This window comes from Tenrec ecaudatus, chromosome 7 (assembly GCF_050624435.1).
Source record: "Tenrec ecaudatus isolate mTenEca1 chromosome 7, mTenEca1.hap1, whole genome shotgun sequence".
Classification (NCBI taxonomy): Eukaryota; Metazoa; Chordata; class Mammalia; order Afrosoricida; family Tenrecidae; genus Tenrec; species Tenrec ecaudatus.
In genome coordinates, this window is record NC_134536.1 from 160,300,321 (window position 1) to 160,369,024 (window position 68,704).

Below are 68,704 nucleotides of genomic sequence, written 5' to 3' on the forward strand. Positions count from 1 at the left end.
TAGAAAGTTCTGTCCTGAGCACCCAGTTTGCAGAGAGCTATGGATAACAATGAAGGTCCAAAATCTATCCTCAGGGTCCCCATGTAGACTAACCCTCCAGTGAATTCCCTCTGACCATTGACTATGTGTGGTAGTAGCACATCATCTGGTGTCAACTTGAGACGATTAAGAGTGAAGGGGTGGAGTCTAGCCTGTCAATCAGGTCGCATCTTGATTGCCATATTTGGAGGCTCGACAGATATAAATAGGTCACTGGTGGCCAGATACAGATACTCCCTGTGTGACATTCCTGTTGACAAGTCACATGGAACTATGCTGATAAGAGCCAGAGCCGTGAAGCTGGAGGAGCCACATAGACACCCACGCCAACGCTAAGATGCTACCACCGCTGCATCCACAAGACTCTCCACCTCCTGACCTGTGGATCTTTCTACATTCAGCATCATTGCATGTGTTGGGTGAGTCTGAAGAGAAAATTATAGACTGGTATTGGACATATGGGCTAATATTGGACTTATGGACTTGCTCTGGACTGGGCTGGGATATGCTAGGTTGTTTTCTTAATGAGCAATTGCTCTTTTATATAAAACTCTTTCTTATACACATATGAGTACCTATGAATTTGTTTCTCTAGTCAAACCCGGACTAACACACTAGGGCTTTGAATAGCCTTGCTATCAGACAGAATGTACTGGAAAGTGGATTGATGCTTATACAATTAAGTGAAATTTTGACACCTGATCATTTGTTCTCCCTTTTGGCCTATTTTATATTTGTTCTAGTTTTCCATATGTTCTGCTTTCTTTTCAATTGAGGTCTCTCTCTGTTTTATGTTGTTGTGTTTTGTCTTTGTATGTTTTTATTTATATGAAATCCAGAATAGGTAAGTATGTAGAGACAGTAAGTGGATCGATAGTTTCTTGGGGATATGGCAAGGGAGGTTGGAAAGCAATGAATAATAAGAACAAGGAAGAAGAAATGTTCTAAAATTAATAGTGGCGATAGGTACACAACTTTACAAAAAAACCATTTAAACTCTTGTCTGGCATGTGAATTAGATGTCAATCAAACGGCATAGAGTAGGGAAAAAATGTGGAACAGAACTCCAGATCATAGAAGAGACTCGCCTGACCGGTTAGATAGAGATGAGTGGGACCCCTCGGCACTATGACCCTTCCTCCTTCACGTCCAGGTGTGAATAATCAACCATTCAAGATTGAAGAGAAAGGGGGGCAGGAGCTACCCCAGGCCAGAGCCACAGGGCTAGGAGAAGAGGAAGAATGGAAATCTGAAACATCGAAGGAAGTGGCCAAGTGAGGGTGCATTGAAGGGCCTGTCATGGAGGCATTGAATGGGAATGTGTAGGGATGGCTGAATGTAGGCCTAAAAAGAAAGAAACATGAGAGCTGCCAAGGTTGAGCAGCTGGTCTGTTTTTGTGGTGGCGTGACTGACTCTCCTGCAATACGAGGAAAAGAGCCCACGAACATCCAACTAGTGAGTCTGAGCTTGTCGAGGCCCTCTTGGTCGAAGAACAGGGAAGTAAAAGTTACAAAACGCTGATGAATGTCTAGTTGAAGTTGTTGACTTTGCAATAGATCAAGGTGGAAAGTTGAATAAGGGAGAAATCTCGTTCAGAACAAAGAATAATCGATTCAGTGGGAGGGAGTAGGAGAGCGAAATGTTGGGTGGTTGTGGTTAGAGAGAAATACAGGGTGGAAGATCGCGAGCCAAGCAAATCAGAGGTTCCAGGTATGCACAACCTTGTTCATGGATGACTGTGTGGGGCAGAGAAAGAGATTGTGAGATTGTGGCAGTTAAAAAAAACACTTGAAAACTTCCTAAAGGTCAACGTGCAAGATTGATCTGTGTGGTTATGTTTCTATAGGCAGTGGCCAGGGGCCCTGGTGGGGTAGCACTTTCCTGTGGGGCTGATACCTGCCAGGTTAGCAGTTCAAAATCCATGGAAGAAAGACGGACTTTCCTACTCTTCTGAAAAGTTAGTCTCAGAATTTCACAAGCTAAATCTACCCCTCTAGGGTCACTGTGAGTCAGCCTAGATTCAATGGCAGTGAGATGGAGTTAGTTAAAGGTAGTGACATAGTGGTTACACATTGGACTGCTAATTCCGAGGTCAGCAGTTCAAAACCATCAGTCACTCTATGGAAGAAAAATGAGGCTTTCTACTCCCTAAAGAGTTCCCGTCTTAAAATAAATAAATAAATAAAATAAAAATTAAAAAGAGTTCCCGTCTTGGAAACCCACAGGAGCAGTTCTACCCTGTTCTATAGGGTTGCTTTGAGTTAGAAATGAATGACAATGAGGGGATTGTTTGTTTGTTTGTTTGTTTTTAAGGCAGTGGCAGTGGATGAGGTATGGACAAAACCTAAGCCTGATACACAAGCCATTCAGGGGATGATGAAGAAGGAATGGATGGAGGAAATGGTTCCGCGAGGACAGAAGGAACCTGGCAAATGCGAAAGACAAGAGCTTTCGGGAAGATGGAAGTTCTCGATGGTTCCGGAATCAACCTACATAACCTTGACGTCGATTCCAAGTCACTGTGGCTCTTACTTGACTCAGAACCGCTCCAGAGTGTTGCTGAGGTTCTGGAAGCACAATGCCTCACGGCCACCAAGTCACCTGGGTTCTGAGATAGAAGGACGAGAGGGGAATGGCCTCTCCTCTGCCCCTCCCCCCGCCTCCCCTGATGAGGTTGACAACATGGTTATGGGAAAGCCAGGTTGCAGACAAAGTACTCAGAGAAAGACCCTTTCTTTCAAACATGAAACAGAGGACTCACCTGTCGGAGGCGGTCTGTTGAATATTGTGGAAGGGCCCTTTAAGAGGAGTGAATTTGGAAGGACAAGAGAATATAAAGCCTGGCTGCGGGGAGCATGGGGTTGATATCCCTGGAATCTTGAAGGGAGAATAGTGGGGGGGGGGACATAAAACCCTTGAGGGGACCATGCCCACAGCTGCCACTTTGGTCTCTCAAGTGCTGCCTTGCTCCTGAAATCCAGGCTATATATTCCAACACCAAATGGACTATCCACTTGGACTTCCGTCTCCAGGATCGAGATTTACATCCAAAAGAGAACTCTGGGTGTTCCCACCTATGAGACTCCTCCAGTCTCCCTGTCTACCCCTGGCTCCTCCAATCCGTTATCAGTTCGGCTCTATCCTATCCGGGATGCATCCCCCAATTGTCTGCTTACTCTCTATCTTGATGGCCACCTCCATCCTCTCTCCCCGGATTATCGCCAATGCCTTCGAATGGGTGTGACTGCTTTTACTTTTTGCACTGTAGTTCAGCCTAAACTCAGGAGTCACAGGGATTGTTTAAAAACATACCTCATAGTGTCCGCTTCGTCAGTACATATATTTTAAAACATACCCTATATACTTATGTATAAATCAGGGTTTCTCAGCACAATTTTTTTTCTTTTTAAAATCATTTTATTGGGGGCTCATACAACTCTTATCACAATCCATGCATACATCCATTGTGTCAAGCACATCTGTACTATGTTGCCCGTGCGGTTCTCAGACATTTGCTTTCTACTTAAGCCCTTAGTATCAGCTCCTCATTTCCCCCCTCCCTCCCTGTTTCCCTCCCTCACGAACCCTTGATAATTTATAAATTATTATTATTGTGTCATGTCACTATCCAATGTCTCCCTTCACTCACTTTTTTTTGTCCATCCCCCCCAGGGAGAAGGTTATATGTAGATCCTTATAATCAGTTCCCCCTTTCCACCCCACCTTCCTTCCACCCTCCTGGTATCGCCACTCTCACCACTGGTCCTGAAGGGATCATCTGTCCTGGATTCCCTGTGTTTCCAGTTCCTATCTATACCAGTGTACATTCTCTGGTCTAGACAGGTTTGTGAGATAGAATTGGGATCATGATAGTGGGGGGTGGGAGAAGCATTTAGGAACTAGAGGAAAGTTGTATGTTTCATCGTTGCTACACTGCACCCTGACTGGCTCATCTCCTCCCTGCGACCCTTCAGTAAGGGGGTGTCCAGTTGCCTACAGATGGGCTTTGGGTCTCTACTCCCTATTCCCCCTCATTCACAATGATAGTTTTTTTGTTCTTTGATGACTGATGTCCCATCAGCACCATGTGAACGCACAGGCTGGTGTGCTTCTGCCATGTGGGCTTGGTTGCTTCTGAGCTAGATGGCCACTTGTTTATCTTCAAGCCTTTAAGACCCCAGATGTTCTATCTTTTGATAGCCAGGCGCCATCAGCTTTCTTCACCACATTCAGCACATGTTGTATGCAGTTTCGTGGTAAAATTAGGTGCCTCGGCTGGTATTTGGGTAGGCTTATACTCGAGTATATTCGGTAAGTCACATAGTCTATTTCTCCCGCCCTCCCCTTTTCCCTCTCTGACTCATATTCTCTCTCTTACACACACACTCAGGTTCTCCAAGTGTGCCTGGGTTTGAATGAAATCCAGACACTTTATCCTCAGGGCACGGTCCTGCCTGGTTCAAGCCCTGCCTCTTGTGTGACATCCTCTCCCAACCCTTTTCCATTCGCTCTGCTTCCACCACACGGACTTTTAAACTGCTCTCGACATCTGCAGCTCGGCTCTACCTCATAGCCCTTGAGGTAGTGAAAATGCTGCCTGTGTGGTACCAAGAAACTAAATTTGCCCGTTGTCTTTGGTTCCTGCAACACACCCATCATTATTAAATCAATGCCAAAAAAAAATTTTTTTTTAATTAAAAAAAATTCAAAAAATCAATGCCAAGTCACAGTGACCCTACAGCACAGGGCAGAGCTGCCCCGTCTGGTTTCCGAGGCTGTATGTAAGTCTGTGCGCACAGACGGCCACATCTTTCTGCCCGGGGGGAGGGAGGAGGAGAAAGGGGGTTCTTTTTGGTCGGCAGTGAAGTGCCCAGTCACTGTGCCAGCAGAGCTCTTTGCCTGCATTATAATTTCCAGCGTCAAACCAGCTTTCCCGCGGCTGGAAATCGTGACAGAAGCAGGTGGCCTCACTTCTCTCTCATCGTGAGACTGGCGGGTGCGACCTGCCAACTTTTCCGCAGCCCCGTTTAACCTGCTGCACCACCAACGCTCCTTTCCCCGTCCTCCGGAAAAATAACAGACCAAGCGCCTTGACTCGCCGGTGGCTCCTGGAAGGCCCCAGCCATCGAGGCACCTTTACTATGTCCAACCTCTGCACCGCACCTGAGAATGTGTGCAAACGATTGAGGCCATAAGGACCACACCTGGGAACCAAACTGCAGGACGGCGGGGAGCATGGTTTTAATCAAGCAGAGTCCATGATTCAGTCACTCATGACAATAAAGGAAACCCCAAGCATGACCATGCACTGGAGACAGTAGGAGGTGTTGAGCACAGAAAGTTCAGGGGCTTTCTGGACCGGGGAAAGCGTGTGCTCTGAGAAGGATGCTATGCCCCTCTGCATCGTCCCCCGCCCCCCGGAAGAAGAGAAGCCTCAGGGTGGGGTCCTCCCCATAGCTTTTCATTCATTTCCTTCCCGGTTATCATAAATGGATATTTACATACAAATAGGAAGTCCCTCCGTGGTACAAGGGGTTTGGTTGATAGACTACTTACGGAAAGGTAGGCAGTTCAAACCCACCCGGAGGCACTTCATACGTTCAGGCTGGTGATCTGCTCCCAGAAAGAAACTAGAGAGTGAGATTCCACATGCACACTTGGGGTTGCCTTGAGTAGGAATCAGCTGGACGGCAGCTACCACCGAGTTAGATGGATAGAGATCGTCTTTCTCTCTGTGCCCTCGGACTTAGGTTGGGGTGGCTAATTTAGAGAAGGGTAGTACAGGCAGTCCACCTGAAGGACTGCGTCCTTCACCTTATAAAGTCTGAGCTAACTCGGGCTGGGTGGTCACGGTCAGAGAGGGAAAGTGCTATGTGGGTGACCGGTGATGGGGAGAGAGATGTGAGGACTGAATGCGTTTCCCAGTCCGAATCGCATTCACACCGGTTCTTGCCGTGTGATTAACAACGAAGGGATTTGCCGCCGTGTCTTTTACCAGTGCAGTTGTTGCGATTCTCTGGGATGGTGCTAATTCACAGAGACAGGCTTTGCAAAAAGACAGGAGGAAAGGGGTCGGGAACGAAAGCTATTTGCTTTGGGGCTGGTTACTTTGGTGGTGGTATAAATGGGAAGCAAGAGGGGAGCCAATCTTAGGTACTAGCCAATCCAACTGGGGCCCCTTACTGAAACACCCCTACAAAAGGAATGTGCTAGTGTGGTAGTCACATAATTTCATGCCAACTTGAAAAGTAAGTGGAGGGTGGAGTCTGGCCTGTCAATTAGGTCACAGCCTGATGATGCCTCCTTATGGGCGTGGCTTTCTCATGAGGATCCTGGGAACTTCCTCCCTTTCTCCCTGGAGGGGGTCTCTCTCTCTCTCTCTCTCTCTCTCTCTCTCTCTCTCTCTCTCTCTCTCTCTCTCTCTCTCTCTCTCTCTTTCTCTCTGCTTCACCTTTCTGTTAAAGAGCCACACTCAGGGAGCTGGAGGAGCCACGTGGAGACCCACGCCATCACTGAGATGCTTCCACCGCCACTGGATCCACAAGACTTTCCACCCACCAGTCTGTGATCCTCCTGCATTCTGCATCATTGCAAGTGGCTATGTGAGTCTGAAGAGGGATTTATGGACTAGTTTCAGACTTATGGGCTAATATTGGACTTATGGATTTGATCTTGACTAGACTGGGGTGTTTCCCTTAAATACAAGTGCTCTTTGCTATAAAGCTCTCTCTCACACACACACAGATGAGTGTCCTTGGATTTGTGTCTGTGGTCAGCCTGGACTGACACAGCTAGGAAAAGTCTCCAGGCATGGGTGAGTTTAGAATCAGACTGAAAGGCACTGCTGCTAACGCTAGACTCCCTTCCAAAGGGAAAAAGTTATGCTGCGGGAGCAGATAATAACGAAAGCTAGACAGGTACCAAAGGAAATAATAAGAGAAGACGAAGAAAACGAAGAAGACAAAGGCTCTTTCCAGGCTTTGATAGAGATAAAATGAAGATTCTACCACAACACCAATGGAGGCAGCTCCTGGCCTTTTGCGCTCCAGCAAGCATAAGAAGGGCGTGTCTGTACTCAGCCCGGCTCTGCATCACTACAGCACCCCCTCAATTCCACACAGACGGCGACATAGAAACACGAGCACTGGATCCCCTTGGGGGGGAGAAAATAACCGCTGACCCTTGTTGCTCAGTGACATTGTGATACAGGTGGACTTTGTCCGCTGTTGCTTCTTTGTTGGCGCAGCCTGGAATGCTCTACCCCCAGACCTCTTCCTGGTCGCTCTTCTTGTCACTGCCTCAAGGCACTTTCCTGATCCCTGCCACCGTTGGCACCGCGATACCCCGTCGTGTTTTCTCATCACAGTCGTGGATTTCTTCTTTAGTGTGTTCCTTTCTGCTTTGTCTAACTGGAACACGAGGTCCCTGCCTGATTTGTTCAGCACTCTGTTCCTACTGCCTAAAACAGTGTCCAGCGCAGAATTAAACAAATTGCTTTTTTAACTCAACCAACTGCCATGGAGTCTATGCTGGCTCACAATGACCCCACAATAGAACTGCCTCTGTGCGTTTCTGAGACAGAAACTACGTTTCTGAGACTGCCTCAGCTTTCTCCCACAGAGCAGCTGGTGGCTTTGAACTGCTGACCAACATGTAACCACTATGCTACCAGTGTTCCTCTCCAACAGCACAGAAGAGGCATTTAATAAATATGGACTAAAGGGATGAATGGGTCCCCCCCATACACACACACACACACACACACACACCAAATGTTATACCTGTGATACAATCGCATTTGGGAACTGGGTTTTATTTATTATGTTAATGAAGTAAGATCATCATAGGCATGCCTTACACCCATCACCATCGGGATGTACAAGAGCAGATTAGGGACAGAAGCGAGGAAGCGTGAATGGGGACAGATGTCGTGGAGATCCCCAAGGAATGCCAGGGGCAGGGATTTTCCCAACAGCAAGCAGAGCGCCTTCCTCGAGAGCTGGCACTTTGGATTTGGTCTTCTGGTTGCTACATTATGAGATAACTTGCTAAAGGCAAGCAGTTGCCATGTTTCTGGACTGCATCACCAGATGCAGCCGAATTTGGTGCCAGGGAGTGGGGTGGTGCTCTGCCTAAATGTGCAAGTGGGTGTGCAACAGGTAGACTCTGGAAGCATCTTGCCATTTCAAAGTGGTGTAGGGCATGGGGCCAATTCCTAAAAGGCGGGGGGGGGGGGGGGCTAGCGCGCCTCCACACTTCTTTACCGATTCTGACACCAGCAGCCATCCTTCCCAAGGCGCTCACCACTTCTCTGCTGACTCTGGCCATTGATCCATTGCAATGGCCACGCACATTTCACTGTGGGGCTCGTTAGAGAAAGTAAGAATTAATTACAATTCAAGATCAGAGACGCAGGATACAGTTCTTCAGTCAAAACCACCTTTTCTCAGAATGCTTGCAGGCATGCCTAGGTCTTTGACCTCCTGGCCTCCTTGGGAAAGTGTCCGAAAGCTCTTTCAGCTCTCAGGCCCAAGGCCCCTCCGCTCCTGCCGTTTGGGTCAGTGTAGCTCTACCTGTAACCCTTAGTCCAAAGGGTCAGCAAACCTCTCTCTCCAAACCAAGTGACTGGAAGCAACCCGCTCTACCAGCAAGCCCCCTGAGCACAGGTACTCGGCTCTTTTGTCCTATGGGTCATCCTGCGGACGCATGTGCTTGGTCACATTGCTGCTACTTCTTGACCCCTTCGCCCAGTCTCTGACGCCACAACTCTCCATCTCCTAGATCAAGGAGGTTTGATGTAGGGGTCTTGGGATCCATCTGGCTCTTCTCTCTTGGCAGCCATGAGATCCTCATTCCTGCCTCTGGGATTGCACACTTGTAAGCCTAATGGGATGGCCACACTGACCAATCCCCTTGTTAGGGATTTATATGCCTCATTTGCATGATCCCACCCCACAAAGGCACTGTGTCGCTATTTACATTATTAGCAAAATATCTAATCCCCTTCGTGTGCCACCAACACCTCACATTTGCATAATCCTACCCGGCGAATCATTAGGACCCCTGGCAGCACTGCCAGGTAAGCGTTGGACTGCTAACCTCAAGGTTGGCGGTTCAAACCCACCCGCTGTTCCTCGGGTAAAAGATGAACCTGCTTCTATAGAAATGTACAAACCCGTGGAAACTCTGTAAGAGGGTCACTAAGTTGAAATGGACACGAGGGCAGTGGTCTGCCTTTGGTGTCTCACCCAGTCCTTTGCCGTGAGTTACAAAGATGAAGGCCAGCGGAGCCATCCATACCAAGCAATTCGCCGTGCTGTAGATACGTAGATATGTGCGACTTCCCTATTTCATTTATACCATGGTCTAGCGGGGTGCCCTACCCCTAACGGGTGTTTAATAAAAACATATTGGTTGAATGCCTAAAACCAAACTCCTTATTTTCCCTCTCTGACCTGCCCCTAGGGCCTTACCATTTTTCTAATTCCCCAGACTCAAAACTCAGATTCCTCTAAGACTCCTCTTCCCTCATTTCAGTCATTATATGTCCTAATTATTGATCCCTTCAAAGTTCATGAAATCTGTTTTCTCTTAGAATATCATTAGAGTTAGTGTACTAAAGTAGCAAGTACATGGTTGTTTTTTTTTTTTTTTGGTTTTTTGTTTTAAATCATTTTATTAGGGACTCATACAACTCTTATCACAATCCATACATACATCAATTGTGTAAAGCACATCTGTACATTCATTGCCCTCAACATTCTCAAAACATTTGCTCTCCACTTAAGCCGCTGGCATCAACTCCTCATTTTCCCCTCCCTCTCTGCTCCCCCCTCCCTCATGAGCCCTTGATAATTTATAAATCATCACTTTGTCATATCTTGCCCTGTCCGACGTCTCCCTTCACCCACTTTTCCGTTGTCTGTCCCCCAGGGAGGAGGTTCCCATGTAGATCCTTGTAATCGGTTCCCTCTTTCAAACCCACTCTCCCTCTACCCTCCTGGTATCGCCACTCTCACCGCTGGCTCTGAAGGTATCATGCTCCCTGGATTCCCTGTGTTTCCAGTTCTTATCTAGCCAGACTTGCAAGGTAGAATTTGGATCATGATAGTGGGGGGAGGGGAGGAGGAAGCATTTAGGAACTAGAGGAAAGTTGTATTTTTCATTGGTGCTACATTGCACCTTGGCTGGCTCATCTCCTCCCCGAGACCCTTCTGCAAGGGGATCTCCAGTGGCTGACAAATGGGCTTTGGGTCTCCACTCTGCACTCCCCTCCTCATTCACTATGGTAAGAAGTACATGGGTTTTGGATTCAGATGAGTTTAATTACACTACATTGTAGCTGTGTGGTCTTGAGCAAGTGGTAGTACTTTTATGAGATTATTCATAGAATTGTGGGCATTAAGGGCGATTCTGATGAAGACTTGAAAAGAATTGAGAACTGTGATAAGTTTCTGTTATCGTGAACACAATGTTGCAAGGGATGCGAACATGAAATGTATCGCTGCTGAGGCCTTTAAAGAATGATGACCACGTGAAGTGTTGGAAGGAAGGTGGTACTTTTTGTTCAGTATCAACTTGTCTGAATTGTGCTTGAGTGTTTGGTAGAAGTGGAACTTGTAAGTAATGAACTTGGATAGTTCACAGAGGGATTTCTAAGGAAGATCTTTTTTTTTTTTCAAATGATGAGACTAAACACATCGATTTATTTCATCTTCATGATTACAGGCATTGGCAAGATGGTAAAGAGGGCAAATAAAGCACTATTAAAAATCCTTATTTAACCAGATGCAGCATTTTGACACTTTTGTGATATGCATGTTAACTTAATTCATTGACTTGGGCTGGAAGCCAGCTCTTTTCCCCGACAGCTACTCCAAGTACCTTCATTCCTGAACTAGTGTCCACTCTATGATGTTTACTGTAACTCTTGGAAGCCTTCAAGTCTTAGACACCTCTTGGTAAGGCAGTTATTAGTTAAAAGTGTTCCTCCTCTTGGCTAACCCAGCGATCTTAACCGTTAAGTTACTCTATGAAAATAAAACTATGCTCCTAAGCTGAGGTGCCTTTTCAGAGCATTAGCTTCCTGAGAGAAAGGAGCAGTTCTCAACAATCAATTCCATGAGCAATGACCCCAGGACCACGTCCCTAATATCCTCCACTGCACAAGGAATGAGGCCGGGCAACCCTGGCCATGACTAGTTTACCACTATTCCCGCACAAAGTATACTTAAGTTGATCCCAGATCAACTATTGCAAACAAACCCCAAGAAAGCATTTTTTTTGGCACATCCAGTTCCTGGAAAACACCTGACAACCAGTGAGGAAAACACCAGGAAGGAAGAAAATAGGACACCCTCCTAAACTCCTCATCAAATCCATGGCTTCCTTTACAGCCTGAAATGACAAAATCCAGTCTTCAATTTGCTGATTTGAGGAGTCCCATTTCCAAGGTGACGGTCAAGGTCAAGAAGAGCTTTCAGGCTTTTCTTTGCCATGGCCCATGAACTCCAGCCCTTCAATGGGAATTTCCTTCTCTGTTATTGCTTTCTGAATACACTGCTGATAGCGCTTGAAAAGGTCCCTGAACGGGTCCCCCTTGAGAAACTTCTCGGCGAACCAACGACTGAAACACCGGTCGTACTCGCGCTTCATGTCCGTGCAAGCCTCGCCGACGCTGTTCATGGCGTCGGATGGCGTCACTCTCGCGCGTCGCTCGGCGTGACGTCACGGGCCCACTGGCTCCACTTTTCCTCTCGTTCACTTTGCATCATCTGTCACTCTCCGGGTGTAGCTAGGGCTAAAGGTCTACCTGAGAGCCCCGCCTACCCTTAAGGACGCACTGCACCGCTGCTCAACTTCCCTGAAACTCTCTAAGGAAGATCTTAAAGGGGACTGCATGGTTGTCCTTCCTAGACCTAGCAAAATGGGCAAAGAAAGAGATCGCTTTTAAAATTAACGGCACAAAATCCATCGAACCGTAAAGATTTTGAAACTTGTTCATTCCTTTTATTGTTGGTGAGCGTATACAAACAAGGCACACACCAATCCAACAGTTTCTGCATGTACTAGTTCGTGACATTGATTATGCCACAGGGAAGTGGAGGAGTGAACCGGCTGTTAATCAATACTAGAAATATACCATAATTTAAGATATAGTTGGTTAAAAACCCAACATATTGCACCTCCCTCCCTACAGTAAAAATTCCTTGGAAGCTTAATCAGCAGGGATGGGTGAACTCAAGAAGAAGGCTACCAAGGTCATTAAGATAAGTAGCCAGATATGAAGCATCACCACAATTTAAATAAACAAGGGCTCGTGAACTTTCAGGGGGTGATGGTCTAATGGCCCCTGGAGAAATAAAACCTGCCTTCTTAGAGTGTCAATCGTGACATTGTAAAAACCTGCTAATCTCTTCCTGTCAGGAGTTGCGAAAACAACCTGTTTCTTGTATATTAACTTGTGGAGGCAGGGCTGAACGAGGACACAGCTCAGAGGACAAACGTGGCTCTTTTACTTCTGAGGATCTTACAGGAATACTCTTAGAATATCCTGAATCAACCTGGTCCCGGGATGGGGCTGATCCAGTGGCAGGCTTCCCGGACCAACAATGACATCATGTGCTGCCATTCTGAGTTCTCTCCCCCGCCCCCTTCGCGACACACATGAACAGAACTCACTGCTCCCTGAGGTTCCTACTGAGTCTTTCAAAATGCTGTTATCCATTCGATGCCATGTCGATCGTTCCTAAAGATTCTACTGCTCAAGACGGACTTGTGAAAAAAAATGTTTTACTAGTTACGCGGAACTCTGATTTGGCTTTAAGAAGACTTCAGGGACTATTTTTGATTGAAGGCTTAAAGATGAGCTCAAGGCAGTCGATTCTGGGTCATTCAAACTTCATAGCTCCAGAAAGCATGGAGTCCACGGGAATTTGAAATGTTGTTCTGCATTTCCCCCCTTTTGGCCAGGATTCCTCTATAGGATCGTTGCTCAGGATGATTTGTGATCGGAGCTGGGCACCATCCAGTTTTAGTCTGGCGGCAGAGGAGGCAGTCATTCACGGCCGCACTAACCCATGCATCTTCTTTCAATTCATATTTAGAAAAACCTGTTATACAAACTATGGAAATGTGTCCTGGGGCAAAAAAAAATTTTTGACCAAGGGTGTGACTACTCAATCTTTGGGTAAAGAAATTACACCTGTTACTGTTTAGGCCAGCGGTTCTCAACTTTTTTATGGGGGGAGGGCGGGGTCACCACCACATGAGGCACTGTATGAAAGGGTCGCTGGCGTGAGGAAGGTTGAGAACCACTGCGTCTGCAGGCTAAAAGGAAGAGAGAGAGCGCACCCAACGAATCAAGCTGCCTGCCTCTGGAAATAGTCTAGGCAAGAAACAGGTCAATGGGTGACTTGGTTGCAAACATCTGTTCTCCCCAAAAAGGGAAGGCACCCTCCATCCCTGGGACAGTTTGAAGGTCAAGAGAACTGGTAGTGGACTGGGGTAGGCAGGTCTGTCTCCCTTTCAAAGGGTGGGGAAACTGCTTTCTAGGTTTCAAAGGGAGAAAGACAAGACTTTCTGCTCCTGCCAAGAGTTAGTCTCAGAAACTCACAGGGGGCCCTCCGCCCTGTCCGGTAGAGTCACTGGCACTGAGTTTGTTCTGGATTTTTTGGTATGTTTCAAAGCTCTGGGGGCACAGTGGCTAAGAGGGGAAATTGCTCATTGAAAAGTTGGTGGTTCACACTGGGCAGCTGCATTGCAGGAGAAACGGTGCTTCTGTACAAGATTGCAGCCTTGGGGACTCTGGGCGACAGGTCAGCTCTATCCTGTATTGTCATTATAAGTTGGAGTCGATGACAACGGGTGGATTTGGAAGAGCCAAGTCTCTCCTACCTCCATTCTGGAGGAGGCAACCAAGAGGACAGGCGGCTGTCCAAAGTTGGGGCTCCCATGCCCAAGGGACAGGAGAACAGAGCCACCCAGGGACCACCATTCAAATGGGACAGGAGAATGCAATGACCCAAAGTCCAGGGAACTAGGTTGTCATCCCAGCAGACCTGGAAGGTGGCTAGAGCTGACTCCCAGGAACCCAGAATCCGGAGAGCCTGGCCAACAGCCAGCATCTAGAGAGTGAGGCTACTGCCTAGGTGATCTGAAAGAAGAGAGGATCACTCTGAAGCCTGGAGAGATAATAAAATTTTCTCTGCTAAGTTGTAGACTTGCTTGATGCCAGTGAGCCCTTCCTTCCCTCCCGTTCCTCCCATGCGCAGTGGGACTGCCTGCCTATCCCATGTCCGTTTACCCCACTGTACTTTGGAAGCAGATAACTCGTATTCTAGGTCTGACAGATGTACCAATGGAGAGAAAGATTGCCCCAGGATGGAATACATCCAGAATCTCATCCATGTTTAGTCTAGAGGATTCAGAATATCACATTTTGAACTTGGAATTGATCTCAAACTTTTGAGGTGATGCGATAAGATGAATGTGTTCTGGAGGACACGAATGGATGGAGGTGAAACAAAGGGTAGAATGTTATAAATTGACTTGTGTCCTCCAGAATTATGTTTTTAAAAATTCCTTACCCCTCCGCTGGTGGATATACAATGCCATTTGGGACCAGGGCTTTATTTATTATGTTAATGAGGTCGTATCGGTTTAGGGTATTCTTCAATCAATCAGTTTTGAGGTGTAAAGAGAGTACACTGGGCACCGGGGCAAGGAAGCAGCAAGAGAGAAAGTCATATGTCACCTGGAATTCTCCAAGGAAGAGCAGGTAAAAGGACCCACCCCTCTCCCCACTTCCCCCCCCCCCCTTCGTTCCCTACAACAGACAGAAAGAGCCTTCTCCTAGAGCCGCCATCCTGAACTCGGTCCATCCTCCTCAATTGTGAGGGGGAAAAAATTTTTTTTTCCTGTTTGTTAAAGCAACTCACATATGCCACCTGTGGGGAGAGGTCAGACGCTTACAGACATCCTCCCCAAAGGCAGTTAGTCACCAGACTACAGGGTAGGCCTCTACGATATGGCAGGCCTCACTCCCTGCTCCTGGGGACAATAAGCTATTCCTCCCTGAGACCTGCGACCAAGCATTCTCGCCCTACCAATAATGCTCTCTATCAACTGAGTCAGGGAGCAGGCCAAACTGACTCTGGGACATGTATTGCATGTATGTCCCTAGACCACCCCCTCTCATTACTGTATTACCTATGGCACAGCCCCTCCCTGTGATGTATGTCCTCACCTGTAATTAGGGGGCTTGCATGTCCCCAGAGAATATAAAAAGCCTGGGTTAGCATTAAAGAGCTCTCTCTCTCTCTCTCCCTCCACGTGGACTATCAAGTGGTGCTGAGGTGAGCATGCTACCATGAATCATGTCTGACTCCATTTATTTCAATACTTCACTTCTATCTCTCATGCTCTCTATAACTTTACTATGATCTTTACTTATTATCACTGTACAATTGCGCCTACCGGACCCGTAATGATGTGTTAGGGGCTGGCTTCCCCTGACATATGGTGCCCATCACGTGGGACCCTGTAGGAAAAGAACTCTCTTGAGTTACATCCCGTGTAACAATTGTACGGCCTCATCGGACAGTGAGGGTGAATCGGGACTTTTGTTTGTTTGTTTGTTTTTGGTGCCGAAACCCGGAACGAACCAAAGGGACATTTTTTTTTTAGTTTATTTTTTTAAGTGTGTTTTTTAGTCCGAGTGAGATATGGGTCAGGCAAAGGGCAAGGATACAGAGTATGGTATCACTCTTTGCCACCTCTTGAAGAAACAAAATGCAGTAGTAAAGAATAAGAAAATGAAAGAGTTTCTTCAATTGGTAAAGAAATTTAATTCTTCTTTTCCGGAGTCAGGAACCTTTGATATGGAGATCTGGGAAAAGGTAGCCATTAACTTAAGAAAAGGTCACAGGGAAGGACAGAGCATACCCATGGAGACCTGGGATCTGTGGGTGCAGACTAAAGCAGTGTTGGAGCCGCTGCAAGGTGAGAGAGCAAAAGATGAAGACCAGCAGAGTAGTGAGAAACCTCTAAGCTACGCAGACTTAAATCAGGTGAGAAGCAGGCAGAATGAGTTTCAGGCAGATGAGAAAACTTTAGGTGTATTTGAGAAAATGAAGCTTGAATAAGGAAACAGCAGAGTAGAAGCATCTGCCCCGCCAGAGTATAGCGCAGGGAATTACAATACTACCAAGCAAGCCAGTGCTGGAGGAGAAGAGATTAGATCCAAAGGAATGCAAATAGGGAGATTTAACCTAGCAAGTGAGGCTGGGAAAGTGAGAGGCAAAACACCTTTGCTCTCACCCGTGGAGAAGAGTATAGCTCGAGAAGCAGACTTAGAATTCAGAATAGCTTATCCAGTTAGAATTATAGACAGGGAGCCCGACAAACAGCACCCCGAAGGGAGTCAAGAAAGGCGACATACTGCCTTTCCCTTTAAGCTACTGAAAGATCTTAAGCAGGCAGTCAGCGATTATGACCCAGACTCACATGTTATAATCAGCATGGTAAGGGCCTTAGCAGAGTCTGAGAGCTGGACGGCTAGACTGGAGAGTTGTAGTGAAAACTTGCCCTTCCTCTTCAGAATCCTTGCAATATCAAATGCTGTGGAAGGAAGCAGCCCTTGCACAAGCACACAAGAATGCTGAGGATGGGATAGATATATGGGGTTCATCAATTGCTAGGGGATGCGAATTATATTACAGTTGAGTCTCAACTACAGTTTACTGAACAGACAATAGGACAGATACGTGAAGTTTGCTTAAGGGCCTGGGAAAAGATAATTCCATCAGAAGAGAAAAAGCCGAGTTACACGGCTATAAGACAGCGGAATGATGAGCCTTATGCTGACTTTGTGTCCCGACTGGAGGATGCTATTTCCAAATGTGTGAAGAATGTGCAGGCAGTAAGAGACCTAGTGCATAAGCTATCTTAGGATTTCTCTAATAAGGACTGTAAAAATGCCTTGCATCCCTACAGGGAACAGGGCACGTTGCTAGATTAATCTCAGGATATGCAGGAATGTAGAGGCAGAGGAATACAAGGCAGACCTCATGGCAGCGGCCTTGGAAAATTACATCAGACCTAGAAAAGAGTGCTTTAGTTGCGGAAAGATGGATCATCTTCAAAGAGAGTACAGACAGCACAGGCCGACCAGCCTGGCCGTGAAAAGCAAACTGCAGCCTGCACCAGAGCATGGGCCAGGGCCACCTAATTGCGGTTTAAAAGAACCTGAACTCTGCCCCCGCTGTAGGAAGGGAACTCATTGGTCGAGTCCATTTAGCTCAAAGTTCAACAGTGAAGGGTTGCCATTAGCAAAGGTTTTCCAGAGGGAAAATAGAGGAAGAAGCTCGATCTAAGTCCTGCCTAACAGCGCAGAAGGCAAGGCCTCTGGCTAACCCAGCAAGAGAATCTTTGAATGGCAGAGATCGCAGGTATCTCCCAGTCTCACAGCAGGAGACCAGACCTAGCCAAACAGGCAAAAGCCCAACCTCTGTTCTCACTGCAGTTGGTTTGAATAACCAAGAGATGGCTTAGAAGCCCTTGCAGCAGCCTATTGATTCTAAAAAGCAGGAACCTCCTATTGAAAGAGTAATACAGTTTCTATCAGGAAGATTCAACCTAAGTACTCAGGGAATTAAAACCGATACTGGAGTTGATCAGAGTTGTGAAGTAAAGCCAAAAGCTGTAATTGAATCAGAAATTATTAAGAGCAGTAATTGGGGGTCGCTACCTGAAAGAAGTATGAGATGTCGATTAGGAAAGTGTAATGTAAATTCTCAAGGTGTTCTGGCGGTTGCTGGAATGATTGAACAAGATTATGAAAAAGTTAAGGCAGTGATGAATTCTGATATATCATGGTTTATAAAAGAAGATCGCTTAAGCCAATTTTTGCTTCCTTGCGTTTCTAGAGTTAAAATATATGTCTATCAGGAAAGAGTACTTGAGAAGTCTGACCACCCTTTAAATCAAGGGGTCTTTTGGAATGCTGTTGTGGGGAAACGACAGCGCCCCCACATGGAATTAGAAATTGAAGAGAAAGGTTTGTAAACTTTGGATGTAGGCTTATTTCCTTAGGGCATTCAGGAGGGCCTAAGACCCTCCCATTAACTTTCCCTAAATCCAGCTTGGTAAGCATGAATGAAGTTAACCAAGAGAGACGATTGCAAGATTGTAAAATCATACAGTGTAAGAAGCCTGAAGGGCAAAGCGGCTTAATTGAGCCTGTAACCTTATTGGTAAGCTTGGAGAAAAAAACGTCTGTTTGATAAGTTACTTAAAGAACAGATGAACAAATGTATTAAGAATTTTTTCAGTCTTTCAAAGTATGGTAAGTTTCCCCAACTAGTCAGCTCTCTTAATTCTCTGAGAGCTGGAAGCAAAAATTTACATAACAATGAAGGCTATCCAAAGTGGGTGAACAAGTAAATGTGGTGAAGAAAGCTGATGGTGCCCGGTTATCAAAAGAGATAGTGACTGAGGTCTTAAAGGCTTGAAGATAAACAAGCAGCTATCTAGCTCAGAAGCAACAAAGCCCACATGGAAGAACACACCAACTTGTGTGATCGCGTGGTCCCGAAGGGATCAGTTACCAGGCATCAAAGAACAAAAAATCATCATATCATTGGCTGCACACCTCCATGATACGATCGCCGAAGACAAATGGGTGCATAAGCAAATGTGGTGAAGAAAGCTGATGGTGCCCGGCTATCAAAAGAGATAGTGTATGGGGTCTTAAAGGCTTGAAGATAAACAAGCGGCCATCTAGCTCAGAAGCAAAAAAGCCCACATGGAAGAAGGACACCGGCCAGTGCAATCACGAGGTGCCAAAGGGACCAGGTATAAGGCATCATGCAAAAAAAAAAAAAAAGAATATGTGTGTGTGTGTGTGTGTGTGTGTGTGTGTATACATATATACCACATTGAATGAAGGGGGAAGTGCAGAGTGGAGACCCAAGGCCCAAGTGTCGGCCACTGGAGATCCCCTCATAGAGGGGTTTAGGAGAGGAGATGGGTCAGTCAGGGTGCGAGGTAGTACCGACGAAGAGCACAGCTTTCCCCCAGATCCTGGATGCTTCCTCCCACCAACTACCATGATCCGAATTCTACCTTGCAGGGCTGGATATGGCAGAGGTTGTACACTGGTACATATGAGGGCTGGAGGTACAGGGAATCCAGGGTGGATGATACCTTCAGGACCAAGGGTGTGAGGGGCGATGCTGGGAGAGTGGGTTGGAAAGGGGGAACTGATTACAGGGATCCACATGTGACCTCCTCCCTGGGAGAGGGACGGCAGAGAAGGGGGGAAGGGAGACTCCGGATAGAGCAAGATATGACAAAATAACAATGTATAAATTACAAAGGGCACATGAGGGAGGCGGGGAGCGAGGAGGGAGGGGGAAAAAAGAGGACCTGATGCAAAGGGCTTAAGTGGAGAGCAAATGCTTTGAGAATGATTGGGGCGGGGAATGTATGGATGTGCTTTATACAATTGATGTATGTATATGTAAGGATTGTGATAAGAGTTGTATGAGTCCCTAATAAAATGTAAAAAAAAAAAGAAAAGGGAAAAAGAAAAAAGAAAGAAAGAAAGAAAAGAAAATGATTAGGGCAAAGAATGTACAGATGTGCTTTATACAATTGATGTATGTATATGTAAGGATTGTGATAAGAGTTGTATGAGTCCCTAATAAAATGTAAAAAAAAAAAGAAAAGGGAAAAAGAAAAAAGAAAGAAAGAAAGAAAAGAAAATGATTAGGGCAAAGAATGTACAGATGTGCTTTATACAATTGATGTATGTATATGTATGGACTGTGATAAGAGTTGTATGAGCCCCTAATAAAACGTTTTAAAAAAACAACAATGAAGGCTATCTAACTAGCCCTTATACTGAGTCAAAGGCTAGCAAATTAACTGAGATTGTCAGCAATGCTTTAATATTTACATTGTCAAAACAGAAGGGGGAGAAGAGGAATCTTATGTGTGACAAAGTTCATTTAGTTATTTTAACCAAAAAATTTTTCTCCTTACTAAAAGTTTGTAATAAAATTAGGGAAGATAAACACGTTTTCAATTCTACAGAGAAAATTGATCCTAAGAAATCCGAAGATGATGGAAACTGCGTTTGGGATCCAGGTCCATTTACCTGGAGAAAAGGCTATGCAATTATGTTTTTACAGAAGAAAGCTGTGGGCCTCTCCGTAGAAGGACGCAACCATGTTTGGAGAAAGATGGACAGGGAAGAGATGGAGAAGCCACCCACTATTCATCATAATTCCTTTTTCAGGTTAATTACACCCCAAAGAGAGGGGCTATTTGTTTATATTTTCACAGGCAAGGGAGATAGGTGGATTTCTCATCAGCCAGCAAGGCCCAGAAGAAAGCAGAGCAGCTGATGTGTGACCAGACCCTGTCCTGTTGCTGAAGTTATTCAAAACGTCAAGGAGACCTGGCAGATTGCTGAGTGCTGAGTTGTTTCTTCCACTGCTGACACTGTCTAAGACTGCTCACTTGCATTAACCATGCTTTGCTTGTAAACCTTTTGAAAGACAGCATCCTCATCCTAAAGAGCAGGATGGGGGTGTGGATCCCGGTGGAGATGACGTGCAGACGGGAGAGCAGTCCGGAATCGTCCTTCCTGATGCAAGTGGTGTCGGAGATGCTGAGGAGACCTCGCCGATTCGTGGGAATGCTGATCGCAGCTATAATTGGACTCATAGCCATTGCCACCACTGCTGCCATCGCTGGGGGAGTGCTACAGGAGTCCATCAAAACTGAACATTTCGTGCAGAAGTGGCAAGTGGACTGGCATCAGCTCTGGGCCACTCAGGCAAAGGTGGATGATGAACTGTGGGGGAAAGTAGCGGAGCTGCAGCAGACTGTCCAGTGGCTGGGAGATCAAATCATGGACTTGCAACATCAGTTGATATTGAAATGTGATTGGAATGTAACTGACTTCTGTGTGACCCCTTACCCTTATAATAAGACATTGCACGATTGGGATTTGATTAGGAAACATTTGCAAGGGTTTAAGGGAAACATTTCGTTAGATGTTGATCAGCTTAAAAAGGATATTTTCTGTACATTCAAAGACAGGCTCGAGGCATCTCCTGGCTCTGACATAATTAAGCAATCGGTGAGGGGCATGGAAGGATTGGACCCCTGTGATTGGGTTCAAAGTGTTTCTCATAGCCTGGGTTCCAGCCTAACAGTGCTGCTCATTATCACAATTTTTGTCCTGGCGATCACGTGTTGCTTCTATAGGCAGCTAAGACGTATGAAGGAGAGTCACACGGCCTCTATGGCATTTTTGAAGTTCATGCATAAGGCAAACACCGTGAGGAGCAGAGAACGGGAAGAGAGTGTTTAAGGACGAATCCTTCATTGTCTCGCAAAGGAGCCTGGAAGGCTAGGTTTCTAGTGGTAGAGGGGGACCTCCACCCTTGTGAGTTGTAGGTAAGTCCTAATCACATTCTCATGGCATTGTTCCTCACTTTACCCTCCTGTATGGTGCTGCCTGAGATTGTCTCTTACAAGCACAGAGCTGGTTGCTGTGTGGCCGGCAGCTTCGACTATAGAAGCAGGCATTCCTATTTGGCTCTATTTCTTCCCGCCGTGGTATCCAATCTCTCGCATGCCTTCCTCTAACAGCAGATGGACATAGGGGAATTTTATTCTCCATGCCTGGATTCAAAATGTTTCTACTAAGCCTGAATTTTTGGCTATATTAATTGGATCATGGAGTTTTGCCTTGACAGCTTTTAATGTATAGAAAATAACCATGTTGCCCATGTGGCTTTTGAATTTTATATATAAAATAAGAGGGGGGCAGCCGTGGCTCTCCAGGCGCCGCCGCGCTACCCGCTGCAGCGCAACGCCTCGCCGTCTGGGCCACCCATGGGCAGCGGCGAGGGGCACGATGACCGACTACGGCGAGGAGCAACGCAACGAGCTGGAGGCTCTGGAGTCCATCTACCCTGACTCCTTCACAGTATTATCAGAAACCCCACCCAGTTTCACCATTACTGTAACATCGGAGGCCGGGGAAAATAACAAAACTGTCCAGACTACGCTCAAGTTTACATACAGTGAAAAATACCCGGATGATGCTCCCCTTTATGAAATATTCTCACAGGAAAATTTGGCAGAAAATGATGTTTCAGACATTTTAAAGTTACTAGCATTACAGGCTGAAGAAAACCTTGGCATGGTAATGATCTTTACTCTAGTATCAGCTGTGCAAGAAAAATTAAACGAAATAGTAGATCAAATAATAAGTAGAAGAGAAGAAGAAACAGAAAGAAAAGGAAGCAGAAGTCGAAAAGCAACTATTTCATGGCGCTCCTGTTACAATCGAGAATTTCTTAAGTTGGAAGGCCAAATTCGATGCAGAACTCTTGGAAATGAAAAAGAAACGAATGAAAGAGGAGGAGCAAGCAGGAAAAAATAAATTAAGTGGGAAACAGCTATTTGAAACAGATCATAATCTTGACACGTCCGACATCCAGTTCTTGGAAGATGCTGGAAATAATGTGGAAGTCGATGAGTCTTTGTTGCAGGACATGGATGACTTGGAACTGGAAGATGATGAGGACGATCCAGACTCTCCTCCTGCTGATGCCGAGAGTGACTCAACCGACTAACGGACTGGTCCTCGGCCGAGGTGCGCCAGCACTGCACCTGTGGCTGTGCCAGCGGGCTGGGGTGTGCCTTCCTTTTTTCTGAGAAAAAGTCACTTTCAGGAGAATATGCTTCTGATAACTTTCGTCACTGAACTTAATAAACTGACTATGAAATTTTAAAAAAAATAAGAGGGGACCTGTGGGGAGAGGTCAGATGCTTACAGACATGCTCCCCGAGGGTGATTAGTCACCAGACCACAGGGTAGGCCTCTAGGATATGGCAGGCCTCACTCCCTGCTACTGGGGACAATAAACTATTCCTCCCTGAGACCTACAACCAAGCATTCTCACCCTACCAATAATGATCTCTATCAGCTGAGTCAGGAAACAGGCCAAACTGACTCTGGGACGTGTATTGCGTGTATGTCCCTAGACCACCCCCTCTCATTACAGTATTACCTATGGCACAGCCCCTTCCTGTGACGTATGTCCTCACCTGTAATTAGGGGGCTTGTACGTCCCCAGAGAATATAAAAAGCCTGGGCTAGCATTAAATCTCTCTCTCGCTCCACGTGGACCACCAAGTGGGGCTGAGGTGAGCATGCTACCGTGAATCATGTCTGACTTCATTTACTTCTATACTTCATTTCTATCTCTCGTGCTCTCTATGACTTTACTATGATCTTTACTTATCATCGCTGTACAATTGCGCCTACCGGACCCATAACGATGTGTTAGGGGCTGGCTTCCCCTGACAGCCATCCTCACTGCTATGCAGTCGATTCTGGTGCAGAGAGACCTTCCAGGACAGCCGACACGGCCGACATGGGTTTCCGAGACTGTAACTCTTTACAGGAGTACAAAACCTCCTCGGTCTCCTTCGGAGCAGCTGGTGGTCTCGGACTTTGAACTTGAAGTTAGCAGCCCCACTCAGAAACACTCTGCCGCCAGGGCTCCTGCTTCTTCTAATCCTGGCGCGATCTAATTAAGGCCAACAGGATAGAACCGATGTTATATGAGTGACTCAAACTGGGATTACAATCATGGGTTTACGTTTAGGGTTGAGGATGGGGATGAGCTGGTTTCGAGACTAGCCACAGAAACAAGTTGAATTGGTTTAGTGTCTTTGGGGGGCTTATTTATCAGGATGTCTTTAGAGTTGAGGTTATGGTTAAGGTCGAGGTTGAGTCTGAGTCGTGATTTGAGTTGAGGTTGAATTTGGGCTCAGGTAAAAGTGGGTATCGAACCTCATTGAGCTTTGAGAGCTCTATTCAGATTTGAGGTCAATGTCATTTCAGTGTCCTCTGGAGGCCTCGGAGCTGTCACTTCACAGTTTCTCCACAGAGACAGCAGGTTCCTGAGGTTGGGCATCAGACTCCAGTCATCAACCCTCCCACCCAGGGAAAGCCCCAAGCCAACTCCTGGCCTCCCCATGAAAGAAACTGAATTTCACACAACCTCTGAAACTGAGATTGAAACTGAGATTGGCCCATCTCAAGGAGCCCCTTCGGCACATCGCAAGTGCTCACGACACAGAGCTTCAGATGCCGCTTGCCTTCCTTCCTCTCTGTCCCTCATGTCATCATCACTCCTCCTTCCTGCCCTCTTTCTGTCCCTCAGTGTTTCCGTAGCCAGTGACCTAATGTTCTCTTCCCCCCTCTGCTTCGAACTGCGGATAATAATGCTCGTCTACCGTCCCCGTCTAGCCTGGCTAGGACCCCTCAATCGCTCCCTCGCACCAGTGGAGAGGGCAGAAAGAGAGATGTGGAAGGAGCTTTCCCCAGAGCTCAGGAAAGAAGCAGAGACCATGAGCGAGGCCCACAGTGACAGTGATACAGAAAGACTAAAAGAGGAAGTCAAGCTACAGATCGAGAAATGTAAAAGAAAAAGAAAGCAATGTGGAGAGACACCCTTGACTTCTCTTTTTGTGTTCCGGCTTTGGTCAGCCAACAGGGCCTTTAGATTTTGCTTAGCAACTCTCACCTCCTCTCTGTTCTGGCGCCTCAAGTCCTTTTCTCCTCGAGTGATGGCCAAACTTTCTGAACTGGCTTCCATGGCTCTGCTTTCCCCTCCAGCCCCTCAAGTATCCCACCCAACCCATTCTTCGCGGAAGCAGCAAGCTCGTTTCTTCTGAATGGGCCGCCCCCTTACTTAATACCTGTGATGTTTTCTTAGGAGTTCCAAACTTCTTTGCTTGGTTTTAGGATGTTCTCAATGTACTTGTCAGACCTCACCTCTGCTCCTTCGACTGATACCCATTACGGGTCCCGGCACACTGAATGATCTCTCTTACCTCCAGTGTTTGCACATACTGGTCCCTCCATCTGGAATGTTCTTATCCATCATCTTCGTCTCCACAATTGGCATCAGCCCACCAGGCCAGGACTGAGGGCTTTCCTATGGGCTTCCGTAATCCATAATCACGGAGTTGGTCTCCTCTTACTGTAATGATCGGACAACCTGACCGCCTGTCGTACTGGCCCTTGAGTTGCTGGCGGTCACGACCGGTTTTTCACATCTGCATCCCCAGTGCCTTGTACAGATGCTGCTGAGTGGACCCCAGTTCACAATGATCTCAAATGTGTCAGACCCAAACTACTACGGTTTTCAGTGGTTGGTTTTTTTAAAAAGTGGACCGCCATGCCTTTCTTGCAAGGCACTTTTGAGTGGACTTCAACCTCCAACTTTAAGTGATTTATTTTCTTTTGACTCCCTATTTAGCTTCCTCTCTATCCCATAAACCATGCATTGAGCACTTTGTGCGGGGCAGAGACTCTGGGTGGGACAATTAATTAATGCACAGTGCTGCATGTTTGTGGAATAGAGAGGAAGTGAATAGGGAGGCTAAAAAGAAAACAGCTCGCTAAAAATATAATGAGACATAGATAATATTGCAAGAATGGAAATTCCAAAGCTCTTCATTGTGCTCATGTGGCAGCTAGACTTATAGATGAAGAGGCAGTTGCTAAACGAGGGGGAACTGCGTGAGTGGAAATCGAGAAAGGTGTGCAGCAGGGTTGCATCCTCTCACCATACTACTTTAGTCTGTATGCCGGGCAGAGAATCCAAGACTCTGGACTCCGTGAAGACGAACATGGCAGCAGGGTTGGGGGAGAACTCACTGACGACTGCACGTGTGCAGCTGACATGACCTTGTCTGCTGGGTGGAAAGAGGATTCGTTGTGCTTGCTTCTGAAGATCAAAGACAAAAGTCTGCCGTATGGATTATATTTCAATATAGAGGAAACGAAAGTCCGGCCAACTGAGCCAATAAGCAAGATCATAATAAACAGAGCAAAGACGGCAGATGTTGAGGATTTCACGTTACTTGGATCCACAATGATCAACACCCCCGGAAGCACCGTGCCCCAGGCTCCTCCCTCAGCGCTTGCCTCGATAAAACATTCAAATGAAATCATAGCAATGGCAGCCAGAGGAATGAAAACGGCCCATTGGCAGCTTCTCAATTTCTCAATTTTTATGAAACGCTAGTGTCTTGAATTCTATAACAGACAGGCTAAGTGTACACTGAGCTGTGTTCCTATCAACTTTTTCCCTATGAGCCCCAAACTGGGAACAAAACAAATGCTCATCAATAGAAAAATGGGCCAATACATTAAGAGTATATTTGTGCAATAGGATATTACACAATTAAAAAAAAAAAAAAAGCAAACCACGGCCCATGCACTCAACCACAGGGATGAGTAATAGAACCCTAGCATGGCCTGAGAGAAACGAGGCCCCAACGAGCACCTTTGGCATGATGTCATCTACGTGAAAGTCAAGGCTATCCTCATCCTCATCCATACGAATAGCGGTCAGAGAGTAACTGGGCACTTTTGGAGGGTCTCTAGAAGGAGTCCGTGGGGAACCCTTGGAGTTCTGAACATATGTTGAACTGGGCGGTAGCGATGTGGCTCTGTGTGTATCCCGACACCCGTCAACTGTGCCCTGACGAGGCACAGCCATCCTTGTATGGTCTACCAAGGGAAAAGTTCTTAAATTTAAAAAATTATATATATATATATTTTTAATATTGGCTCTACAAATGCAATTTTAAGATCATTCTTCCACTCTCCCCACCTCATCCTAGGCCATCACCCGCCCGTGTAGAATTCCAAAGCCTTTCTTGCCAAGAACCTTGGAAGTTGACCATCCCGTTGCTTGAGTCGGGAATGTGGATTCTCTCTCTTGTCACGAGGGCCGCCTGAGGGCAGAGCGAGGCTGAGGATGCCCTGCAGGAGTGGGCTCAAACTCCATGGTATAGGAGGGCAGGACATTGTCTCTGGATAAGGTGGTCCTAAAGATGTCTCTCCTCAATCAGAATCCCCTTCAGAGCAAAGGGGGTCTCCTGTCACAGGGCCGCCAGAAGGACTGGCATCGGCACCCAGGATGCCCCTGGGCAAGAGGTACAGAATGGCACTTCCTGCCAGACAGCCTGCAGGGATACTACTACTCACTGGGACATGTGAGGCTGGAGCAGGCTAGGGAAAGGGCGGGGTGCAGGAGAAGGACATGGAGGCAGAGGAGCCTTTCATCTGACAAGGGTCAAGGGTGCAGACTGACCCTTGTCAGTCAAGTGTTCCAAATGACCACTCTTGAGGGAAACGGGCCTCCAACCCACACCCCAGTTACTCCCCGCATTCCCTCTCAGAATTGGCTACCCCTTCTCTGAAACTCCTAAGCTTGACCCCACACCCTGGCCCTCAGCCCCGACCCCACCACCTTTCCCAGAACTCAATCGCTCGAGTCCCCTGACTGCGGTTCTCCTAGGCCTCAGCCTTTCCTGCCTTCGACTGAATCAGCAGCATCTTCTAAGTCCTGGGGGCTTCCCCGCGCCCCAGTCTGGGTCTAGAACCGCCCGCTGCCTGCCACACTGCCACTGCCGCTTCCTCTATAAAGAGACCCAGGCGTCCAGGGCCCCCGCACAGCAGGTGAGACTCCCACCCCATCGCCTTCGCAGCTGCTGGACTCCTGCCCCAGCACCCTGCCTCTGGGCCCACGCCTGACCCCTGCCGTGCTCAACCCGCCTGGGGCTTGGCCTGGGTGCGTTTGGTGTGGTTTGTTCCCATCTCTGACTCTGCATGTCTGTCTCTTGCTGCATCTGACACCTTCTCTGTTGTTACCACTCTCTTCCCTTCCCTCCCCACCTCTGTTTCTGCCCCCTCCCCCGCCTCCCCCCCCCACCTCCCCCTTCCCTCCCACCGCCACCGCTTACCTCAGGGTTTCCCTGACTGCATCGCCATCCCCTATCTGTCTGTCGCCCTGTCTGTCTTTCGGGGTGGCTGCCCCCGAGAGGGAGCCGGAGGCCCTCTTGTGCAGTGCGCCCCGCCCCGTTCACTGGTTCACCATCTCTCTGCCGGTAGGTTCTTCCCATGACACGACCTGGGTACCTCTACCTCCTGTGGGGGCATGCCGCCCCCTTCCTCCTCCTCCTGGGGCTGCTGCTGGCCCTGCCATCTGGGACTCAGGTGAGACGATCAGAGAGCAGGAACTTCTGCGGTGACCCAGTCAGACAGTGGGTCCAGCGACCCACTAATTCTATTCTCTCCTAGGGGTTTCCTGGGGTTGGCCTCTCACCCTCAGCGGCTCAAACTGCCCACCAGAGCCCCCCGAAGCACTTCACTTCTGGCAACCACAAACCTGCTGCTCACCTCGTTGGTAAGCACCCATCCACCTAACCACCCAGGCATCCAGCCCCACCCTTCCTCCAGCCCCACCCCTCACCCCAGACCTCCAGCACCCACTCCACCTCCGCTGTATTTTCCTGTCCCCCAAGGACAGAGGTGTACTGCCTGCCCCATTTCCCCCCACCCATCCCTGGGGGACTAGTCATGTGGTGCCTGCTTCCCCAGGGAGTGAGACCTCAAGACCCTCCAGACACCCTGACTCTTTTCCCCATGACTCTTCCTTCCTAGGAGACCCCAGGATGCAGACCTCACTGCGCTGGAGAGCCCACACAGACCACGCCTTCCTCCATCATGGCTTCTCTCTGAGCAATAACTCCCTTCTGGTCCCCACCAGTGGCCTCTACTTTGTCTACTCCCAGGCGGTCTTCTCTGGAGAACACTCTCTGAAGAACGTTCCCACCCCGCTCTACTTGGCCCACGAGGTCCACCTCTTATCCCCCCAATACCCCACCCATGTGCCCCTCCTCAGCTCCCAGAAGTCTGTCTTCCCAGGGCCACACGGCCCTTGGGTGCACTCAGTGTACCAGGGGGCTGTGTTCCTGCTCACCAAGGGAGACCAGCTGTCTACTTACACCTCCAGCATCTCCCACCTGCTGCTCAGCCCCAGCACTGTCTTCTTTGGAGCCTTCGCTCTGTAGAACTTGGGAAACACCCAGAAAGAAAAGGAGGGGGGGAAATGGTGTCGAGGCCCCCTCCTCATTGGACTTCCATTCTGGCCGGTAGTTTCAAAGGTTACCACCACTTCCCCTTCAACCATTCCAACAGTCTCCAGTCTTCCCCCACGAAAGTCATCAGGAGCTTCCAAGATGGCATTCTAGGCACCACACCTGCCAGAGCCGCCCCGGATGTCCTGCCAAGGAGCCCAAGCCTGCTTAGAGATTTCCAGCCCAGAGCTGTTTGTCCTGCTGGTCTAGGCGGGGCCGAGGTCCGGGCACCGGAGAGGACTGGACCTGCGCGGGAGCTTGAGTGGATGCCTGGAGGTGGGGAGGAGTCATTATTTATGATGGGGAAATTAAGTTATTTATTTATAGAAGATGGAGAGAACGGAATAACAGGGGTATCCGAAGCGAGAGGAGAGCGAGAAACAGAGCCGGAGGGTGAGGGATGAAAGGGCACCTGCCCAGGCTGGTGCGCACCAGAAGGTCTGGGGGAGGAAGGGGCACTTGACACGGGAAGTGGAAGGTTCTTAAGAGCTAGCCACTGCTTAACTAGACACCCCCAGCCTCCCCCCCAAAAAACACAATAAACCTCTCTCCACTGAAGCGGTGTCTGTCTGTCCTTCTGTGAAGGGAGCATGCCTCTGGTTTCTGTGTAGAATGGAGGGAGGGGCAGGGACTCAACAGGGGACCCTGGGGATGTGCTGTGACTTCCAAGGGGGCTGTGCCCGGCACACACAACGATGAGGAACCCAAGGGAAAAGCTGAGAGGACCGAGGGGAAATGGGGTCCACGGTCTGAAGGGGTAGAGGCCAGAGGCCTCTGGAAGATGAAGTCCCATGAAGGGGCTCTCAGGAACAGGGGGGCATGAGGTCTCTGAGCCGCAGTGACTCTACCCAAGAGGGGTAAGATCTAGCACCGGGGAGTGGGGTGTGCCCAGGGTCCTGAGGGGCCGGAGAAGCTCCAGGTCTAGTAGGGTGTAGAAAATGGGTGATGTGAGGAGGACGTGGGGCACACTCCGAGGGGTGGGAGTGTCCCCAGGAATCTAGGGAAGGGGGGGGGACCAGGGGTCCTCTAGGAGACAAGGGCCATGCACAGGCTGTACTGTGGAGACTTCATGAAAACATCAGAGCCCTCGGGCTCCCTCTGTGGAGACCAGACTGAAAGCCACAGCTTGAGTCTCAGGGTCAAAATGAAAGGAGAAGACCTACCCTGTGGGGTCTGTGAATTCCCAGGACTGGTTTCATTCCCTCCCTCTCCCTCGGGGGTTGTCCCAGGCCTGTCCCTGCATCCACATCCCTGTCTCAGACTGCTCCCCACCCCCACCCCCACCCCATCAAGTTCCTTTTCCCTCAGAGGACTAAGCACACACCTCCCAACTCAAGACTCAGACCTTTGTCTCCAGTCCCCATCGCCACCCCCCAGAGACCCAGCTTTCTGAAGCCCCTCCCACCCTGCCCTCTGGAGTTCTACCCCCACAGGAATCCCCCGTAGAAAGTAAAGACCCCAGACAGCAGTCCTCAAGAGGTGGGGACTGTAGAAATGGAGGGGCCGCTGGGGTCCACCCTCCAGGGTCCTATGCACATTTTGGTCACTGACTCAGAAACACTCCCCCTGTCCCCTACCCCCCCCCCAAATCCAAATGGGGAAGGTGGGAAGCATCCTTGATGCTTGGGTGTCCCCAACTTTCCAAACCCCGCCCCCGCAATGGAGAAGAAACCGAGACAGAAGGTGTAGGACCCACTACCGCTTCCTCCAGATGAGCTCATGGGTTTCTCCACCCAGGAAGTTTTCCGACGGTTGAACGAGAGAGCTTCCCCCGCCCTCCTCTGCCCCAAGAGCGTATAAAGGCCGTTGTTGGCACCCCAGCCAGCAGAGCTCCCTCGGAGAGGACACCAAGGGACCAGCCAAGAGGCAGAGCAGCATCCCCAGATCCCCCGGGGAAAGAGCCCATCAGACACCACACTCCCAGACAAGCAGTCAGACAAGCTCCCAGCCTGCTCGCACACCCCGCTCCCATCCGCCAGCTGCGCTTGAGCCCCGTGCACAGGACGACATGAGTACCGAGAGCATGATCCGGGACGTGGAACTGGCGGAGGAGACCCTTCCCAAGAAGTCCGGGGCCCCTCAGGGCTCCCGGCGGTGCCTGTGCCTCAGTCTCTTCTCCTTTCTGCTCGTGGCAGGGGCCACGTTGCTCTTCTGCCTGCTGCACTTCGGGGTGATTGGCCCGCAGAGGGAAGAGGTGAGTGCTCAGCCTTCATTCAGAAAGGGGGGCTGAAAGGAGAGGGTATGTCGATGGGGAGGGTGGGCAAAGAGCGAGAGAGAAAGAGAGAGAGAGGCGGAAGGTGCTTGTCCCTTGGAAGGAGCTCACTAACCTGTTTGCTTGAATGACTAAATCAACAAGCAACTGAACAATCAACAAACAGCCAGAGAGACAGAAAAAGAGATCGGTAAAGCGATAGGGAGTGCAGGTAGAGACCTGGGGAAGAATTAAGCGGATGCACACAACACTGATAACACAGAACAGAGATGTGGGAGATTGGAGAGATAAGGGGAGAGAGAGATGAAAGGAAAGTTATAGGAAAAATGAAGATGTGTGTGTGTGTGTGTGTGTGTGTGTGTGTGTTGCGGATCAAGTTACTAGAAGGCTGGAGGTATGGGTGGATAAATGAATGGATGGATGAGGCAAAGCAGGGGCATCTGAACAGAGAAAGCAAGAGGGGCAGCCCAGTCACACCCCATTCCCTTTGTGGGGCCTCCACTAATGCCAACTCCTCCTTCTTCTCCTCAGCAGTTCCCGGGCAGCTTCCACCTCATCAAGCCCTTGACCCAAACGCTCCGTAAGTATCACGCAAATATCTAAGTCACTTTCCTGTTTCTGAATTTGGCTGGCGCTGGGAGATAGTCCTGAGATGAAAGCCATTGCTTGTTTTTATTTTTTGAGCGGGAGAGGGATTTCAGAGTTTTGGTTTGGGTGGGGAGGAACAGAAGTCCGGGTAAGAAGATCTGTTCTCGGGAAGGTTTGAGGGTCTAACCTTCCTCTTCCCTCTCTGCTACTCAGGGTCATCCTCTCGAACTCTGAGCGACAAGCCTGTGGCCCATGTTGTAGGTAAGCATCCTGAGGGCAGGTCTGGGGGCTGTGCTGAGAGAGCACTTGGGAGGTGGAGGGAGAGGATTGAGGGTCTGGATGGGGTCCAGGGGAGACAGTGTGCACTGAAGGGGACAGTGGAGAAACAGCACAGGCCTTCAGGGGGACACTGAGAACCTCATGGCTCAATGGGATGTGGGAGACAAAGGGGACAGGAACCGGATGCCAGCGTGGGAGTGGGCAGGGCTTGAGGGCCAGGATGTGGAGAGTGGAACTGACTGTCAGGGTCACCCTGACTCACACATCCCTTTCTCATCTTCTCTCTCCCTCCAGCAAGCACCCAAGACGAGGGCCAGCTCAAGTGGGTGAGCAAGGTTGCCAATGCTCTACTTGACAACAACGTGCAGCTGATAGACAACCAGCTGGTGGTGCCCTTGGACGGACTGTACCTCATCTACTCCCAAGTCCTCTTCAAAGGCCCTGGTTGCCATGGGACATACGTGATCCTCACCCACACTGTCAGTCGCATAGCTGTCTCCTATCAGGCCAAGGTCAACCTCCTCTCTGCCATCAAGACCCCCTGCCACAGGGAGACCCCTGAAGGGTCTGAGACCAAACCCTGGTATGAGCCCATCTATTTGGGAGGGGTCTTCCAGCTACAAAAGGGAGATCGACTCAGTGCTGAAATCAATCTGCCCAACTACCTTGACCTTGCTGAGTCCGGGCAGGTCTATTTTGGGATCATTGCCCTGTGAGGGGGATCCATGCAGATCATTCACCACCCAGCCCATCGCCCTCCCTGTCCTGCCATTCCCTTTGGGCCTCCTCGTCCCCTCCTGGCTTAGAAAGGAAAGGAAGGGCCCGGCCTGGCCTCCAAGTTATCACCCTGAACAACAACAACACTTAGAACTTGAGATGCAAAGTTGTGTGACCACCGGCCGCCTGGAATCCAAACTGGGACTCCCAGAACCCACTGACTGGGTCTCCAGATGCAAATGGGGACACCTGGAATGTGGAGGTCTCCGCTTTCACTTCTGAAGATCTGAGGACTGAGGAGTCCTTGCCCAGAACTTGGAATGACTTCCCACCTCCCTTGCTCCAAAAGTTTCAAGACTCTTCCCTAAGACATGAAGGCCCTGCCACGCGGCACTAGTCAGCCCTCTCTATTTATGTTTGCACTGAGAAGTATTTATTATTTATTATTTATATATTTATTTATTTCCTGGTGAATGTATTTATTTAGGAGGTCAGGGCTCCTGAGGGATCCAGTGTCGGGGTTGCCTGAGCTCACACATGTTTTCTGTGAAAATGGAGCTGGAATGTAGGCTGCTCCCCCCCTCCTGGCCTCCTTACCTCCCTGTGCTTGTGGATTTATCAATCGAGTTATCTGAATAATGCTGATTTGGTGACAGACTGTTGCTGTATCGCTGAACCTCTGCTCCCCAGGGGAGTTGTGCCTGTAATCGTCCTACTGGTCAGTGGCGAAAAATAAAGTTTGCTTAGAAAAGAAACATGATCTCTTCTTTAGAGTACTGCAGCCGCCTCTCCTGGGTGTTGGGGATTCCCTCCCTGAAGTCCTCCATCCCCCAGGACCCAGCGCTCGCGTCCTTAAACTCACTCATCCGGGTTCAAGACACCCCACACAAACAAAGCCTGGCAGAATAATTCCCGCCCCCAAGAAACAGAAGCCACAACCCTGAACCCAATTACCTGGCCCTCAGGGCATGGGAATTTCCGACTCTGGGAATTCCAATACCTGCTGGGAAAGTCCTGCAGCTCAGGTAAGATTTCCGGCAGTTGCTGCAGAGCAGCCGGAGAGCTCCTGGAAGGAGCTGCATTCTTGCGCACCTGAATCACCGCCAAGGAACTTCCAGAGATTCAGGTGTCTGGGCTCTCAATCCCACCCCCACCCCACCCCCTCTGGGCCACCCAGCCAGCCCTGTCCTAACTGTGCAAGCAGAGCCAGTACCTGCCCCTCATCTAGCAAACGGAGATGGGAATGCCCACTGCTTCTGGGTCACGTGGGGCAGAAGGACTAATGGCCTCAGGGCACTCAGCAATCCTGAGCCCCAGGTAAGCAGTAGGACCAGGGAGACTTGCTTCCTCCAGCCCCTTCCATGCTCCCTATCTCCTTCCATTCTCTCTAGGAGCAGAATTGAAGCCACAGAAACACATACAAGCAATACTAGGTGGGTGAAGGACTACTGTGCCACGTGGGTCTCACCAATGTTGAGTCAAACGATGAAGAAAGAGTAGGAGGTGGGTGACCTGAAGAGAGAACTCCCTAGCCCCAGGGGGCGCTCTGCCCTGGAGATGACAGCAAAGGCAAATGCGGACCCAGTTGAAAGCTCCTGAGTGACCATCTAAGGTGCAAGGATTGGTCCTTCCCTGACCGGCCGGCCGGAGGAGAGTAATGACAGTGAAGACCACCTGGAAACCTGAGTCCAGTGGGCTAGTGGAGCACTTGACCGTCAGAGTCTGCATGACCCTGGAAGCCGAAGAGCTAGAGGGTGCTGGTCACCACTGCCGCCTTCCAGGCAAGGGATCATTAGAAGGTCTTGGAGGGAGCATAAGAAAAATGCGGGGTAAAACGTAAGATGATCATCGAGATCAGGTTTACCCGTTGGACAGAGTGGTGGGATCCCTGAGAGTCTGTCCCTTAGAGTCACCCTTCAAGCCTGGAAATGAGCTCACCTCTGTGGCTCAATTTTCAAGCAGAGGACAGACAGGTCTCTAGGGGGACAGTAACAGCAGTGAGGAGCATGCACACCGGAATAGCCAACCGTTTAAAATCCAACGTGCAGCCCTCACGCAGGAGAGTGCAGAAGGGTTAGGAGAGCAGAGAAAGGAGACGGCCAACATCAGGGGGAGTAGGTGGGATGGTCCATTGAGTGCATCGTCATGGAGGAGATGAAACAGGAGGAGAACAAATCCTTGAATGGAAGACGGATCTTCTCCGTAGACATTTACCCCAGTCACAATTTTTTTTAATTAAATGATCATTTTATTGGGGGCTCTTACAAATCCATACATCAATTTTATCAAGCATATTTGTACATATGTTGCCATCATTCTTCAATTCACAATTAAAAAAAAAAACTTAAAACAGAAAGAAATGGGAGCCCAGAAATCAAGGGTCCCCACTGGCCTCCGAAGTAAGCTTCTTTCTGGCTGGCTGAGGGTTGCCAGGATGGGGAAAAACCGTGTGGTATGCTAACACCGGGTGAGGTGTCCCACAGGGTGACCTAGATAGAGCCGCAGGTCCCCCTCTGCCTCCTGCAGGCAGGAACTGAAAGTCATGGGGGGGCAGTGCCCCACGGGGCGGACTACACTTGCCTGAAGTGTGAACTAGAGGTGAGACTTTCCACCGCACTCGACATGACCAGGGAGCATCAGCTTTTCCTTGTCTCTCCCACCCCCACCCCCTCTCCCTCCCCCCCCTCCCCCGTCCTCCAGGACAATAGGCTCCCCCACGCATCCTCCCCAACTTTCTCCATCAGCCCCTCCCTTCATATCCTGAGCTACGGGCTCCAGGGGCCTTCAGGGAGCCAGCAGGGGAGGAGGACTGGGACCCTTTCTGAAGGACCCCCCCCCATTCTTTGTATTTATATATGTTGCCTGACTCTGGGGGAGACCCTGTGGCTCTGTGAATCACGCTTGGGGACGCTTTGGGGTTGGGGGAGATCTTCCCGCTCCCGCAGCTAATGCGGGGTGACGGGGGTAGGGGGGGTGGCGCTGGTCAAGACCGGAAGACCACCACCCCAAGGATCACCAAGGAGCAACGCCCACAAGCGGTAGAATGAATGATTGCAAGCAGCTGGCCTCCCAACACCACACCCACCCTGGAGGGGAAAAAAACGGAAGGGGGGCGGGGAATCTAAGCAACGCTTGTGTGCCCCCCTCTTGATCTAAGACATTGTTAACTTCTCATTATTTATAACGGCAGCATGACGGATTCAGATTCTTTTATTTTCAGCAGACGCAAGATCCGTTGTGTCCAGCCTCCTACAGGTTCCCTCCCAGGCGGGGGTGTCCCGATGTCTGGGTCCCCGACTATGGGACCGGTCCACCCGGACGTCCAGTGGTGCCGTGTCGCGGGGTGCCCTCACCCCACCATCACAGCCCCGAAGAAGGTCTTCCCTCGCCGGTAGTCCACCATCTCGGGGTGACTGATGTTGACGTACACCCTCTCGCCCTTCCGGAGCTGCGCCAGGCCGCCGAACCCCACGCTGGTGAACCAGAGGGGCCCGTACGCTTGCGCGTGCGCCGGGTCCCAGCCCGCGGTCACGGTCACGGTCTCGGCGCCCTCCAGCAGCAGCTGCGGCGCGCCCGGGCCGTAGGCGCCGCCCGCGCGGTACAGCGAGCTGCGCAGGGTGACGGCGCGGCCCGGCGGCGCCCGGCCGGCCAGGGGCGCGCGGCCCCGGTAGCCCACGCCGCAGTACAGGTAGTAGAGGCCGTCCTGCGGGAGCGCCAGGCCCTCGGCGCCCGAGAACTGCGTCCCGCTCCCCAGGAACGCGTCCTCCTTGGTGGTCTCCCAGCCGAGCCCCTGCCCAGTCTTCCAAGAACCTGCGGAGGAAAGGATCGGGCGGCGCTCGCGGAACCCGACGCGGAGAGGAAGGGCAGAGCCGCCCGCAGGGGAGCCAGGACGCCGCCCGGAGAGTGGACCTGCGGACGTGCGCGGGCAAGCTGCGGGCGGAGGGGGTTGCGCGTTCCTGGAAGGACGCCCGAAGCCAGGGTGGGGCGAGGGCGGGGGGCTGGGGTGGGAGGCCCCCGAAGGGGCTTCATGACCGCAGGCCGGCCGAGCTGGCTGCCCTGGAGTGGGCCGAGCCCGCTGCACACTGACTGATTCTGAGGCTGGGACGGGGTACACGGGTACCCAGGTTTCCCACGGACTTACCTATGAGATGGGCAGCAGGCAGCCTGGAGCTGACCACATCTGTTTCCGACTTCTCCCCCGGCAGCTTCTGGAACTCTAGATGGGGTGGGAAGTTCGTGGTTGGCGAGAAGGCACCCCTGCACGGTCAGTCCGCCCAAGAGGACAGGGCACCAGGGCCCAGCATGGAGCCCGGAATGCCTTGAGGAAGAGGGGAGAGCCACAAGGACAAGCACTGGGGTCCCCGACGGGCGACGGGCGGAGGGGCGCGGGAGGTGATCTGTTCTTACCCACTTGTTGCTGGGTCTGTGCCCCCTGAGCAGCAGCCTCTGTGACCTGGGTGGGTTGGGTGAGAGTGCTCAGAGTCCTGATTCAGTTGATGCCAGTCCCACCCCGTCCCCAGGACTCCAGCTTAGAGCCTGGGATTTCTCCCACCAGCCTCACCCCAAAGCACGGGGGGGGGGGGGGGGGGGCAGGGCAAGCAAGACATGTCCTTGGACCCAGTTGTGTCTTGGGAAAGAAAAGGGAAGACAGACAGGAAGGAACTTGGAGGCCTCACGACCCAACAGCATCACCAAAGCATGGAAGGAGAGCCAGCAAAGAGATCGGTGTGATAGTTCATATTCACACCAAGGACCGGAAGAGAGCTGAGCAGGGCCAGGCAGGAGGCCAGAAAGCAAAACCTGGGAGTGGGTGAACTTGGTAGGATGCAGCCTTCTGGTTGCCACCACTCACCAGTCCTCCCCGCTCCTGGGGTACCAAGGCCAGCACAGTCAGGACAGTGATGGGCACAGACAGCACCACAGACCCCAGGACAATCGCCCCAGCCACAGCCAGCAGGAGGCAGCCCCTCCCCTGGGGCCTTCCACCCTGACCCTCCAGCCCCAGTGCCTCCATGGAGACTCTGACCCAGTGCCCAGGGCAATGGGCTTTCATACCCCAGGGTGGAACCACCCCCCTCCCCACAGACCTGTACACCTGGCTGGGACTTTCCACACAGCCCTGCTCCCCCCCTCACCCAGCTTCCTGTTTACCCAGAGCTGGGGGGTGGGGCAGCTGGATGTCTGGGTTCTCTGAATTGGGGAAGGAGTTGGGGTGGGGGGGAAGACAGAGGTCGTACTGGGTACTGGAGGGGGCCTTTAAAATCTTCTGGTTCAGCAGGAGGGCCACCAAAGCCCAGGGAAGGCGGGCAGCTTGCCGAAGGTCAAGTAGCAAGACTGCAGTGAGAACACAGGATTCCAGATTCCCATCTGCATCCTTCTTCACCATCTAGGTACGTGTTAGAGAGAGGACTATCCCCACGTCCCTGAGGTGGAGGAGGATAAGAACTGGGGTCTTGAGGATGGGTGTCCGGGTCTCCAAGAAGAGCATCCAAGGAGCTTCCGAACGTTGGTGGGAAATTTTGGTTCTCTCTTAATTCCATTGGTCCACAAACCTTTCGAAGTCTTTCCCTTCTCTGGCCTTGCTGCTTCCTACTCCTTGATGGTGGGAAAGGCAGAGCGAAGCTAGCCACAGCCATGGCCACTACGGAGGGTCTCAGCCTCACTACTGCCCACTGATTCACTAGGGGATGGGGGGTGGGGATAGCAACGGAGTGAGGCTTCCCTTGTCCACGGAATGCAGCCAAGAAGGAACGGAGAACTTCTGCGTCCAGGGGAAGCCTGATCCATTTGTAAGTACTTATTAAATGTCTATGAGTGAGCAAGAAGATTCACGAATAAACGGATGGGGGGGGGACAACAAAGCAGCAAGGAGGTAGGCAGCAGAGTAGAAGTTATAACGCTGGTGGGATAGCGACCACTCATTGGGCTGCAGTCCTCCTGTCAGCAGTTCAAAACTATCAGCCATCCCTCAGGAGAAAGACGGGCTTTCTGCTCCCTTAAAGAATTACAGTGTAGGAAACACGCAGGGGCAGTTCCAGGGTCCCCGTGAGTGGGAATTGGCTTGGTGGCAGCGAGGTAGCAGAAAGTGAATGGAGAAAAGGCTGGGTCTGTGGAAGGTGGAGGTGGTCCCAGCTCATATCTCCTTGATGATATCTCTGTGCATCCAAGATACTTTAAATACTCATGATTACTATTGTTATTAGGTGAACAGCATTTAACATGTGCCCGACACAGATCTACACACTTACAATTCTTCTAATCCTGACAGGACACTGGGGAACAGAGAAGCAAACAAAGGAATTTATGGAAGATGACAAAGTAATTGACAGACCCAACGTTTGAGCCCAGGCAGACACAAGGCAGCTTAGTCTAACACCAATGAAACATCCAACTTTCCTCTAGTTCTTCATTGCTTCCCCCCCCCCCCACTATCATGATCCCAATTCTACCTTACAAATCTGGCTAGGCCAGAGGATGGTGTACAAATCTGGCTAGGCCAGAGGATGATGTATAGATAGGAACTGGAAACACAGGAAATCCAGGACAGATGAACCCCTCAGGACCAGAGGTGAGAGTGGTGATACCAGGAGGGTGGAGGGAAGGTGGGGTAGAGAGGGGAAACTTGATTACAAGGATCTACATGTGACCTCCTCCCTGGGAGATGGACAACAGAAAAGTAGGTGAAGGGAGATGTTGGACAGGGCAAGACATGACAAAATAATAATTTCTAAATTATCAAGGGTTTGTGAGGGAGAGCGGGTGGAGAGGGAGGGGGAAATGAGCTGATACCAAGGACTCAAGTAGAAAGCAAATGCTTTGAGAATGATGATGGTAACAGATGTACAAATGTGCTTGACCCAATGGATGGATGGATGGTGATAAGAGTTGTACAAGCCCCCGTTAAAATGATTTTTTTGAAATTCAGAATGAACTTCAGATTTGTACACTTCAACTGTATGTAAATCTTACCTCCCCCAGAAGCCACAAAAAAGGGGAAACAAATGCTAACCTCCAGTCCATAATAAGCATGCTGAAAGATTTGAGGTGAAGCGCACTGATGCCTGCACTTTTGAAAGGCATCCCAAACTGAGATGAGTTGGTGGTAAGACATACAATCAAGCAAACACAGCAAAACGTTCATTGTAGAATCCAGATGGTCCAGATGCAATTTTCCTTTTCTACATCTATCACATTGAGGGTGGGCCTTCCTGAATTTGGAGAAGGAAGAACAAGTGCATCCGGGACCCAGATACCAGCTCTCCTCACCCCGCTCCTCCTCCTGAGAGTGCCTACATCCTCCTCGAGGACTGGGTGTTCATCCTGTTTCTTCCTCATCCTAGTTGGGACCGCTCTTTGGCCCTCCACCAGGGCTCTGTTCAGGGGCACTATTTCCCTTACTTGGTTCTGTGCTCCTGCAGAGGCCCATCTGGATTGCTTCCACATCCTTTCCCAAGCACCAATTCTTCCTCAACTTACTGCCCTAACTTGTCAGCAATGCGTTTGCAGTTTGTGAATATCTGATTTGTTAATCAGCTAGCCAGGCACCTTACTGGATACAGTCCCCAAATACCAGACAAGGGATTCCTCATCTCTCAGAGCTCTACTGACAGGAACCAGGACGGGAATGCGTACGCCCATGCCTCTTCAGCAACACCACGAACTCTTGGAATACGGAGTATAAGGAACAGGATTCTGAGTGCTCGTGAAATCTAGTTTCTGGGACCGTTGGGATTAAAATGATCCACCGAAAGCCATCGTCTAGAGGTTGTCTTTCAGGGAACCAAAACTGGTCCCTGAAAGTCATTTTTAAACCAAGCAATTAAGAAAAAGCAGAAAAAAGTCTGTCCCAAGTCATGGCACCCCTGACGGACAGAGTTGAACTATCCCATAGAGCCTTCAAAGATTGGACACCTTTCCCCCTGGGAGCTGCTGTTGGGCTCGAACCGCTAATCTTCCTGTTTGCAGCCAAGTGCTTGACCACGTACCATCAGGGTGTTAGGTGTTAGGTGCTGGTGGGCTGTTAGGTGCTGATGGGCTGTTCTGACACCTACAAGAGATCGCTGAAAGAAACAAACTGCACCCCTGCTTGCTTCCCGTCTCTCCTCTACAAGACATCAAAGGAGAGCAAAGCCAGCAGGCAGAGAGGATGCTGACTCCCATCAGCAAACAAGGAATCCAAATTCACTGCAATTGCTCTTAGCAATTTCTGAGACTGTTTAAGGGAGTAGAAAGCCCAGTCTTTCTCGTGTGGAGCTGCTGCTGGTTTCAAACTGCCTGCCATGCAGATTTCACCCAATGCATAACCACTATGCCACCAGGCTCCTAGGAGACAATCATTTCCTTTGAAGCCAAGATTCCTGCCCTGGAAACATTCTTGACTCAGTAAAACATGAATGCCCAGACACGGAGATCTCTGAGGAATGCAGGCACCTCAGATGTTGAAAAGAGACCAGTACTTTCTACAGCCAACCTGTTGAGAACCTTATTTTTTTAAACAGCCACGTCTACATTTCTTTGTCCTGTACCTCAAGGAAGACAGAATAAAGTTGTCTTTGTAAAGCCAAAAAAAAAATAAACCTGCAGGAAACTCGCCCAGTCCCATGCTGTCAGCCTCACAACCTGCCCTGTGCTTGAGTCCTGTGCTGCGGCCACTGTGTCACTCCATCGCCAAGAGGGTCTTCCTCTTCCTGGGTGATGTGCTCTCCTTTACCAAACATGATGTCTTTCTCCAGGGACCGGACCCTTCGGGTAACATGTCCACAGGACGTGAGACACAGTCACCCGTCTTTGCTTCTAAGGTGCATCCTGATTGTACTTCCGCCAAGAATGAATTATGGATTCTTCTGGCGGTCCACCTTAGATTCAGTATTCTTCACCAACATCCGAATTCCAATGCATCGTTCTTCTTTGGTCTCTCACATGCATACGGACTAAGAATGGGCTACCTGTAGCCCTCCACATAATGTTAGATCTCTCGGGGGAGAGATACACCTCGGTCCTTGGATGCACACGAGAAGGAATTCATGACCAAGCCTGGTTCATGAGCCACGTGAGTGTAGAGAGAATAGTAGCCATTTCAGGTCCTACAGTGAATGGAACACAAGCCAGACAGAGTCCGCGGTACAGTTGTGGGACCGCAGCCTGGCTGTGCTACATTGTGTAGCAGCAGCTGGGAGAGAGAGAGAGAGTCAGAGCAAAACCTCTGGCTTTGCAGGGCCCCGTTGGGGGGGGCGTGGTCAGCAATACTGGTGGACCCCATTGGCTGAATCAAATTCACCTGGCTTAGATGGGCAAATCCAGGTGCAACACCCACCTAGGTGTACCATCCCTTCCTGGCCAAAAGCTCAAACCTCTGAGCATCCATAATGGATGCCCCAGTCCTTATGCTAGCTACCTAACATTTCCCCCCTGAAGAGATATGGACCCAAATCTTTGGGGTACTGGGCGACGACATCTCTAGCTACTTCCTGCTGGCAAAAGGGGCAATGTGGGGTTTGGGGTCCATAATCTTCCTATATGTTGGAAGGGGTTATCCATTCAGGGCTCAAGATAAGGTCGAGGTGGACCAGGAGCTGGTGGTCCTGGAGCTGGCACACTTGGTTCAGAGGCCTTGGTAACCTGAGAATTTCTGGGAAAACAAACAAACGGACAAACAAGTGAGCAGTTTAAGTGAGACAAGGGTAAGGTTGTGAGGTGGCAGGGCCCTTGAAGTTAGGTTAGTTTCATAGGAAATAATTTAAAATCTTAGGATTAACAGGCACGAGTGTTTATTCACTGTGAACACAGGAATGGGGGTAAAGGCATGCACAATTTCCCCTAGGAAGGTACAGGGGTTTGGCACTACTGGGTACAGTGGGATCACTGCTTCATTTATGATCCTGAGGTCTTGGGCCAGCCGATAAGACCCATCTTTCTTTTTAACTGGTAATATGGGGGTGCTACAGGGGGAGTTAACGGGGACCAGAAGTCCATGTTGGAGGAACTTACTAAGAAAGTGTAATCCTTTGATGGCCTCAGGGTTCAAAGGATTCTGTCGCTGATGGGGAGACTGGGTAGGATCTTTTAGGAAAATCTTTACAGGGGTAGCATACTTAGCTTTGCCGGGGACTCTTGCGTCCCAAACTTCAAGGGATATGGCTTGTTCCCACGGTTCCTGTGGGGGGATCTGTGGCTCCTCCACTATGAGGAAGATTTGGAAAGCTGCCACATTGATGCTCACCCTAGGCTCCAGACCAGTAGCGGCTATCTCTTGCTGCTGGACCGTCCGGACCAGGCACCTTCAATCCTCCGTTAGCAGCTGCACGTTGGCCTGTGGGTGCCCCTCCTCCGGGTTTATGGCCCTAGGACAGAGGCCAGCCCAGTGGCTGGTCTGCTTGTGCAATGGAAACATGGTGTTCAAGGTGACTCGTTCTGGTTAGGGCAGTTCCAAGCCCAATGACCCGGTCGCCGGCAAATGTAGCACTTGGTACCTGGTCCAAAGGTCTGGGAAACCTGGGAGGCATTCGATGGGCGTCTGTTACCGAATGCAGCTAATACCTGGGCATGCCTAATCTTCTTCCTTCTCCCGGGCTCGAGCCTTCCCTTCCTGCTCCCCATTGTAAAAGGCCGTAGTAGCACAAGCACCCACCTCCTCTAGGGTAGCTCCTTCAGGTTTCTGCACTAGTTTTTGGAGCTTTTGTGAATGTGCAGTAGAGCCTGTGTGAGAAACTTGTCCCTGATTAAGACTTGCCCCTCAAATGATTCTATATCTATGGCAGTACGATTCTTCAGGACCTCCTTTAGCCACTCTAGAAAGCTTACAGGAGACTCCGTAGGTCCCTGGTGACTCGCTGTCACCTTGGCATAATTAATGGTCTTTTGCCTACCTGACTTCAGTCCACTTGTGATGCACACCAGGAAACGTTCCCGTGCCCACTTGTCCTGAGGCTCACTATGATTCCAAGCAGGGTCTATTAAAGGTACAGCAGTCTCCCCTACAGGATACTTTTCATTCATCACATGTAACTCCTCTGCAAACTTCCTAGCACCTTTGAGCACTTGCTCTTTCTCAAAGTCTGTCACAGTCTGTCCCAGTATGACCATTACATCCTTCCAGGTTAAATCATGGGCTAGGGTAAGGTGCTGGTGTACTGTTCGGGTTTGTTAGAGTGACTGCCCAAGTCATTTTTAATTTGCTTGAGTTCAGTTAGAGTGAAAGGCTTGTAAATTGCCTAGGGACCAAAGTCCCCTGCTGCCTCTACTACAGGTAGAATACTCAGGGCTGTTTCAGGGTTGGGGTAATAGTTGCCCCTAAGTCCAGAGTCCCTCAGGGGTCCGGGGTGCACTGGGAACGAAGATCTTTGCTGCTCCTCAAAAGGAAAAATGCTCTAACATAAGGAGCTCCGCCCACTTCCGCATTCTTCCACAAAAAATGTCCTAGCTGGTTCAGGGTGGAAGGGAAAGTGTACCATTCTCTGGCCGTGATTCTCCTTTTTCTAAAAGATATTGTGGCCAAATAAGAGTTGCAAAATGGAATCAGCTGCTCCTTGTCCAGCCTCTCCGGATCAAATCTATCCCAATTAGACAGGCTACATCTGAGGAGGGCAACTCCTGGTATCAAACTGGTAAGTCCCATCTAGAAAACACACAACAAGGAGGTCATTGAGAGCTTGATGCCTCCAGGTCAGTAACTGCTGCTTCACCGTGCACCTTTCGGGTGCCATGAATCTGGGGATCAGGCAGGTGCTCCCGCCCGAGGGAGGGGTCAAAGACCAGTCGCTGCAGCTGACGTTAGGTCCGACGGTTTTCTAGACCACAAGCTAGGAGGGCCACTGCTTGGTGTGGCCCCCATGGCCTTCAAAGACTCCTGCCTGCAGGAGCAGACCCTCAGATCTCTGAAGGGAAGGGACGTCTATCCGGCAGCTGGAGGAACCTTTAGGGAAATTGGAATTTCTGTCTGGAACATCACGGCAATGGAGCTGAATTAAGAGCTTTCCCCAAAAGTGCCGGAGGCAGTATTGCTGAAAGGCGAAAGCCATCAGTCCCTCGGGCTAGGCTTCCAAACGCCTTTGACCTAAGCCTGGGCCACAGAAAACCAGCCGGCAGCAAAAGAACAAACCCGTGCTGGTAGAACACTAAAGCAGCTGGTTTGTAAAACCAGGAGAAAGCTAAAGGGAATGGAGGGGGAAAGGGAAACAGTCAGCTCTGGAACTAGGCTGGGTTAACATCTGGGCACAAGCAACCAGCTGCCTAGGCTCTGCCTCCCACCCACCACCCACCCCACAGGCCATACTGCCAGGGAACGGAAAGTCACGCAGTTGGGAAAATGGCAGCCACAGGTGGGGCCTAGTCAAAAGTCAGTGGGGGGCCAGGCACAGGAGCCAGAGTCATGCAGAAACCAACAGGGTTTATGTGGGCGTGCCCAGCCTTCTAGCTGGCCAGAACACAAAGCAGACCACTGAAAATCAAAAAGGCATAGAGGTTCCATCCCATCCCAGCAATTGAGGCTGGGGGGTGCAAGAAAGCCCCTGGAAAAACAGAAAGACAGACGTAAAGTCCTGTGTACCGATAAGAATAGACAAAAAGACAGACACAAGAGCATGAGGCTTCTGTAATACATTAGGTGTGTCCCCAGGAGTCGGTTCGGGGGACCATCCACCTCCACTGTGTTTTGGCAGGAGTTCAGCCCGGCTTCCTTTCCAGCTTACATCCGAGTCATGGTACCAAATTATGTTAGCTCTCTTGGGGGAGAGATATACCTCGGTCCTTGGCTCCACGCGAGAAGGAATTCATGCCGAAGCCTGATTTGTGATCCAAGTGGGTTTGTAAAGAATAGTAACAGGTTCAGGTCCTACAGTGAATGGAACACAAGCCAGACAGAGTCCACGGCACACTTGTGGACTGCAGACTGGCCGCTCCAGACCGCATCCTGGCTGTGCTACATGGTGCAGCAGTCGCTGGGAGAGAGAGCACCAGAGCAAAACCTCTGCCTTTACACGGGTCCTGTTGGGAGGCGTGGTTAACAATACTGGTGGACCCCATTGGCTAAATCAAATTCCCCTGGCTTCGATGGGCCAATCCAGGTGTAACACCCACCTAGGTGTACCACCCCTTCCTGGCTGGAAGCTCAAACCTCTGAGCATGCGCAATGGACGCCCCAGCCCCTCTGCTAGCTACCTAACAGTCACATCTTTGCTCTTTAAGACTTTGAAGACGTCTTTTGAGGGAGATTTGATATCTTGACCAGTGCTTTCAGAGACCTTGATTGTGGATCCAAGTAAAAGGAAATCTTTGACTGCTTCAAAATTTCCCCCTCTATCGTGATGTTTATTGGACCAGTTGTGAGTCGTGTTTCCGGAGATCGACGGCTGTAGTCAGACGACCAGCAAGCACTGAGTGCACTTTCAACAAAGTTTTATCATCTGCATATTGCAAGCTGTTCATTGGTCTTCCTCCAATCCGGTTGCCATGTTTTTCCTACCACTCAGCTTTTTTAATTATTTGCTCAGCATCCAGGTTGAGTAAACGTGGTCAGCGTATACAACCCTGAGGCCTATTTTTCCTGATTTTAAACCATCTTGATACATGTTGGGACAAATTCAGGCTGTAGAAGTTGGTAGAATTCTTCGATTTCTTCGTCTTTGGCTTTAGTGGTTGTTGTGCAAATGTGAATGATACTTACATTAACTGGTCTTCCTGGTGGACAGATGGATAGTATCCTATCACCGATGCCATCGTACTTCAGCACAGATCTTGAAAAATGCTTTGATGATGAATGTAATGTCATTCCTCTTCAATTTTCGTTCCCGGTGAAGTAAATGATTGTTTAATTCAAAATGGCCAATATCAGTCCATCTCAGTTTGCTAATGCCTGAAATACCATCGCATTTTATTTTTGACGAATTGTAATTTTCCTAGCTCCATACGCCTTACACTCCACGCTTTGACAGCTACTGGACATTTGCGATTGTCCTATCATCAGCCAAAACAAGGTCAGCGGCTAGCTGAAGAACAGACCATCACGGTTTATATGCCAGGTCAGGTTGAAACTGAAGACAATTTAAAACGAGTTCACAAAAGCCAAAATACAGCTTCCAATATATCCCACCTGCATTTAGAGAGCGTCTCAAGAACAAGCTTTTGGGGTTTGTTGTTGTTATTGTTCTAATTAGGCAACTGTCCTCCCCTCCTTTTCAGAATTGTCTCAATTCTATTAACATAAGCTTACTGTCTCCCCCCCACCCCCACAGGATTCTTCATCTGGTCTTTCAAGTTGCATTGTTAACACTAGAAACCCTTTGAAACTTTTCATTTTCAGACCAAAAACGTGTAATAGCTACTCAAAATTTTCCACTAAGTTTATTTACTAATTTCTCTGAATGGCTGCATAACTTGACTAAGGAGAAATCATAGCCTTGACTTTGTGGGGAGGGGGGAAGACTTTTATAAAACCTGTATGAATACATTTTTTAAATTTTCCAATAAATGTTTGCTAAGACATTTTCAGCAAATGTATATGCTTTATCATCATTTGGTATTAGCAAACTCATCAATAAGTCTGGCAAATGTTTTATTCTCTGCTGTGTAAGCTTCATTGTTAGGTTGTACTAATCCTTTTCTGGTTTTCTGTTCTTAAAGAGTTCAATAAATGCATTTGCCTTTATTTTAAGATGGAATTTTTTAAATGATGGCTCAATAACAGCACTTATCACAAGTAAAAAAGAAGTAAAAGAGCAACTTTAGAAACTCGTAAAAGATTTTGAAAATGATGAGGGCAATGAATGTATAGATGTGCTTTACACAATTGATGTTTGTGTGGATTGTGATGAGTTGTATGAGCCCCTAATAAAATGATTTTTTAAAAGAAAGTTATAAAAGAAATAATAAAATATGCTTGGCATTTTGATCTGCAATTTAGTCTCTGTAGAGACGTGTATAATAATATTAAAATATAATCCAATGTTTTCTGGTTCTTGGCTTACAGAATGAATCTTTTAGACTAAGTGGTCTACTACCTTGTTTTGTTTCCTCTTTTTAAAAATAAGTTTTCTTTATATTCTGTCTTCGGGGTGTAGGCTCCAAGGATTGGGGGTTGGCCTCTTTTGTGCACTAATTCAGTCACAACCCCTAGAACAGTACTGACCCATAATTAATGTTAAATCGATATTTGTTAAATAAATCTGTGAGCTATTCGTTTTTCTCAAAACATACCAAATTAGAGGCATTGCTATTTTAGTTAAGTAATTTGTGCACACTATTCATTTGCAGGAATCATTAAAATTTTGACTAGCACTTTTGTTTTGAAAGCAAAAGTATAACAGCCCAAAGAGCTCATCTCTTGTCTATAATTTTCTTCCAATCTGTTACTTTCAATAGTGTTAGGGAGAAATAGAAAGTTTTGCTTTCTAAAAGAAACTCGAACGTTAACTAATGTTGAACAAAACTCATTTTCCAAAATGTAAACTGAAGGCCCCGTAACCCACTTTTACTCCACGAAGAAAATTATGGTGAGCTCTTGAATTAAGCACTTGAATTAATCATTATAGATGCTGAGGTCCTTAAGGGGCTAGTTTATAATGCTTTTATGCACATACACGCAAATGAACAGAACATTTGCTGGTCTGAATTTCAGTGCTGCTGAGACTCATATGCTATGGCCTCCTAGTCAGTTCAAATTCTGCTCAAAAGGAATGACATATTCTAAAGTCCTGGTGCTGAACATTTCCTTTCTGGGGTAAAAATATTGCTTTTATGGGCAGAGGAAAGCACATGCTCTATCAAGTGTCATATTACTTCCCTAAATAATGCTCCAAAATTAGTATTCAAATCAGGAAAGTACACTATTGCACATATGTGTGTTTGTGAGTATCTATTCCCCCCTCCCCCCACCTCTTTTCATTGACCTCATGCCCCTAGCTTCCCTATAATCCCTCAAAGTCTACTTCTTGTGGTTTAAAGACCATTGTTTCACGAAGAGGTTTGACAAACTGAGCATTAATGACTGATGACCTGATGACAGGGGGACAGGAGGAGGTGGGGGGAAAGGAGTGGGGAGCCAACAAACCCAGGGGCAAGGGAACAACAAGAGATCTAAAACTGAGGGCCAGGAAAGCACAGAATGCCTAGTGGGGCTCGATCAAGTGCAATGTAGCCCAGGGGATATTCAGAGAGACAAACGAGGGTCAAACATGAGAGTGGGGCAGGAGGAAAGTAAAAGGAAATAGAAGAAAGAACTAGAAGGAGGCAAAAGGCAATAAACATAGGCATGTACATATATAAATATATTACTATATGATAGGGATATAGGTCTGTGTACATATATTTATAGGTTAAGTGTTAAAGTAGCAGACATTAGGCCTCTACTCAAGTCTTTCCTCAACACAAGAATGCTTTGTTCTAATAACCTGGCATTCTGTGATGCTCACCTGGTTCCAACAGGATCGATGAAGACAAAATGGGCACATAAGCGAATGTGGTGAAGTGTGGGACGCAAAAGGGCTTTCCCCAGGTCGTCCCCCACATATTATAAGGCACATGGTAAATGACTGTACACTTGGAGCTCAGCTGCTCAGAGATTATCTCCCTGAGGGGATCGGCCATCTAGAGCAATCAGCCCCTATTGTCTGTCCCACCCCCTGCTGATAAGGATAATGGATTGTTTCCCTGAAGGAGAGCCCAGAGACAAGATCAAGCCAACTCCAGGACAACCAAGGTTAGGCTACCATCTTGAATCTGGGATCTGCCCATCTTGTCTATGTGTACTCTAGCACCTTCCCTTCCTATTGCATGTACACCTCTAGCTGGTGCCTTTCCTGTTGTGCGTATGCCTATTGGACAGCCCCTTCCTGTTACGTGGGTGGTTACCTGTAACCAGGGGGCTTGCATGTCCCCTAAAGGTATATAAGCTGTGATTGGAAATATATTCTCTCTCTCTGCGTGGACCTGGCTACTGAGATCATGGCCGTCCAGGAGGTGAGCATGCTACCATGAAATGTGTCTGACTCCTTTATTTTACCCTCTCTCCTGTCTCTCCTATCTTCCATGACGTTACTTTAACCGTTATATATTATAGCCGTACAATTGCACCTACGGACCCTTTAGTTGTTAGAAGCTGGTGTCCTCTGGCAATGAAGAAAGCTGATGGTGCCTGTCTATTACAAGATATAGCTCCGGGGGTCTTAAAGACTTGAAGTTAAACAAGAAGCCATCTAGCAGGGAAGCAACAAAGCCCACATGGAAGAAGCACACCAGCCTGTGTGATCACAAGGTGTTGGTGGGATCATGGATCAGGCATCAGAAGACGACCCCAAGCAAACAACTATTTCAATGCAAATGAGGGGGGTTGGAGTGGAGTCCTAAAACCCATCTGTAGACAATTGGACATCCCTTTACAGAAGGGTCATAAGAAAGGGAAGAGTCAGCCAGGGTGCAGTATAGCACCGAGGAAACCCACAACATCCCTCTAGTTCTTTAATGCTTCCCCCGTCCCCCACTATCATGACCCCAGTTCTATCTTACAAATCTGACTTTGTACACTGGTATAAGACCAGAGCATGTACATGAATACAGACAAGAGCTACTGGTACAGATAAGAGCTCTCAATGCACAGAATCCAGGACAGATAAAAACCTGGGGGTCAATAATGATCATAGAGATACCATGAGGGTAGGGGGAGAAGGGGGGAACCGGTCACACTGATGGTCATGCAACCACCACCCTCCCCCAGGGGGATGAACAACAGAAAGGTGGGTGAAGGGAGACAGCGGATGGTGTAAACTATGAAAACAAAAATAATTGATAAATTATCAAGGGTTCATGATGGTGGGGGAGGGAGGGGGGAAAGAGGAGCTGATACCAAGGGCTCAAGTAGAAAGAAAAGATTTTGGAAATGATGATGGCAACCTATGTGCTTGATACGATTGATGTATGGATTGCTACAAGAGCTTTAAGAGCAAAAATAAAATGATTTATTGCATTTTTTAAAAAAAGAACATCAGACATAAAGAAAGCAAAAGGTCATTTAAAAGATCTGAAAGAGTCGCTGTTCACCTGGCCCAGCACCTAGCTTTAGGTCAGATCAGAGCATCTTTATTGGCGCTTGACTGGTTCTCCCGGTGCCCCTGGACCACATGCCTCAAGCTCTCACCATCTCAGTTGCTGTTGTTGTTGTTAGTCGGTTCCAACTCACAGCTGCCTGATGCATAACAGAAGGAAACACTGCTTTGTCTTGGGACTTGGGACTTAGGGAAAAAAACCCAGATTCTTAGGATCAGCCAAAGCCAGGAGGGTGAATGTTGGAATTAAGTCCTGAGAATCCTCCTTTATCTTGGAGAATGTTTTATTAGAAGACATTCGATTATGCTCTAATTTAAAGAGACTAGCACAAAAATAAATAAATAAGTAGATAGAATAGCAGACTAAATACCCACGTAATCAATAGATTCAGTCATTATCAAGATTGTATCACATTTGTTTGATGTCCCTTTTCAATTTCTTCTTCTTTGGTATTTTTAAAATGAAGTCCAGAAACTTGATCATTTAAAAAGCAGTGAATCGTTTGTTTGATTGACTAAGGTAGGAAAGGAGGAACAGGCCATAGTAAATGTCAGAACTCTACAGTTTGCTCTTGGGCAGAGAGGCATGCAAGCCGATGGAAGAAGTGATGAAGCAACAAGAACTGAACAGAGAAGGTCAAAGGGCAGCCAGAGACGACAAAGCAAAGCAGAATAACGAAATGGGCCAACCATTTCAGATGTCACCATCAAATTCAACAGTAGAGATGTCACTAAAAGAAGGCAAGAGGAATGCACAAAGTCACTGCCCCCAAAGAATTGGTCATTAAACCATTGCATTGTATGGTATGTGAATCATATGTCAATAAAATGGTTTTTCAAAACGAATCAGTCATCGTTCAGCCATGTCAAGAGGGAACATGTGCACTGAAGGAAAACTTCCAAGCTGCACTGAGAACACTAAAGAAAAACATGTCTCGAGGAATTGACAAACGCCAACTGGAAACACTTCCTCATTGATGCCCCCCAATTTGGAAGCCAGCTACCTGACCAACTGACTGGGAGATCCATATGTGTGCCCATTCCAAAGAGAGGTGGCAATTATTGAGCCATATCATTCATATCACAAACAAGTAAAAGTTTGCTGTGGGTAATTTTTAAATGGGTGCAGCAGGGAGCTGCCGGAAATCTAAGCCAGAATTCAGCAGAGGGTGTGGCATGAGGGATAGCCTGGTTGACGTCAGGTGGATCTTGGCTGAAAGCAGAGAATTCCAGAAAGATGTTTGCATGTGTCTTATGGATGCCGGAAAGGCATTCACCTATGTGGAATCATAACCAGCCGTGGATCAACTTAAGAAGAATGAGAATTCCACTACACTTCTTTGTGCTCATGCAGAACATGGACATGGACAAGAGGAAGTTGCTTAAAAAGAACACGGGAATGGTGCGTGTTTTAAAGTCAGGAAAGGTGTGTGTCAGGGCTGTATTCTTTCCTTTTTTAGGTCATTGTATTGGGGCTCACGGAACTCTTACCACAATCCATACGTACATCAATTATGCCAAGCATATTTGTACGTGTGTTGCCCTCGTCATTCTCAAAACATTTGCTCTCCTCATAAGCCCTTGGTATCAGCTCATTTTTCCCCTCCCTCCCCACCTGCCCACTCCCTCATGAACCCTTGATAATTTGTGATGTATGTCCGACGTCTCCCTTCACCCACTTTTCTGTTGTCCGCCCCAAAGCTGTATCCTTCTACCATACGCACTCAATATGTATGATGAACAGATAATCGGAGAAGCTTCATTATATGAAAGAGACCATGGCATCAGGATTGGAGAAAGACTGATTAACAGCTGCAACACACAGATGAGACAACCTTGTTTGCTGAGAGTGAGGACTTGAAACACTTGGTGTGACGATCAAAGGCTGCAGCCTTCAAGACAGAAAACCAAAATCCTCACCGCTGGACCGACAGACAACAGCACGGCAAATGGAGGAAAAGCTGACACGGTCCAGGAGTTCATTTTACGTGGATCCGCAATCAATGCTCGTGGAAGTGGCAGTCAAGAAACCAAAGGAGAGGTTACATTGGGCGAATCTTCTGCACCAGGCCCCTTTGGAGCGTTGAAGAGTAAGACTGTCATTATGAGAACCGAATTGCGACTGACCCAAAGCATGGTCCTTTCAATTGCCTTGTGTGTGTGTGTGTGTGTGTGTGTGTGTGTGTGTGTTGGACAATGAATGAATAAGACTGCAGAAGAAGTGATACATTTGATTGATGGTCTTGACAAAAATGTGGACAGGACCACGGACTCCAGAAGAAATACATCTCTCTTGGAAGAAGTCCTTGGAAGTGAGGCTGGTGAGATCTCATCTCACATACTTTGGGCATGTTATCAAGATGGAGTCTATCCGATCAACCAAACTCTAACCCAAACCAACCTCACTGCCATTGAGTCATTGCTACACACAGCAACCCTATAGGACAGATCAGCACTGCCCCGTGGGGCTTCTGAAGTTGTAAATCTTTGTGGGAGCAAAGGCCATAGATTTGTCCCCATGGTGGGCTCAACCTGCTGACCTTGCAGTAAGCCCAGGGCATAGCCCATGATGTTACCAGGCCTCCTTGATGAGGATAGGCCAGTCCCTGGAAAAGGACATCAGACTTGGACAGATGGACACCGTCACTCAAGCATACCAATGGTGAGGATGGCCCGGGGGGAGGGGATGTGTCACTCTGTTGGACGTAGAGGCACTATGAATTGGAACGGACTCCACCGTGGCAGCTGCCAATGACAACAATGTGCGCGGTCACTTTGCAAACAGCAATTCCGAGAGTCAGACCGGAAGTTACGCTGTGAGTGAGAACTTGAGTTGTTCTTCAAGAAGGGGTGGATGGCGTCTCACTATCCACAGGTCATTCTGTGCACTCTGTTCTGTTCCCGTGGTTATCGCTGTTTCCCATGGCGGTGTGGAATTACTAGCAATTGTGGTTGGAATGGGGTGCCAGCCCCCCACCACTAATCACGGGCTCGATGGGCACAATTGTATGGTTATTATAAAGCTATAGAGAGCTTGAGATATGGGACAGTCAAATAATGGAGTCAGACACATTTCATAGTAGCACGCTAACCTCTTGGATGGCCATGATCTTACCGGCCAGGTCCATGCACAGCGTGGGCCGAGGCGAGGTGGGGCATAGACCCAGCAGGAGGCTGGAGGACCCTGTTTATAGCGAACCAAGGGTTATGTCTACTTCAGGGGGCGTGATTGCAGGTAACCACACGTCACAGGAAGGGGCAGTACAATAAGCGTACACATTACAGGAAGGGGATGTATAGTGACAGGAAGGGGATGTATAGTGACAGGAAGGGGATGTATAGTGACAGGAAGGGGTGTACACATGATAGGAATGGGAGGGACTAGAGATATACAAGTGACAAGATGGGCGGACCCTACATTCATGATGGCAGCCTAACTTTGGTCACCCTTGGGCAGGTTTGACCTCTCTGGGGTCTCCTACAAGGAAACAATCTACTACTATCCTTATCAGAAGGGAGTGGCCCTACTTGTGGGATAAACAGTGGCGACTGCTTGCTCTAGATGGCTGATAACCCTTGGGGAAAATAACCCTGACCTACTTCTGATGACCTCCAAGTGTATGGTCATTCGCAAGTAGCTAAGTTGGGCATATATTTTGGGGAGACAGCTTGAGAGAAATCGTTCTGCTTCCCACAAGCAATACATTTTTAAAACAAGAAAGAAAGAACCTCATGGCTGTGGAGTCGATTCCAACTCATAGCAGCAGGAGAACAGGGTGGGACTGTACCTGTTAACAGGAGTAGAAAGCCTCGTCTTTCTCCTGTGGAGAGGCTGGTGGTTGTGAATGGCTGACCTTGCAGTTAGCAGCCCAGTGCCCAGCCACTACGCCACTAGAGCTCCTTGTTGTTGGGTGCCATGGAGTTCCCTCTGACTCATAGCGATCCCATGTCCCGCAGAACGACACCCAGCCCCGTGCCATCCTCACGATTGCTCGCTTCCTATGCTCCATTGCAACAGTCCCTGTGTCAATCCATTTCTTGGAAGTCCGTCCTCTTGTTCGCTGTCTCTCTACTTTCCCGAGCAAGATGTCCTTCGTCAGGGACCGGTGGCTCCTGAGTGCCTGGTCTTGGCACAAGGAACTCCATTTTGAACCCAACACCTCCACCTTAGCTCTCAAACTCACCCCTTGCTGCCCTTCCCCTCCCTCGGTGAACACCCCTCTCGGAATAACCACAAAGGGCAGGATGACCGTGGTCAGCACGGAATGTGCTCAGAACACCAGGTATCCCAGGCAGCCTGCCAGCTGCACCTGCTAACAATAGAAAACCCCCACCCCCACCCCCTGCCTTCTCTCCGGCATATAAAAATTGCGCCTTGGCACCTGTGGGGCGCAGCTTCAATAGCTCGATACCCTGAGTTGCTGAACCTGCCCGCAAGCTCCTCAATAAAGCCTGCTTCTAAAACTTTGCCAATTAGATCTTTGGTTCTGTTTCGCGCCGCAGTAAACCTTACACTGAGAACATGTCCAAAGCACAGGAGACGAAATCCGGCCTTCCTTGCCTCTAAGGAACATCTGCTATATTTACCCCAAGACAGATCTGAGGTCCTTTGGGCAGTCAGCGCACTTTCAATATTATTCCCGGCACCGTAATTCGAACGCATCGATTTTTCTTCGGTCTTCCTTATTCCATGTCCAGCTTTCACATGCAGATGAGGCCATTGAATATATGGCTGGGCTCAGGCACCCCTTAGCCCTCAAAGTCACATCTTTGCTTTTCAACCCTGTGAAGAGGTCTTGTGCAGCAATTTGTCCAGTGCAGTGTCTCTGTTGATCTCCTGACTGCTGCTTCTGTGAGCCCTGCTTGTGGATCCAAGCAAGACAAATCCTTGGCAACTTCCATCTCCCCTCCGTGAATCATGAGGCGGTCTGTCCAGTTGTGAGCATTTCGCCCTTCTTTACGCTGAGTTGCAATCCACGCCGAAGGCCACCCCCCTCGAGCTTCATCAGCAAGTGCTTCGAGTCCTCCTCGCTGTCAGCAAGCAAGGCCGTGTCCTCTGCAGATGGTAAGTTGTTAATCGGCCTTCCTTCCGTCCTAACGCCTTGTTCTTCTTCATCTCATCCAGCCTCTCTCATTATTTGCTCAGCGTAGAGATTGAAGAAGTGTCATGAGAGGCTACAACCCTGATCCACACCTTTCCCGATTGTAAGCCGTGCAGTAGTTAGTCCCTTGTCTCGTTTGGACGGCTGCTTCTTGGCACGTGCACTGGTGCCTCAGGAGGGGCCAGGACGTGATCTGCAGTTTCTATTCTTCTCCAGACTCCAGAGCTTGTTATGATCCATACAGCTCAATGCTTTGGCAATAGCAAACGAAACGCAAGTGAACATCTTTCTGGTAATTGTTGCTTTCAGCCAAGATCCATTCAGACCCCTCGTCCCACGTCTTCCTCTGAACCCGGCCTGAACCTCTGGCAGCTCCCTGCCAATGCCCTGCTGCAACGGCTATTGGATGAGCGTCAGCAACATCTTAGTTGCTCAGCAAGAAACGAGGGCATACAAATCTGCAAAGGCCCTCTCTTCTCCGCAACACTTTTGACTCTTTAGGCCAGCGGCTCTCAACCTGTAGGTCGCAACCCCTTTGGGAGTTGAATGACTCTTTCACAGGGGTCGCCTGATTCATCACGGTAGCAAAATGACAGGTATGAAGTAGCAAGGACAATAAGTTTATGGTTGGAGGGTCGGGGGGGGGTCAGCACCACAGGAGGAACTGTAATAAGGGTCGCGGCGTTAGGACGGTTGAGAACCACGGTTCTAGGCAGACATGGCTCCCCGGTTTGCAAATTGGATCTTAAAGAAACTGCCATCAATTTCCGTCATTGACTTCACATTGATTTTATTCTAACACCGGGGGTTAATCAGGGAAGGCTGCCTGGAGGTCCAAGATCAGTAGAAGGGTTGGAACAAAGCAGGATTACAGGCCAAGTAACAGTCCCAGAAGCCTGGAAGGAAAGATGTTGCTGTCCCAGGCCCCAAAGCCTGAGTTCCTCTTCCAGCAGGACCGTGACATCATGCTGGGGGAGACAGGACAGCCACAGGGGTGGGGTGTGGAGGGGGGGAGGCGGGGGCAGAAATACCGGAGGTGACTGCATTCTCTCCACCCAGGGAGCTCAGGTCACTTGGGAGTCTGTCCAGCCCGCACGCCACAGGCTCTGGGTCTCTGGGTGTATTGGGGGGCCCTGGTGGTGGTGGTAGGGGGACTCTGGGAAAAATGACCCTCACACCCCAACTGAGACTAGATGGGGGAGGGTCCTTGAATCCTGTAGAAAGGAATCTTCTCTGGTTCAAGGGTGTCTATGCCCCCCTCAAAATGAAAAACAAAACAGCACCCAACCTTGCCCCACTGTTTCCCTCGTCAGCGTCTCAGGTTCCCCCTGTCAAGTGTGTTTCTCCTCTGGACACCTACACGTCACCGTCCTTCTTCTCGGACCCTGGAGGGGCCTCAGCACCCAGGCTCTAGTCGGCTCCTCTAGCTCTGAGGTGAAGTCCACACGGGCCTCCGGAACTACCAGCCCTCAAACACGAACCAGTGGTTGGAGGGCAGGAAGTGGCTGAAGGGAAGTTATGGGGCCCTTGACACGCCCTCGTGTCCCACTTCACCCCCCAGTCCAATGGGCCTGGGAGGAACAGCTTCCCACGCCAGCCAGTACTGGCCCCTATGAGGGGCTAAGAGAGCGACCCCACGTGGGGTACTGCCTTCCCTCTTTTCCACCCAGTTCCCTCACCTTCTCCAGATCCTGGGTGCTCCCCTCTGTGATGTGAGCTCCCTCCCCAGAGCCCACCTAGAACTGAGCCACACTGGAAAGGCACCCAGGAAGGCCCTCACCGGCCTAGGGCAGAAAGACCAGAGCGGGCTCTGCAGCTCCACTGAGCTGCCCTTGAACCCCACGTCTCCTACTTCCGGCCTAAGCCTTCCTGTAAAAGTCAGTGCCTTGAACTTCAGGCTCCTGGCCCACCCGCCTGTGGAAAAGGACACTCTCCCCGCCCTATGATGCCCTGAAGGTCAGCAGGGACCCATGAGAAATGTCCAGGCCAGGGCTGGACAGAGGAAAGCCTCCTTAGCCTGGGAGGCAATTGCAGCAGAGGGCCCTCGAGTTACCAATGAGGAACTCACCCGGGCACGTGACATCCAAGGCCATTAACCTGAAAGAGCCGGGCTAGGTTTCCTGGCCTCCCGGCCAGTTCTCAGTCCACCGCGGGAGGCAAGCAGGCGATGCCATGATAGCCTTGGGCGGCTGTAAGACAGAGTCTGGTAAGGAGCCTTTTTTTCCTCTCTGGACTGGAAGGTTTGCTGGTCAGCGGGTCAGTGAGGAATGAGAAGAGACAGGCCAGCTCACTAGTAGGCTGCCCAGGGTCTCAGGATGCTCTGGCAGGAGGTCAAAGGGGGTCGGCGGCGGGGGGGGGGGGGTGGCAGAGGCAGCAGGGAGCGCTGTGGATGTGTCTGAGAGGAGTGGGCAGGCTCAGACAGGGCCCGCTGACCAGTGAGGGCTGACATGTCTGGTGGGAAGTCAAATGAAGCAGTCTGGGGCAAAGTCGCTCTGAGGAGCCATTTGGCCTTGCAAACTGGAGTGGGGGCTGGGCTGTGCCTGACACATCAGGGAGATGGGGAAATCAGGGAGAGAGGACCCTTTAATCCATACCCCTTTCCCTCCCAACAGAACATCTGTGTCCATACATATATGGGGGGCTGGCACTTGGAGGAGTCCTGGTCCTGGTCACCATCCTTCTGTCCATGTGTCTGTGTTGGCTCCACCGGAGAGGTAAGTCCCTCTCCTCAGCTCCCCCCAATTCACCCCACAGCCCCATCCTCTCCCAGGACTTTCCCTAGGGCCTTTCCAGAAGGCTCCATTGATTCAGACAGGCCCTGGAGGATGGTGGGAGCTGGAGGTGGGATCAGGTGGGGAGATATCTAAGGTGGGAGTTGGAAGGGGGGACGGGGTGTGTGTGTGTGTGTACGGCATGGAGGAAGGAGTCCAGGTCTGATTGTGGCCTCCGGAGGGGAGGGTAGTGCCAGGGTCCCGCTGATCTGTCCCTTTTCTTTGCAGTGAAGAGGCTGGAGAGGAGCCGGGTGAGTCTGGGACAGGGGCAAGAGAGGGAGGGAGGGGATCCAAAAGGGGGCTGGGGGCTGAGATGAGGGCCAGGGTCCCAAGAGGGAAAGAGAGGGGGCGTTGGGTGGGAGAGCAGGAGAGAGAGGCCGGGCACAGGCAGGTGAGAGCGACAGGCAGAGAGAGAGAGAGAGAGAGAGAGAGAGAGAGAGAGAGAGAGAGAGAGAGAGAGAGAGAGAGAGAGAGAGAGAGAGAGAGATAGCTGGATGGAGGGAGGTGCGGAGACATGAGAACCGAAAGGCTAGAAGAAGGTGAGAGACATGGGAGCGGGAGTCGAAAATGAAAGAGATGCTGGGAGGGACAAGAAAAAAGACAGGAAAGAGTGTGTGTGAGGGGGGGGGGGGGGAAGAGAAATATCTCAAGCAGAAAAGGGCCAGAGACTGGCAGAGAGACGGGTGGGGTGGGGGGTGTCCGAGACAAGAACGGAAGAGGCTGCGGGGGCAGGAGAGCCTGCGGAGGAAGCATTGAGAAAGGCGGAAGGTGGGGCAGAAACCCACAAGGAAGGGAGGGAGGGAGGGAGGGCGGCCTCCCCCTGTGCCCACTGCCAACCTCCTCTGGGCCTGCCCCAGGCCCGTCCCTCGGAGGAGCAAGAGCTCCACTACGCGTCTCTGCAGAAGCTGCCGGTCCCCAGCGGGCACGAGGGGCCTGACCTCAGCGAGGGAGACGGGGAGGATGCCAAGGAAAACACTAGAGCCGACTACGCCTGCATCGCCAAGAAAAAACCCAGCTGAGCGCACGCAGCGGCAGCCGGCGGGCACAGCAGCCCGGCAGCTCCCGCAGTAAAGGCCATGGTCTCCCACCTTGTGTCTCGGGCTCCTCTGTCCATCTCCAGCCCCCCATGCAAAATGCCTACCACTGTCAAAGCCTACCGCCCCCACTCTCACTCCCCGTCCAGTCCAGGGATGAGGGATTGGATGGAGGCGGTCAGGACAGAGTACTGGTCTGTGGGCCTGTCTAGACTAAGGCTTTTGACAGGCAGAGGTCAGAGATGCCATCGGCCCCCTGAACCAGGGAGAGGTGGGTGTACTGAACCCCAGGATGGTGGTGGGAGGGAATTATGGGTCTGAGGTCAGGCAGCATCCTTCTTAGGCCTGTTTGGGCTGATCTTGGAAGGGACGGATAAGAACAAGCTTGTGGAAAGGTGGAGCAGGGAGGGGCTTGTCAGGGTCTCTTGAAGAGGGCTGGGGATCACAGGTGGATCTGCAGGCACTCCGGGGGCAGCAGGACATTCTGGTTCCCATGTGACAGGCGCCTGGTAGGAGAGGCCACAGGCGTGGCACTGCAGCCCCTGGTCTTTTGGGCCTGCCTTGCCCTCCCTGGCCCTCCACCGTCCCTGGGGGCACCGTTGCTTACCTTTGCCCTGATCCCAGAAGGCGCAGCCCACAGCCACGGAGAGAAAGCTGAAGGCACAGAATGTGGCGCGAAGCAGGAGGAAGGAGGCGCCGGATCCTGAGTGTGGGGCAGTCAAGAGGAAGGGGCTGGGTGACGGAGACCTCCAGGAAGGAGCTTGCCCAGGCTCATGGAAATACAGGAGGGGGGGATCTCCGCTTCCAGGGACGTAGCCAAGGAGGGTCCCCCACCACAGCACAGAGGGGCCGCCTCCCAGAGCCTCACCTTTCTCCACCACCAGCCAAGTCCCGTTTCCGGTGGCAAAGCCCAGGCCTAGCACCTCCACCCTGCACAGGTAGACTCCAGCATCGCCCATGCGGGTGTTGGTGATGCGCAGCTCAGCCTGGTGATCATAGAGGAACCGGGCAGAGCCAAGGGGGCCCAGGCGGCCCTGGAACTCTGGGGTCTCATTCCTCACTACCTTCCGGGGATCCACCTTGTCCCGGTACCATGTGACAAAACCAATGGCAGGTCTCCCTCTGGTGGCATTAAAGAAGCAGGGCAAGAAGGCAGTGGCGCCCTCACGAGTTCGAATCTCAGGGGGCTGGGTCACCCAGAGAGCACAGGATCCTGGGGAGAGAGAGGAGACCCTGATAAACACCTCTTTAGTTATGTCAACGTGGGAAGGAGAGGGCTCGGAGTCAACTCTCCAGTTGTACCACCATGGAGGCCGCCCAGGGACAAACACTTTGCATGGCAAACCTGCTCTATTCCACCCTCTCCTCTTGCCGTATCTAATCTCTTAACCCTGCTTGTCAAATAGATTTTCAAATTATTTTCCATACCAAATATCCCCCTCCCCTATCATTCTCCAGCTCCATTCGCGAGGAGCTTGTCTTCACTGAAACCTAACCAGCCACAGTTAAGTTATCTTGTTAACGAAATACCGTCTCCTGAACTAATACCACCGTTGACATTATTCCAGGAATTTGTTTGGTCCTAATGACCGTTCTCACTACCAAACCCACCGAACCACTGCCACTGAGTCAATTATGACTGGGCGAGACCCTACAGAGAGTTTACAAAGCTGCACATCCTTCACAGAGCAGGTAGCCTCTTTTTTCACCCACTGAGAGTCTGGCGGGTTTGAACCTCTGGCCTTGCAGTCAGGAGTCCACTGTGTACCGATGGCAATACTGTGCTTTCTGTTTAAGAGCATTCGCTAATCAAATCCCCCACTCGAAGGCTTGACCCTGACTAAGTCATCCAAGTCGATTAAGTAAAGTCACGCATTCCATTTCCTAGTCGGTGACATTCACTGATAATTCTCCCACTTCAGTGGTTCTCAAGCCCAGAAGTTTGGTTCATGCCAATTCCCTGGCCCTACTCCCAGAGGTTTTGGGGCTCAGCCTCAGGGACGATTCAGCTGCTGGTTTGGAGCCGCGCCCAGGAGAGAGGTCCTGACGGAACAGGGGTTGAAAGGCTGTACCGCTCTCCCCAGTGTTGGCGCGTGGATATGCCAGTGACTCACGGGTGGCAGCCTGCTCCTGGAAAGATGAGCGCCTTGGGAACCCTAAAGAACAGCAATGAATCAGCATCGCTGCAATCAGCTCTGGGGTCTGGAGGCCCGGAGCGGGGTTCCCAGTCATGCTGACGCTGCTCACTTGGGATCACACTTTGAAAAGCATTGTACCGAATTCACCGATATTTTGATGATTAAAAAGTCTCTGTTAATTAAAGTCTGTTTCCTGAAGAAATCTATTTCAATTCATTAGAGTTCTGAAATTCCTAATTAAATACTTAAACTCTAGACAATCGGTCTGATTTCATCGGTTCTTTAAGCCCGTCAAATTAAAATTGGCCCTTCCAAAACCCAATAGCAAAACCGGCTCCTGCCTTCAAATTTCTCCTTCTTTCAAGCCCACTGAGGAGGCTAAGAAGAAAAGGAATCGGGGCTCAACTATGACTCTCTCAACCAGGTGGGGAAAACGCCCAGTGTGGAGCAGGAAGGGGCTGTGAATAGGGGAGCCACCTGGGTGTCGTCTCCCACACCCCGCCTCAGGCCTCAACGCTCAGTGCTCCCGCAAACCTACTCCCTTAGGCGATCATGCATCCAACGTCCCTCCCCCTCCCCGCGCGCCCTACTTCCCAGCCCCATGTCCCTTGAAAGCTGTCACCTGGATGGACCATGATGAAGGTGAGCAACAGAATCCAGGTCATGCTGTAGGATGGGGAGGTTAGTGACAGGAACCTGAGCAGGGAGGTCTGGGTGGCAGAAGAACAGTCCAGTACTTGGGGCCAAGCCCACTGTCACCAATGAGGGCGAGGAGCTTCCTGCAACGCACAGGTCTCCCACATCACTTGTGAAGAACCCCAATTGCCTGGGACTTCAAGCACCAAATGCTTACTTCCCTCGGGAGAGAAGCTGCCATCGCTGCCGCTGCCTGGGTCTTCCATGGCTCCAGCATTTCTCCTGTGGGCGAGTTGCCTGAGCAGAGCGGGACTCAGATGTCTGGGAAGGAAAGGGTGGACAGGATGATAAGCAAGCACTGGTGAGAGGATGTGGTTCTCCACACCTTCTCGGGTTTAGAAGGCGGCCCTTTACCCAGAATATGTTTCCAGGACCCCTTCTAGACACGGGTGCTAACCTATTTCCTGTCCCCTCGCACCACAGTGCCCAAGTTCACCCTGGCTTTTTCCTTCCATCTGGCCCTCCTGCTTGAACTGCTGCAGAAATTTATACATAAGGGGGGAGTGGGGCGAGCAACTGGTGTTGGAGGGAACAGGGCTGGAGGCGGCTGGAGACGTTCTCTGGGAGCTGCACTGGCTTAGTGTTGACTTGGGTAGCTTGGTGGGATCGGTTTGGATTGATTTAAATGCAGATCCCCATGAAAGAGCTACACCTGCACCTGCGGCAGAGGGCCACCTTATCCAGGGCATTCCAGAGGGATACATCACCCGCTGGGAAATCCACTCGTTTGTTATGGTCTTCTCCATTGACCAAGCATTTCCTGAGAACCTTCAAAGGGCCCGTCACACGCAATCGATAATGAACTTTGTAGACACAAAGGAAAGACATTGCTTTACATGTCATGATCAAGGTTTTCTGGGGATTAACACAAGTACCAGTATTATACAAGAGTACATTGTAAAGAATGACTTAACTACAGGTCATATGTCAAGGGGAAACATGTACTCAGCCCTCTCCATACACTCTCTTTGACTCCTTTCATATTAGTCCAACGTTTTCATTGTGTTTTCACCGATAGGGTCCCTCATAACACTGAATAGATGGCCCTGTTCCCATACTCTGGGCACAGTGATTGGACGCTTTTTTTTTCCCCTCCAGAGGCAGCAGCCTAATAGTAGGGGATAGAGTCAAGGTCAGTTTAAATGTCAGCGGCCCACTCACTGGTTCTCTAATCTTCTTTTCAAATTTATTTTTGTTGTTTAATCTTGAACTAATTACTAGCCTTCCTAGCCATCTGCCCAGCTCACTGGCGGTGTCCGGCAAAGATTCTAACTGCCCCCACAACCACCCCCCAAAAAAGAATTCTCACCTACGAAACCCCATAGGGCAGCTCTACTCTGTCCTGTATGTCACTGTGGGTGAGAATCGACTCCAGGAAACCCAACAAGTTAGCTGGAAAACTACCCAACAGCAAGATCAAGGCCTAACACCTGTAGAGCTGTTGAGTTTAAGACCAGATGGCAGTGCCAGGGCAAGGCAAAGGCTGCCCCCTGGTGGTCATGGAGAATGAGGCCTGCCTGAGGCGCCAATTGGTGGCTTTGGCGGTGGGGGTGGGTGGGGGGGCCTGTCTCCAGCCCTCCCTCAGCTTCTTTCCTGTCCCTTCCTTTGCTTTATTCTGTCGACGCACCATCGCCAACCGAAAAAGTCTATGTCTCTTTGGCTCCCACTGTGAGAAGCCCAAGGGTTGAAAGAGAGAGGCGAAGTCACTTTCCCCAGAATCGCAGAGTGGACTGAATGGCCGGCCTGAGGCTGAGACCCTCTGCTTCGACCAAGTAAACTCAATCACGTGGGACTACTGCATGAGGATTAATGACTCCGTGTCCCGGGACCGTGTGACTTAGAAGTCAAGCCAGCCTGATTGGGCTTTGACTCGATCCGGCCGAACGAGAATCTCCAGGGAGCATCCAGACTCCACGATACTGGGGGCTGTGACCCCCAAACTCAGCTGTCTACCTACCACTGCAGCAAAGCGAAAATGCTCCAAGAACTTTCGGAAAGGAGAAAGACAACTTTCTATGTGCTTCCTTCATCACACACACACACACACACACACACACACACACACACGGGGTTTAGTTTCTTCAACTCTCTCTCCAAACAAAAGGAAAGAGAATTTTACACTTTAGGGAACGAAGAAAAGAGGAGAGGCTTGGGGAAGGACCACTGACAGCCTCGGATCTCTCCATCACAGGCCATGAGCCAGCAGACATCCCATCCTCTTCCGGAGGCTTGGCCCTGCCACTGGAAGGCCCCAGGCAATGCACAGTGGAGCAACTTCTCTTGTCTCTTCCCAGAACTTAGGAGAAACATCATTCTACCTGGTTTTCAGCAAGCATTCCTAGCTGCCCGATTACAGTCTTAAACTATTTGCCTTAATTCTTAACACTTGGAAAACTGAAAATGAATCAGACTGAGATCATAAAGCTCTTAATAACGTTAAAGCTCATTCATCTTTTTTTGTTTGTTTTTGATCATTTTATTGGGGCTCATACAATTCTTATCACAATCCGCACATACAGCAATTGTGTAAAGCACACTTATACATCCGTTGCCCTCAGCGTTCTGAAAATTCCCGCTTTCGGCTTGGACTCCTGGAATCAGCTCCTCATTTTTCTTCCCCGCCTCCTCCCCACTCCCCACTTCCTCATGAACCCTTGATAACTTATAAATTATTATTTTATTATATCGTACACTGCCGGCGTATTCCTTCACCCACTTTTCTGTTGCCCATCCCCCAGGGAGGAGGTTATATGTAGATCCTTGTAATTGGTTCCCCCTTTCTACACCCCCTTCCCTCTTCCCTCCCGGTATCGGTATCACCACTCTCACTGTTGGTCCTGTGAGGTTCATCTGTCCTGGATTCCCTGTGTTTCCAGTTCCCATTTACACTGTTGTGCATCCTCTGATCTAACCAGGTCCCCAAGGTAGAATTGGCATCATGACAGTGGAGGGGGAGGAAGCGTTTAAGAACTAGAGGAAGGTTTTGAGTTTCATTGTTGCTACACTGAACCCTGAGTGACTCATCTCCTCTCCCCTATCCCCCTGCAAGGGATGTCCAGCTGTCTACAGATGGGCATTGGATCCCCATCGCGCACTCCCCTCATTCACAACGATATGATTTCCCCCCTTCCCCTTTGGTGCTTGATACCTGGTCCCCTTGACCCATCGTGATCGCACAGGCTGGTGAGCTTCTTCCATGTGGGCTTTGTTGCTTCTGAGCTAGATGGCCGCTTGTTTACCTTCAAGCCTTTAAGTCCCCAGATGCTATCTCTTTTGATAGCTGGACACCATCAGCTTTCTTCACCCCACTTGCTTATGCACCCATTTGTCTTCAGCAATCATATCATGGAGACGAGCATGCAATGTAATGATTTTTTGTTCTTTGGTGTCTGATAACTGATCCCTTCGGCACCTCCTGCATCTAGACCCACTCCAGCGCCTCCCTGTTCAGGGAGAAGCGTTTCATCTCCGACTCTCTCACTCCCTGCTTGCACCTCTCCACCCTGTGCTCTCAAGCCCAACACAACGGCTACTCCTGCTGCTGGCGGATTTTTCCTTGAGATTTTTTCCTGGAGGCATAATGCCTTCTTGGGAGACAGTTTCAGCGCCACTCCTTTCCACCAACACCCGGCCAAAGAGGGGAGGAAACTTTCTCCATGCCGGTCCTGCCAGGATGCTTGGGCAGCCGCAGCTCGTCTCCTCTCGCGCTCTTGGAAGACAGGCTTGGCGGTCAATCTACTCCCAAAGGGTCACCGACAGGAGCCCCATGGAGGACGGGTCTCCTCCACAGCACTCGGGGCCACCGGGAGGGCAGTAGGTTGAGTTGTTGTGGTTTTGGCTTTTCAGTAGCTGTGGGATTTTTGGGTGATGCCAACATGCTCGGGTCCTAGCCTAAAGGTCGGAGGTTCGCGTCTGCTCAGAGGCACCTCAGAAGAAAGGCCTGGCGATCATTAGCCACCGAGAATCCTACTGAGCACAGGGCTACTCTGACATTCATGGAGCCGTCACTGACTTGCTGTAACCAGCAGATTCATTATTGGACGTGGAGTTACAAGTTACGTGCTCTTGTGTCTGAGTTCTTTCAGCCATCTAGAGCAATCAGACTGCATAGTCTGTCCCACCCTAAGTAGGACCCATGCACTTGTGATAAGGGTAGTGGATGGTTCCCCTGAAGGAGAGCCCAGGGAGGTTAAGCCCACTCAAGGGTGACCAAGGTTAGGCTGCCATATTGAGTCTAGGCTCCGCCCATCTTGTCACCTGTGTACCCCTAATCCCTCCCCTTCCTGTTGCGTGCACACCCCTACCTCATCCTCTCCCTGTCACATGTATGCCTCTCGTACATCCTCTTCTCGTGACACATATACTTATTGCGCAGCTCCTTCCTATGATGTGTGTGGTTACTTGTAATCACGCCCCTAAGTATCTATAGGCCTTGGTCAGAAATAAAGGGCAGAGACGCTCTCTCCTGCCCTCCCCATCCTCCCGCATCCCACGTGGACCACCAAGAAACGTGTCTGACGCCTTTGTTTCACTCTCTCTCCTACCTCTCCTACGCTCTGCAGCTTTACTATGATCTCTACGTGTATTATAGCCGTACAGTTGCGCCTACTGACCCCGTGATAGTGTTAGGGGCTGGCTTCCCCTCACACTTCATCTTCTCCACTCTACCCTTCACCTGGACTTGATGACCAGCGCTTTGGATCTTGTCACCCTGGTGACTGCTTCACTCTGTTGTCATGCCTTCCTCATCCGTAGGGAAAGTAAATGAGCCCAGCCCCAAGTCTCTTCCCTCTGCCCCCTGCATTGCCTCCCGTATGCTACACTCTTGTTTGGGGCACCGTTTTCCTGTGGCAGAGAAGCCCTGGTGGTAAAGTGGAGTCCATATTGGGCTACGAAATGCAAGGTCAGTAGTTCAAACCCACCAGCTGCTGTGGGAAAGGAAGACAAGACTCTCTGCTCCCCAAAAGATTTACGGCCCCGGAAACCTACAGGGGCAGGTCTACTCCGTCCCTAGGGACACTGTGAGTTGGAACTGACTTAACTGGCATGGCGTTTGGCTTGATTTTCCAGTTGGACCAGGTTGGGGTTGCTTCCTCTCACTTTCCCTTGTTATCATGTCTTACCCGGACACTCCTGTCATGTCCACACCACTGAGTCAGAAGGGACTTGGTGGCTGTGGGACTGTTATCTGCTGAGGATCCCTGATGGTACATTATTGAATGCCTTGCTGCAAGGGATAAAGATTTGGCCAACTGCTTCTAAGATCACACCTTGGGAGCCCCACGGGGCAGTTTTCTCCCGTCCTGTAGGATCCCGGAAGAAAGACAGCATGCATGGTAAAGGAGAGGGGCAGTGAGGAAAGGGAAGGCCCTTAACAGGATGGATTGACTCAGTGGCTGCAACAATGTGCTCAAACGTATGAACAATTGTGAGAACGGCCCAGGCCAGGCAATACTTTTTCCTGTTCTGCACAGGGGCACAGTGAGTCTGAACCGACTCCATGTCACCCGACAGCAACAACGATAGGGTTCTTCAGAGTTGGATTTTACTCACGGACAACGAGTTCTGTTGTGTCCACACCCTACATCTCCAACCCAAACCTGTTTCTTGAGATCGGGGTGCAGATCTCTAACTACCCTCTTAGCCAGTATTGGGCATCTCATAACTGTTGCCCACCCATACCACGTCCCTATTTCATTGAATGGAAACAAGATCCACCCAATCGCTTAACACCAAGACCTGGGATCCACTCCATTCTCGATTTTCTCTCTTATCCACCATCCAAACAATATCTTACGTTCTGTTCATTGTGCCTACACTGTGCCTGCTCTCTTCCCTGCCTCTTCATTCCCATTGACAGCGAAGGCTGCCGTCACCTCAAGGTGAGGTGAGTACAGCTGCTTTTGGATGGCTTTTGTGGTTTCTTCGCCATGACTATTTGACCCCTCTCTCACGGAGCAGTGAGTCTCATCCATCCGTTCAACCGCACTGTTCTAAACTAGCTTCCATGCGTCAGAGATGGCATCTGTCACCGCTCCTTATCTCTCTTGTGTGCCTCCCGCAT

General features: G+C 49.8%; 5 protein-coding genes and 2 pseudogenes across 7 annotated transcripts; 4 read left to right on the forward strand and 3 right to left on the reverse strand.

Moving 5' to 3' along the window:
• Positions 1 to 11,310: 11,310 nt before the first annotated feature.
• Positions 11,311 to 11,725, reverse strand: LOC142453022 (TP53-regulated inhibitor of apoptosis 1 pseudogene; annotated as a pseudogene).
• A 10,249-nt stretch (positions 11,726 to 21,974) lies between these two features.
• LOC142453024 (RWD domain-containing protein 1 pseudogene) lies at positions 21,975 to 22,700 on the forward strand (annotated as a pseudogene).
• Positions 22,701 to 28,052: 5,352 nt separating this feature from the next.
• LTA (lymphotoxin alpha) lies at positions 28,053 to 29,005 on the forward strand. The gene is made up of 3 exons (XM_075554150.1): positions 28,053 to 28,148; positions 28,233 to 28,338; positions 28,596 to 29,005. Exons 1-3 carry the CDS (start codon positions 28,053 to 28,055, stop codon positions 29,003 to 29,005), a joined length of 612 nt encoding a protein of 203 aa, XP_075410265.1.
• A 2,074-nt stretch (positions 29,006 to 31,079) lies between these two features.
• TNF (tumor necrosis factor) lies at positions 31,080 to 32,866 on the forward strand. 2 transcript variants are annotated; one of them, XM_075554151.1, is made up of 4 exons: positions 31,080 to 31,265; positions 31,815 to 31,863; positions 32,085 to 32,132; positions 32,445 to 32,866. In XM_075554151.1, the coding sequence occupies exons 1-4, from the start codon at positions 31,080 to 31,082 to the stop codon at positions 32,864 to 32,866; spliced, it is 705 nt and encodes a 234-aa protein (XP_075410266.1). The 2 variants fall into 2 exon arrangements, with proteins under 2 accessions (XP_075410266.1, XP_075410268.1); XM_075554153.1 differs by having other exon boundaries at positions 31,818 to 31,863.
• A 3,350-nt stretch (positions 32,867 to 36,216) lies between these two features.
• Positions 36,217 to 37,881, reverse strand: LTB (lymphotoxin beta). Of its 2 annotated transcripts, XM_075554154.1 has the most exons (4): positions 37,720 to 37,881; positions 37,275 to 37,320; positions 37,009 to 37,083; positions 36,217 to 36,677 (listed from the first exon to the last, which is right to left on the reverse strand). In XM_075554154.1, the coding sequence occupies exons 1-4, from the start codon at positions 37,879 to 37,881 to the stop codon at positions 36,217 to 36,219; spliced, it is 744 nt and encodes a 247-aa protein (XP_075410269.1). The 2 variants fall into 2 exon arrangements, with proteins under 2 accessions (XP_075410269.1, XP_075410270.1); XM_075554155.1 differs by lacking the exons at positions 36,217 to 36,677; positions 37,275 to 37,320.
• A 20,207-nt stretch (positions 37,882 to 58,088) lies between these two features.
• Positions 58,089 to 59,841, forward strand: LST1 (leukocyte specific transcript 1). Its single transcript, XM_075554156.1, has 4 exons — positions 58,089 to 58,207; positions 58,614 to 58,715; positions 59,001 to 59,023; positions 59,630 to 59,841. Exons 1-4 carry the CDS (start codon positions 58,174 to 58,176, stop codon positions 59,789 to 59,791), a joined length of 321 nt encoding a protein of 106 aa, XP_075410271.1. The 5' UTR covers positions 58,089 to 58,173; the 3' UTR covers positions 59,792 to 59,841.
• Positions 59,842 to 60,248: 407 nt separating this feature from the next.
• On the reverse strand, positions 60,249 to 62,609 carry NCR3 (natural cytotoxicity triggering receptor 3). Its single transcript, XM_075553828.1, has 4 exons — positions 62,567 to 62,609; positions 60,675 to 61,019; positions 60,404 to 60,509; positions 60,249 to 60,312 (listed from the first exon to the last, which is right to left on the reverse strand). Exons 1-4 carry the CDS (start codon positions 62,607 to 62,609, stop codon positions 60,249 to 60,251), a joined length of 558 nt encoding a protein of 185 aa, XP_075409943.1.
• Positions 62,610 to 68,704: the final 6,095 nt, after the last annotated feature.

What these genes read in the sequence shown, in the direction of transcription:
- LTB (XM_075554154.1), bottom strand. Translation starts at nt 37,881, where the DNA reads ATGGAGGCACTGGGGCTGGAGGGTCAGGGTGGAAGGCCCCAGGGGAGG. An exon ending in CCCAGGAGCGGGGAGGACTG is followed by an intron (nt 37,321 to 37,719) that starts GTGAGTGGTGGC and finishes CAACCCACCCAG; the next exon opens with GTCACAGAGGCTGCTGCTCA. An exon ending in GCCTGCTGCCCATCTCATAG is followed by an intron (nt 36,678 to 37,008) that starts GTAAGTCCGTGG and finishes TTTCCTCCGCAG; the next exon opens with GTTCTTGGAAGACTGGGCAG.
- TNF (XM_075554151.1), top strand. Translation starts at nt 31,080, where the DNA reads ATGAGTACCGAGAGCATGATCCGGGACGTGGAACTGGCGGAGGAGACC. An exon ending in GCCCTTGACCCAAACGCTCC is followed by an intron (nt 31,864 to 32,084) that starts GTAAGTATCACG and finishes TCTGCTACTCAG; the next exon opens with GGTCATCCTCTCGAACTCTG. An exon ending in GCCTGTGGCCCATGTTGTAG is followed by an intron (nt 32,133 to 32,444) that starts GTAAGCATCCTG and finishes CTCTCCCTCCAG; the next exon opens with CAAGCACCCAAGACGAGGGC.
- LST1 (XM_075554156.1), top strand. Translation starts at nt 58,174, where the DNA reads ATGATAGCCTTGGGCGGCTGTAAGACAGAGTCTG. An exon ending in CGGCTGTAAGACAGAGTCTG is followed by an intron (nt 58,208 to 58,613) that starts GTAAGGAGCCTT and finishes CCCTCCCAACAG; the next exon opens with AACATCTGTGTCCATACATA. An exon ending in GTGTTGGCTCCACCGGAGAG is followed by an intron (nt 58,716 to 59,000) that starts GTAAGTCCCTCT and finishes TTTTCTTTGCAG; the next exon opens with TGAAGAGGCTGGAGAGGAGC.
- LTA (XM_075554150.1), top strand. Translation starts at nt 28,053, where the DNA reads ATGACACGACCTGGGTACCTCTACCTCCTGTGGGGGCATGCCGCCCCC. An exon ending in CCCTGCCATCTGGGACTCAG is followed by an intron (nt 28,149 to 28,232) that starts GTGAGACGATCA and finishes ATTCTCTCCTAG; the next exon opens with GGGTTTCCTGGGGTTGGCCT. An exon ending in ACCTGCTGCTCACCTCGTTG is followed by an intron (nt 28,339 to 28,595) that starts GTAAGCACCCAT and finishes CTTCCTTCCTAG; the next exon opens with GAGACCCCAGGATGCAGACC.
- NCR3 (XM_075553828.1), bottom strand. Translation starts at nt 62,609, where the DNA reads ATGACCTGGATTCTGTTGCTCACCTTCATCATGGTCCATCCAG. An exon ending in CTTCATCATGGTCCATCCAG is followed by an intron (nt 61,020 to 62,566) that starts GTGACAGCTTTC and finishes CTCTCTCCCCAG; the next exon opens with GATCCTGTGCTCTCTGGGTG. An exon ending in CAGGGCAAAGGTAAGCAACG is followed by an intron (nt 60,313 to 60,403) that starts GTGCCCCCAGGG and finishes CTCTCCTACCAG; the next exon opens with GCGCCTGTCACATGGGAACC.